The sequence below is a fragment of the Pyrus communis genome, chromosome 9 (genome assembly GCF_963583255.1).
Source record: "Pyrus communis chromosome 9, drPyrComm1.1, whole genome shotgun sequence".
Lineage (NCBI taxonomy): Eukaryota > Viridiplantae > Streptophyta > Magnoliopsida > Rosales > Rosaceae > Pyrus > Pyrus communis.
This window is the reverse complement of record NC_084811.1, coordinates 22,889,768-22,961,319: the sequence shown is the minus strand read 5'-3', so window position 1 is coordinate 22,961,319 and position 71,552 is coordinate 22,889,768. Positions and strand designations below refer to the sequence as shown.

General features: G+C 36.9%; 5 protein-coding genes across 5 annotated transcripts; 4 read left to right on the top strand and 1 right to left on the bottom strand.

Annotated features, from left to right (window-relative positions):
• The first annotated feature begins 23,398 nt into the window (after window positions 1-23,398).
• Window positions 23,399-28,181, top strand: LOC137746082 (homogentisate solanesyltransferase, chloroplastic-like). The gene is made up of 11 exons (XM_068486143.1): window positions 23,399-23,618; window positions 24,202-24,323; window positions 24,424-24,570; window positions 24,916-25,141; window positions 25,771-25,844; window positions 26,136-26,228; window positions 27,067-27,184; window positions 27,283-27,345; window positions 27,504-27,536; window positions 27,648-27,730; window positions 27,838-28,181. Exons 1-10 carry the CDS (start codon window positions 23,415-23,417, stop codon window positions 27,720-27,722), a joined length of 1,155 nt encoding a protein of 384 aa, XP_068342244.1. The 5' UTR covers window positions 23,399-23,414; the 3' UTR covers window positions 27,723-27,730; window positions 27,838-28,181.
• A 5,084-nt stretch (window positions 28,182-33,265) lies between these two features.
• On the top strand, window positions 33,266-35,924 carry LOC137746273 (IQ domain-containing protein IQM6-like). Its single transcript, XM_068486348.1, has 8 exons — window positions 33,266-33,774; window positions 33,896-34,010; window positions 34,096-34,161; window positions 34,238-34,326; window positions 34,425-34,512; window positions 34,661-34,897; window positions 34,990-35,091; window positions 35,217-35,924. Exons 1-8 carry the CDS (start codon window positions 33,341-33,343, stop codon window positions 35,922-35,924), a joined length of 1,839 nt encoding a protein of 612 aa, XP_068342449.1. The 5' UTR covers window positions 33,266-33,340.
• A 1,185-nt stretch (window positions 35,925-37,109) lies between these two features.
• On the bottom strand, window positions 37,110-39,537 carry LOC137745180 (ubiquitin-NEDD8-like protein RUB2). The gene is made up of 3 exons (XM_068485085.1): window positions 39,375-39,537; window positions 38,273-38,532; window positions 37,110-37,378 (listed from the first exon to the last, which is right to left on the bottom strand). Exons 1-3 carry the CDS (start codon window positions 39,465-39,467, stop codon window positions 37,267-37,269), a joined length of 465 nt encoding a protein of 154 aa, XP_068341186.1. The 5' UTR covers window positions 39,468-39,537; the 3' UTR covers window positions 37,110-37,266.
• A 7,024-nt stretch (window positions 39,538-46,561) lies between these two features.
• Window positions 46,562-49,898, top strand: LOC137745179 (eukaryotic translation initiation factor 3 subunit C-like). Its single transcript, XM_068485084.1, has 3 exons — window positions 46,562-46,585; window positions 46,708-48,489; window positions 48,768-49,898. The coding sequence occupies exons 1-3, from the start codon at window positions 46,562-46,564 to the stop codon at window positions 49,743-49,745; spliced, it is 2,784 nt and encodes a 927-aa protein (XP_068341185.1). The 3' UTR covers window positions 49,746-49,898.
• Window positions 49,899-64,930: 15,032 nt separating this feature from the next.
• LOC137744535 (strigolactone esterase D14-like) lies at window positions 64,931-70,918 on the top strand. The gene is made up of 2 exons (XM_068484327.1): window positions 64,931-65,313; window positions 70,489-70,918. Exons 1-2 carry the CDS (start codon window positions 64,931-64,933, stop codon window positions 70,916-70,918), a joined length of 813 nt encoding a protein of 270 aa, XP_068340428.1.
• The last annotated feature ends 634 nt before the right edge of the window (window positions 70,919-71,552 follow it).

Here is a 71,552-nt window from a genome sequence, read left to right as displayed (position 1 = left end):
TGTCCTCGGCTACTTTCGGTTTAGATAATAGGGAGGTAATGTTAAGTTCTCTTTCAAGTCCTCGTATTTGGATCGGCGAGATTCGTCCCAAAGTGCATGTTTCTCTGTCAGAGCAAAAGAGTCTACCAGAGTTAAATCTTTTTTCATGATCAATTTTCTGAATAGTGGGTGGTTTGCTGGAAGTCATTTTTGGAAGGCTATTCTAGCTATCGAGTCATTGCATCCGACTATCTTTACCTTCTTTGCTTTGAACCTCTTCACATAGTTGTAAAACGACTCGTTTGGGTTCTTCTTGACGTTAAACAAATGGTCAGACTTCTTCTTGATTGAGCGATATGATGAATATTATTTGGTGAAAACCAAAGAAAGTTTGTTGAAACTCCGGATGGATTGTGGTAGAAGGGTGTAAAACCAATCTTGTGCCTCACCTTGTAGAGTGATAGCAAATATCTTACACATGAGATTGTCGTTGTTTCGATAGAGGATCATTGCGCTTTGGTAGTGGTTCAAGTGTCTCTCCGAGTCTCCATCTCCTTTGAATGATGTGAAATGTGGCATGTTAAACTTGCGTGAAGGCTCTGCTTACTCGATCTCGTCCATGAAGGGTGACCTGCTTATGTTGGTCATGTCCCTTCATAGTGCCTCGTAAGTGACCTTGTTGTGTTGGAAATCGCACAATCGCTCGATCAAGTGTCTCTCTACTTTTTCTTGAATTTGCCTTTGTTAGGGTAGCGGAGCTCTTGGCTACCCCCAGTTGTGACCTGTTGGTCTAGGTTGCTATTTTACGTGCTCGACTCATCTATGCCGCGTATGCGGTGCATGTGGTTCACATGTGGGTGGGAGGCTAGGGTTCAGCTCGACAACACGTTGGGCTCGTGTTGGGCTTCAATGACTTGGGCCGGCTTACCTTGGGCTTTGATGGCACGGCTCGGGCTGTGGTCGTGGTGCCGTGGATCTTGCCAAAGGTGGCTACCGTGGTGGTTGCTACGGTGGTCCCCCGTGGGGGTGGTGTCGCTCCACTCATCATTGCGTTGAGCCTTGTAGATCACTACGGTCCTAATTCTTGAACGTTGGAATTTCTATTCGTTAAGGTTTCCGAATCTCTTGCCATTGTACTTTTCTTTTATGTTTTTATCAAAGAATTTTTAGAAATAAAAATTCCAAGAATAAGAATGTACGAAAAATCTACAAATGAACAAGAAAACCTTGAATGCGAGAGCCTTCTATGAGTGTGTGACTCAACTCTCAATGAAAGCACCAATTTATGGATGCAAATTTCTTCCTTCTTGTTCTTGGACAAAATTGCACCTACAAAACAAATAACACCTTAGCTTAAGGTTAAGAGCCTCATACGCCTACGATGAATTTGGGGGGGGGGGGTGGCTTTGGCCGAAGAACCTCTGATGCCAAAGTTAGAATTTTGAAGGAAAAGTGTTTGGAGAATCTAGAGAATGTAGCAAAAGGATTCAACTTAGGTTTTTGGAGAAAATGGTTTGATATTTATAGGGGTGTGGTCGGCCCCTTTGGGAGAGATAGGGATCGGCCACTTGGGTGGTTTTTTGGGTGTGATTCACAATTTATTATCTACTTAATAAATTAATTGGATAATAAGTCAATTAATTAGCTAATTAATATAATTTGAAAGCAGAAGGCTCAAGATTCGATAACCTGCGTCACCATTTTTCATTCTTCCTATTATTTTAGTTCTTAAATGACATGTCATCCATCTGCAGTTTTTCATTTGTCTCAGTTTCTAAGTCATCTTTTGATCTCTCTCACTCTCTCATTTTTTTGAGGTAACTCTCCATCACTAACCCTTCAGTTCATTCAGCCTACAACAACCCCTTATATGTCACTTGTAATTGAGCGACGGGTTTTTCCTTTTATGTATAAGGGTCTCGGGGGCATTTGCAAGTTCTCTTAAAGCATATGATATAGCAATGGTTAAATTGAAGTTTATGACTCTAGGTTGCGGAAGAACTTTTTTTTCCCTCATTTATCACAAGGAATAGTTATAAAACCATTGAAAACAAATGCCAAGTTGGGGATGTAGCTCGCTACGCACATGAGAAGTATGGGGTTCAATAACCTGCATCTCCATTTTTCATTTTTCCTTTTATTTTTGTTCTTAAATGACTTGTCGTTCATCTGCTGTTTTCAGGTATCTCATTTCCCAAGTTCTCTCATGCTCTCTCTATAATTCTTCAGTGAAATAGGAGAACAACATCCCCTTAAATGTCAAATGCAATTTCTTTTGTAAAGTTGTCTCGAGGCATTTGATTAGAAGGTCAAGCATTTATAAACATTTTTATACAATTAACTCTACAAGTTGTCACAAAGCATCTGCTATAGCAATAGTTAAATCAGAGTTTATGATTTCAGGTTCAAGCCTCGGTAGCGAAAAGTTTTGTATTTCTTTTTGCTTTTTTATCGCAAGCAATAGTTAAATAAAACCACTGAAAACAATGTGCCAGGTTGGGGATGGTGCTATGCAAGTCGAAACCATTGAAAACAAATGCCAAGTTGAGAATGTAGCTGGCTACGCACATGAGAAGTACAAGGTTCAATAACCTGCATCTCCATTTTTCATTGTTCCTTTTATTTTGGTTCTTAAACGACATGTTGTTCATCTGTTGTTTTCATGTATCTCATTTTCCAAGTTCTCTCATGCTCTCTCTATAATTCTTCAGTGAAATAGGCAAACAACATCCCCGTAAATGTCAAAATGCAATTTCTTTTGTAAAGTTGTCTTGAGGCATTTAAAGGTCAAGCATTTATAAACATTTTTATACAATTAACACCTCAAGTTGTCACAAAGCATCCACTGTAGAAATGGTTAAATCAAAGTATATGATTCCGGGTTTGAACCGGAAAGTTTTGTATTTCTTTTTTCTTTTTTATCGCAAGCAATAGTTAAATAAAGCCATTGAAAACAAAATGCCAGGTTGGGGATTCTGCTCACTATGCACGCGAGAGGCCCGATATTCGATAACTTACCTCACCAGTTTTCATTCTTCCTATTATTTTGGTTCTTAAATGACATGTCGTCCATCCGTTGTTTTTCGTTTGTCTTTCTAAGTCATCTCCTGATGTCTCTCTCTTTCTCTCTTTCTCTCCCTCATCTTTTTTAGGTAACTTTCTCTCATTAACTATTTAGTTAAATCGGCCTACAACAGCCCCTTATATGTCACTTGTAATTGAGGGGTGGGTTTTTCTTTTAATATATAGGGGTCTCAGGGAATTTGCGAGCCAAACATTTGTAAACGTTTATATACATTTAAATCATCAAGTTCTCACAAAGCATCCGATGTAGCAATGGTTAAATAAAAGTTTATGATTCCAGGTTCGAACCCCGGGAGCGGAAGAAATTTTTTTTTCCTCATTTATCACAAGGAATAGTTAAATAAAACCATTGAAAACAAAATGCCAAGTAGCTCGCTACGCATGCGAGAAGTACAGGGTTCGATAACCTACATCTCCATTTTTCATTTTTCCTTTTATTTTTCATCTTAAATGGCGTGTTGTTAATCTGCTACTTTTAGACCATCCCCAAATGAGATTTTAAATTTTAAACCTAAAATTTAAATGTGAAGGCTTACATGGCACTTTGACATCTTTTAAACTTTTGCTCTCCAACCAATATGTCAAATTTTAAACATAAAATAATCATTCATGTACTTTCCTTGCATTGGGAATGAAAAGAAACAAAAGGATAATGCTTTAAACTAATAAAAAATTAATAAAAAAACATTTAATAATTGATTAAAAAATCTGAAGGTGTTGTCAAATTTGGCAGCAAGGGGGATAGATGTCAATCCATGTCATGCCACATCAAATTTGGCTTCTCAGTTGGAAAACATTAATGTTGTCTTTTGTTACAATTATTACTAATTTAGATAATTTGACATCCCCTTTGGAGATGCTCATAGGTATCTCATTTTCCAAGTTCTCTCCGGCTCTCTCTATAATTCTTCAATGAAATAGGGGAACAACAACCCCTTAAATATCAAATGCAATTTTTTTTTTTTGTAAAGTTGTCTCGAGGCATTTGAAGGTCAGGCTTTTATAAACATTTTTATACAATTAACTCCTCAAGCTGACACAAAGCATCCGTTGTAGCAAAGGTTAAATCAGCGTATATGATTCTGGGTTTGAAACCCGCCAACTAAAAGTTTTGTATTTCTTTTTTCTTTTTTTTATCACAAGAAATAGTTAAATAAAACAAATGAAAACAAAATGTCAGGTTAGGGATGTTGCTCAGTATGCAAGTGGGAGGCCCAAGATTCAATAACCTGCATCACCATTTTTCATTCTTCCTATTATTTTGGTTCTTTACCTTTTCCAAGCGCAGAACAACCTACACCAAGTCCTAAAGTGTTGTGATACTTGTTACACAACCTACGGAATTGGAGAAAGTCAAGGTTAACAGCCCAATGGTTACGCAGACTTGTCTGCTTCTGTAAGTAAGGCATCCGGCTGTCAACCCTATGGCTAACAACTTTGTAAAGCTCTACACCAACACCTACGGCTGCATAGGCTATGCAGGCCTATTTGCTTATAGAAAAGTAGCATGTTTGCCATTGGTCTATAAAGTCTAAATGTTAGGGCACAAACAAAAGAAGTGAAGATGAAGAAAAGCAAAGGAAGCATGTTTATAAACAACTAGCAAAGGCTGAAGGAGTTCAAGCAAAACAAAAGCCACAAGGAAAAACAAATAAAATCCTAAAGGCTACCTAGAAGACTACACTTCAGCAGCTTAGATATCCCATAACTACTTGGTCACCACACCTTCAGCAGCCGTGATACTCTTAGTAGTGGCATCATCTAGCGCTTCACCCCCGGCTGCCCCAGCCTGGGCACCAACTTCTCCAACTACTTCACCAATGGAAGCCTTAAAAGTAAAAGTAAGCAAGTCTTCCGGAGAAATAGAAAAGGTCTCGAAACCTCGAGCCCTTCCTTCTCACCCTTTAGCTGCTCATCCTCCTCAAGCAAACCAACATGGACCCGCTGCAGCTCATCCATTTCCTTCTTCAGACTTTCATTGATCTTCAGTACACCTTGAAGTTCCAACACTTGGGGTTCAAGCCTATCGACGATTCTCTTGAAGTAAATCACTTGATTATAAGCAGCAATCAAACTTTTTATGCTTTGCATAAGCAGCAAAACGAAGCTCAGAAACTGCAAACTCTAGATCTTGAAGCTGAGGTATGTAACATCCAATCTCCTTCTCTGCACTTTCATACTTAACTTGGATCTCGTCAAGCTTAGTCTTCAAGTCAACGATATCTTGGCAAGTGATCTCAAGCTGCAGAAAAGTGGAGGCAGAAGTATTAGACCCCTGCAAAGCAACGAGCTTAGAATCCAACCTCTTGATCTCCTCGGCCAAGGAATAAGCTTCAGCTCCCATAGTCTTCACTACCTCCTTGGCAGCCTTGCTATATTTGCATCATAGTAAGCAAAGCAGTCCTTCTATATTAGGTTGTATGCTTCGCAAAAGAACTTGGGCAAACAAACCTTTCTAAAGCCATCAACAAACTTGGCACAAGCGTCCATGTCTTCAAGCAAATATGGTTTCAAGAGCAGATATGGTTTCAAGAGCACACAGATCTCAGCAACCTCCCTAAAAGATAGCTTAGTGGATTTCTCACGACTGCTCATGCAAGCAATCTCCTCATTTCCAATAGGTAAATCAGTCTCAGCAGCAAAGGGACTGGGCATTGGCGCCACTTTAGCAATAAAGTCCACCTTATCACTCTTCATAATAACAAGCTTCTCCAAAGGTGAACCGAACTTGGCTCCCAATAGACGACTCGGTACAGACCTCGACACTGGGGGCATGATAGGACTGTTACGCTGAGCAATCCTATCAACAATCGTACAAGCCATTCTCGACATAGCAGGCGCCACATGGTCAGATCTAGCAGCCTCATTTTTTTTCCCATTGGAAAAAGTCATGTCACTCACAGGACTTTTGGCAGCAGGTGAACCCTCACAAGTAGCGGATAAGGTCTTTAGATTTCTCAACTTGCATCTCTTGAGTAGGTGGGGAAGATCTTTTCTTTCCACCTTCATTCATAATAAACTCCATGACAGAGTTTAGACGAGCCAATGCATCTGCCTTGATCCTGTTTACCTCATTTCTCGATAGCAGCCCACCTTTCTCCTAGCAAAGATAACTAAGCAACTAACACTATTCACGGTACTTAGCAGGGGAGCTCAACCCATACTGGTTTTTCCCTCATTTTTTTCTCAAACCAACAAGAGGTCTGCATGCCCTGCATTCTAGAAGCCCATGAGGCCCGCGACCTTTTCATTTCTCTTAATCGCCTGCCTGGATCGCGTCAGGATTAAGAGTCCAAAGGACATGAACTATACAGCTTGCCTAGCACTGCGCCCCAGCGCCTCAATCCGCGGCCGTAGCCGTGCAAGCTGCCCTTGGCTTTAGCCAAGCTAAGCAGCCCAAGCAGTGGTCCCTGCCACAACACCTATTGGCCTATGCCGAGCCTACTCCTGGCCCCTGCAAACCAACATGCCGCACCACCCCGACGGCTGCCCTGCGACAGCACTATCCACAACACCTCATTGGCCTACACACGAGCAGTGGGCAATCATCTTTCAATCAAGTCAAAAGTGCCCAAAATAGGTATTTCATCTTCTCCACAAGGTAACCCCCAAAACATTCCTTTTAAATTATGTTAATTGGTTAATTAATGGAATTATTGCCTAATTAATCCATTAATTGCCAATTAAACTATCAATCACAACCAAAAAATACTCAAGAGGCCGGTCACCTTCTCTCCCAAAGGGACCGGCCATGCATTATATATTTGACCTCATTTTCTCTAAAAAACTAGGTCTTCACTCTGGCTAAACTCTCTAAATTCTCCAAACATTTTTCCCTCAAAATTCTAACCTTGGCATCAGAGGTTATTCGGCCAAAGGCCCCCCACCCTAAAAATCATCATGGGTGCGTGAGCCTCTTGGCCTTGACCTAAGGTGTTATTTGTTTTGTAGGTGCAATTTTGTCGAAGAACAAGGAGGAAGAAATTTGCATCCACAGACATGTTTTTCATCTGTTGCTTTTAGGTATCTTATTTTCCAAGTTCTCTCCTACTCTCTCTATAATTCTTCAGTAAACTAGGGGAAGAACAACCCCTTAAATGTCAAATGCAATTTTTTTGAAAGTTGTCTCAAGGCATTTGAATGTCAAGCATATATAATCATTTTTATATAATTAACTTCTCAAATTGTCGCAAAGCATCTGCTGTAGAAATGGTTAAATCAACGTTTATGACTCCAGGTTCAAACCCCAGCAGCATAAAGTTTTGTATTTCTATTTTCCTTTTTATCGCAAGCAATTGTGACATCTCACGTCGGCCAGGGGAGTGATCCTTAAATGTATATTCCCATCCTTACCTAGCATGAGGCCTTTTGGAAGCTCACTGGCTTCGGGTTCCGTAGGAACTCCGAAGTTAAGTGAGTAGCGTGGGAGAGCAATCCCATGATGAGTGACCCACTGGGAAGTTGCTCGTGAGTTCCCAAAAACAAAACCGTGAGGGAATGGTAAGCCCAAAGCGAACAATATCGTGCTACGGTGGTAGAGTGGGCCCGGGAAGTGATCCGCCCCAGGCCGGGATGTGAAAATTGGTATCAGAGCCTAACCCTGGCCGCGTGTGTGCCGACGAGGACGTCGGGCCCCTAAGGGGGGTGGATTGTGACATCCCACGTCGGCCAGGGGAGTGATTCTTAAATGTATATTCCCATCCCTACCTAGCACGAGGCCTTTTGGGAGCTCACTGGCTTCGGGTTCCATAGGAACTCCGAAGTTAAGTGAGTAGCATGGGAGAGCAATCCCGTGATGGGTGACCCACTGGGAAGTTGCTCGTGAGTTCCCAAAAACAAAACAGTGAGGGAATGGTAAGCCCAAAGCGGACAATATCGTGCTACGGTGGTGGAGCGGGCCAGGGAAGTGATCCGCCCCGGGCCAGGATGTGAAAGCAATAGTTAAATAAAACCTCTTAAAACAAATTGCCCAGTTGAGGATGTTGCTCGTTATGCGAGCGGTAGGCCCATGATTCGATAACCTGCATCACCATTTTCATTGTTCCTATTATTTTGGTACCTCAATGATATGTCGTCCATCCGCTGTTCTTCGTTTTTCTTAGTTTCTAAGTCATCTCCTAATCTCTCTCTCTCTCTCTCTCATTTTTTTTTAGGCAACTCCTACTCATTAACTCTTCAGCTAAATCGGTCCACAACAGCCCCTTATATGTCACTTGCAATTGAGGGGTGGGTTTTTCTTTTTAAGTATAGAGGTCTCAGGGGATTTGCAAGCCAATAATTTTAAATATTTATATACAATAAAATCACCAAGTTCTCACAAAGCATCTGCTGTAGCAATGGTTAAATCAAAGTTTCTGATTTTGAGTTCGAATCCCGGTGGCAAAAGAACTTTTTTTTTCACACATTTATCACAAGGAATAGTTAATTAAAGCCATTGAAAATAAAATGCCAAGTTGGGGATGTAGCTCGCTACGGACGCGACAAGTACGGGTTTCGATAACCTGCATCTCCATTTTTCATTTTTCCTTTTATTTTTGTTCTTAAACGGAATATTTTTCATTTGCTGTTTTGAGGTATCTCATTTTCAAAGTTCTCTCCTGCTCTCTCTCTCTCTCTATAATTCTTCAGTGAAATAGGAGAACAACATCCCTTTAAATATCAAATGCATTTTTTTTTTTTTTTTGTAAAGTTGTCTCGAGGCATTTGCAGGTCAAACATTATAAACATTTTTATACAATCAACTCGTTAAGTTGTCACAAAGCATCCGTTGTAGCAAGCAGGAGGCCTGAGATTCGATAACCCACATCACCATTTTTCATTCTTCCTATTATTTTGGTTCTTAAATGACATATTGTCGATCCGCTGTTTTTTGTTTGTCTCAGTTTCTAAGTCATCTCTTGATCTATCTGTCCCTCTCCTTTTTTTTTTTTTTTTTTTTTTTGATGTAACTCTCTCTCTCCTTAACTATTCAGTTAAATAGGCCTACAACAGCACCTTATATGTCACTTGCAATTGAGGGCTGGGTTTTTCTTTTAATGTAAACATTGCCAATCATTTGTAAAAATTTATATACATTTAAATCATCATGTTCTCACAAAGCATCCGTTGTAGTAGTGGTTAAATCAAAGTTTATGATTCTGGGTTCAACCTCGGCATCGGAATAACTTTTTTTTTCCTCAATTATCACAAGGAATAGTTAAATAAAACCATTGAAAACAAAATGTCAAGTTTGGCATGTAGCTTTCTACGCCGCGAGAAGTACGGGGTTCGATAACCTGCATATCTAGTTTTCATTTTTCCTTTTTATTTTTCTTCATAAACAGCATGTTGTTAATCTGTTGTTTTCAGGTATCTCATTTTCAAAGTTCTATCATGCTCTTTCTATAATTCTTCAGTGAAATAGGGGAAGAACAACCCCAATATTAAATGCAATTTTTTTTTGTAAAGTTGTCTCAAGGCAGTTCAAGCTCAAGCATTTATAAACATTTTTATACATTTAACTCCTCAAGTTGCCACAAAGCATCCGTTGTAGCAATGGTTAAATCAACGTTTAAGATTCTGGGTTCAAACCCCGGCAACGGAAAATTTTGTATTTCTTTTTTTCTTTTTTGTCGCAAGCAATAGTTAAATAAAACTGTTGAAAACAAAATGCCAGTTTCGGATTGTTGCTCGATATGCAAGCGGAAGGTCTGAGATTCAATAACCAACATCACCATTTTCATTCTTCCTATTATTTTGGTTCTTAAATGACATGTCGTCCATCCGCAGTTTTTCGTTTGTCTCAATTTCAAAGTCATCTCCTAATCTCTCTCTCTCTCTCTCATTTTTTTTTTTTTTTTTGAGGTAACTCTCTCTCATTAACTCTTCAATTAAATAGGTCTACAACAGCCCCTTATATGTCACTTGCGACTAAGGGGTGGGTTTTTCTTTTTATGTATAGGGGTCTCGGGAGATTTGCATGCCAATCATTTGTAAACATTTATATACAGTTAAATCATTAAGTTCTTAGAAAGCATCCACTATAGCAATGGTTAAATCAAAGTTTCTGATTTCGAGTTCGAACCCCGACTGCGGAGGAACATTTTTTTCCTCATTTGTCACAAGGAATAGTTAATTAAAACCATTGAAAATAAAATGCCAAGTTGGGGATGTATCTCGATGCGCACACGAGAAGTACGGGGTTCGATAACCTGCATCTCCATTTTTAATTTTTCCTTTTATTTTTGTTATTAAACGACATGTTGTTCATCTGCTGTTTTTTGGTATCTTATTTTCCAAGTTCTCTCCTGCTCTCTCTCTATAATTCTTCAGTGAAATAGCAGAACACCATCCACTTAAATATCAAATGCAATTTTTTTTTTTTTTTTTTGGTAAAGTTGTCTCGAGGCATTTGCAGCAAAATCATTACAAACATTTTTTATACAATTAACTCCCCAAATTGTCACAAAGCATTCGCAGTAGGACAGGTTAAATCAACGTTTATCATTCAAGGTTCGAACCCAAGCAGCGGAAAGTTTTGTATTTCTTTTTTCGATAGTTAAATAAAACCATTGCAAACACAATCCCAGGTTGGGGATGTTACTCGCTATGCAAGCAGGACGCTCGAGATTCGTAAACCTAGATCACCATTTTTCATTCTTCCTATTATTTTGCAACTTAAATGACTTGTCGTCCGTCCGCTGTTTTTTATTTGTCACAGTTTCTAAGTCATCTCCTGATCTCTCTCTCTCTCACTTTTTTGAGGTAAATCTCTCTCATTAACTCTTCACTTAAATAGGCCTACAACAGCGCCTTATATGTCACATGCAATTGAGGGAAGGGTTTTTCTTTTAATGTATAAAAGGTCTCGGGGCAGTTGCAAGCCAATCATTTGTCACAAAGCATTCGTTGTAGCAATGGTTAAATCAAAGTTTATTATTATGGGTTCGAACCTCGACAGCAGAAGAACTTTTTTTTTCCTCATTTGTCACATGGAATAGTTAAATGAAACCATTGACAACAAAATGCCATGTTTGGTATGTTGCTCTGTACGCACGTGAGATGTACGGGGTTCAATAACTTGCATCTCCATTTTTTATTTTTCCTTTTATCTTTCTTTTTAAACGACATGTTGTTAATCTGCTGTTTTCAGGTATCTCATTTTCCAAATTCTCTCCGGCTCTCTTTATAATTCTTCAGTGAAATAGATGAAGATCAACCCCTTAAATGTCAAATGCAATTTTTTTTGTAAAGTTGTCTCGAGGCATTTGAAAGTCAAGCATTTATAAACATTTTTATACAATTAACTCCTCATGTTGTCATAAAGCATCTGTTGTAGCAAAGGTTAAATCAGTGTTAATGATTTCTGGTTCAAACCCCGACAGCAGAAAGTTTTGTATTTCTTTTTTCTTTTTTATTGCAAGCAATAGTTAAATAAAACCATTGAAAACAAAATGCCAGGTTGGGGACGTTGCTTGCTATGCAATCGGAAGGCCCGAGATTTGATAACCTGCATCAGCATTTTCATTCTTCGTATTATTTTGGTTCTAAATTGACATGTCGTCCATCCACTAGTTTTCATTTGTCTCAATTTCTAAGTCATCTCCTGATCACTCTTTGTCTCTCATTTTTTTTTTTTTTGAGGTAACTCTCTCTCATTAACTCTTCTGTTAAATAGGTCTACAACAGCCCCTTATTTGTCACTTACAATTTAGGGGTGGGATTTTTTTTTATTTTTTTTTGTATAGGGTTCTCAGGGGATTTGCAAGCCAATCATTTGTAAACATTTATATACAGTTAAATCGTCAAGTTCTCACAAAGCATTCGTTGTAGCAATGGTTAAATCAAAGTTTTTGATTCTGGGTTCAAATCCTGGCAGCGGGAGAACTTTTTTTTCCTCATTTATCACAAGGAATAGTTAATTAAAACCATTGAAAGTAAAATGCCAAGTTGGGGATGTACCTCGCTGCTCACCCGAGAAGTAGGGGGTTCGATAACTTGTATCTCCATTTTTCATTTTTCCTTTTATTTTTGTTCTTAAACGACACGTTGTTCATCTGCTATTTTCAAGTATCTAATTTTCCAAGTTCTCTCCTGCTCTCTCTATAATTCTTCAGTGAAATTAGGGAACAACATCCACTTAAATGTCAAATGCAACCCTTTTTTTTTTTTTTTTTTTTTGTAAAGTTGTCTCGTGGCATTTGCAACAAAAGCATGGTAAACATTTTTATACAATGAACTCCTCAAGTTGTCACAAAGCATCTGCTGTAGCAAAGGTTAAATCAACGTTTATGATTCCTAGTTTTAACCCAGGCAATGGAAAGTTTTATATTTCTTTTTTCATTTTATTGCAAGCAATAGTTAAATAACACCATTGAAAACAAAATGCCATGTTGAGGATGTTGCTCACTATGCAAGCGGGAGATCCGAGATTCGATAACCTGCATCAACATTTTTCATTCCTCCTATAATTTTGGTTCTGAAATGACATGTCGTCCATCCTCTTTTTTTCGTTTGTCTTTGTTTCTAAGTCATCTCCTGATCTATCTCTCTCTCTCTCCCTCTCTCTCTCTCTCTCTCTCATTTTTTTTGAGGTAACTCTCTCTCCTTAACTATTCACTTAAATAGGCCTACAACAGCCCTCTATATGTCGCTTGCAATTGAGGGGTTTGTTTTTCTTTTAATATATAGGGGCTCGGGGCATTTGCAAACAAATCATTTGTAAACGTTTATATACATTTAAATCATCAAGGTCTCACAAAGCAGCTGTTGTAGCAATGGTTAATTCAAAGTTTATTATTTTGGGTTCAAACCTCGGTAGTTTTCCTCATTTATCACAAGGAATAGTTAAATAGAACCATTGAAAACAAAATGCCAAGTTTGGGATGTAGCTCTCTACGCACGCGAGAAGTACAAGGTTCGATAACTTGCATCTCCATTTTTCATTTTTCCTTTTATTTTTCTTCTTAAACGGCATGTTTTAATCTGCTGTTTTCAGGTATCTCATTTTCCAAGTTCTATGCTGCTCTGTCTATAATTCTTTAGTGAAATAGGGGAAGAATAACCCCTTAAATGTCAATTGCAATTTTTTTTTTGTAAAGTTGTCTTGAGGCATCTGAAGGTCAAGCATTTTTAAACATTTTCATACAATTAACTCCTGAAGTTGTCTCAATTCATCCACTGTAGCAAAGGTTAAATCAACGTTTATGATTCCGGGTTCAAAACCCAGTAGCAGAAAGTTTTGTATTTCATTTTTCTTTTTTATTGCAAGAAATAGTTAAATAAAATCATTGAAAACAAAATGCTAGGTTGGGGATGTTGCTCACTATGCAAGCGTAAGGGCCGAGATTTGATAACCTACATCATCGTTTTCATTCAACCTATTATTTTGGTTCTTAATTGACATGTCGTCCATCCGCTGGTTTTTGTTTGTCCCAGTGCCTAAGTCATCTCCCGATCTCTCTCCCACTCTCTCTCTCATTTTTTTGGGGTAACTCTCTCTCTCTCTCTCTCATTAACTCTTCAGTTAAATAGGTCTACAACAACCCCTTATATGTCACCTGAAATTGAGGGGAGGGAGGGTTTTTCGTTTTATGTATAGGAGTCTCGAGGGGATTTGCAAGCCAATCATTTCTAAATATTTATATACAGTTAAATCAACAAGTTCTCACAAAACATCCGTTGTAGCAATGGTTAAATCAAAGTTTCTAATTCCAAAGGGGAAGAACATTTTTTTTTCCTCATTTATCACAAGGAATAGTTAATTAAAACCATTGAAAATAAAATGCCAAGTTTGGGATGTAGCTCGCTACTCGCGCGAGAAGTACGGTATCTCATTTTCCAAGTTCTCTCCTACTTTTTCTATAATTCTTCAGTGAAATAGGGGAACAACATCCACTTAAATGTCAAATGAAATTTTTTATTTTTTTATTTATTTTTTTTGTTTTTTTTGTAAAGTTGTCTCGAGGCATTTGCAGGTCAAGCATTATAAACATTTGTATACAATTAACTCCTCAAGTTGTCACAAAGCCTCCGCTATAGCAAAGGTTAAATCAACGTTTATGATTCCAGGTTTGAACCCCGGCAGTGGAAATTTTTGTATTTCTTTTTTCTTTTTATTGCAAGCAATGGATAAATAAAACCATTGAAAACAAAATGTCAGGTTAGGGATGTTGCTCGCTATGCAAGCGGGAGGCCCGAGATTCGATAACTTGCATCATCATTTTTAATCTTCCTATTATTTTTGTTTATAAATGACATGTCGTCCTTCCGCTATTTTTTGTTTGTCTCAGTTTCTAAGTCATCTCCTAATCTCTCTCTCTCTCTCTCTCTCTCTCTCGGTAACTCTTTAGTTAAATAGACCTACAACAACCCCTTATATGTCACTTGTAATTGAGGGGTGGGATTTTCTTTTTATGTATACGGGTTTCGGGGTATTTGCAAGCAAATCATTCATAAACATTTATATACAGTTAAATCATCAAGTTCTCACATCCATTGTATATCAATGGTTAAATCAAAGTTTCTAATTCCGGGTTCGAATCCCGGCTGCGAAAGAACTATTTTTTTCCCTCATATATCACAAGGACCAGTTACATAAAACCATCGAAAGCAAAAGGCATGCGAGAAGTATTGGGTTCAATAACCTGCCTCTCCATTTTTCTGTTTTCCTTTTATTTTTGTTCTTAAACGACATGTTGTTCATCTACTGTTTTCAAGTATCTCATTTTCCAAGTTCTCTCCGGCTCTCTTTATAATTCTTTAGTGAAATAGGGGAGCACATCCCCTTACATGTCAAATGCAATTTTTTTTTTTTGTAAAGTTGTCTCCAGGAATTTGCAGGTCAGACATTATAAACAATTTTATACAATTAACTCCTCAAGTTGTCACAAAGCATCCACTGTAGCAATGGTTAAATCAATGTTTATGATTCCGGGTTTTAACCCCAGCAGTGGAAGATTTTCTATTTCTTTTTTCTTTTTTATTGCTAGCAATAGTTAAATAAAACCATTGAAAACAAAATGCCAAGTTGGGGATGTTGCTCGCTATGCAAGCGGGAGGCCCAAGATTCGATAACCTGCATCACCATTTTTCATTCCTCCTATTATTTTGGTTCTTAAATGACATGTCGTCCATCCGTTGTTTTTCATTTGTCTCAGTTTCTAACAGTCGACTGTAGCAATGGTTAAATCAAAGTTTATGATTTCGGGTTCGAACTCTTGCAGCGGAAGATATTTGTTCTGTTCTATTTTATCGCAAGGAATTCCTAAATAAAACCGTTGAAAACAAAATTCCAGGTTGGGGATTTAGCTCGCTATGTATTCGAGACGTTCGGGTTTCGATAACCTGCATCTCCATAATTCTTAAGTGAAATAAGCGAACAACATCCCCTTAAATGTCAAATGCAATTGAGGGGTGGGTTTTACTTTTCTTGTAAAGTGGTCTCGGGGCATTTGCAGGTCAAGCATTTGTAAACATTTATATACAAATAAATCCTCAAGTTGTCATAAAGCATTCGTTGTAGCAATGGTTAAATCAAAGTTTATGATTCTGAGTTCGAACCCTTCAAGTGGAAGATCTTTTTTTTTTTTCTTCTTTTTTTATCGCAAGGAATTAAATAATACCATTGAAAACAAAATGCCAAGTTGGGAAGATCCTTTTTTTTTTCCTTCTTTTTTTATCGCAAGGAATTAAATAATACCATTGAAAACAAAATGCCAAGTTGGGGATGTTGCTTGCTCTGCTAGTGAGAGGCACGGGATTCGATAACCTGCCTCACCATTTTTCATTCTTCCTTTTATTTTGGTTCGTAAACGACAAATCGTTCATCCGTTGTTTTTCTTGTGTCTCAGTTTCCATGTCCTCTCTCTCTATCTCTCTTTACAATTCTTCAGTAGGTGTTCAACAATCCCGTATATGTCTCTTTGCTTTCTAGTTGCATTTTTTTATATCAAACAAAGAAGTTAAATATATTTAATTTAATTTTTAATGCATGTGTCCCATTAACAACAAATAGAATAAAAATTAAAACTAATTTTCATTATCTTTTTAATAGTTAATGTAACTCTAGGTCCAATAAAATAATAAAATAAATATTTGACATATCCATTGGAAAAGAAGAGAATTTAGCACTAGTATTCAATTTACCACATCAGCCATCAAATTAATTTAAGAAAACTAATAAAAAGGTTTCAAAACTTTGAATTTTAATCGAAAGCCATGTAGAAACTTTATTTAATGGTTAGGACAAAGCCCAACAATAAACCGGTCCAATTTAAATGGCCCTAATATTGAATTTCCAATTTTGCCCATGATCGTAAACTTTTGTCCGTTTAATATATTTCTTCATTTATGGTTCTTTCTGCTATTTTGTCTCCCTCCCCCATTTCTTCCCAACATTCAAAACCTTCCATTTTTTCTTTTTAATCTTGCATTGCAGCTCCATCTCTGCCACTATGCAAAAACCACATATCAGACCCCCAAACTTCATTTTGAGCCGTCTCCATCTCGGCGGCGAGGCAGTACGGAGTGACCAATATTGATCGTCTGGCCGATGGAAGTCGATATTCAGAGGACATTAGAGTTGGATAAGGTTTGTGGTGTCGAATTTTAATCTAATCTAATCTAGGGTTCGTGGACATCTACCGCCACAAATTTCAGAAATTCGAAGAATTCGTCGACGAACACCTCAAACTAGACCTCATTTGCGCCTTTACTCAACGGTACCGTTTCATAGACCCTCTCTCAACTACAATTGCAACAAATTTAATTGTTTTTTTTCCCACCGGGGGGGGGGGGCGCAGGGGGGGATGATTCTTGAATAATTAAATTATATCCGAATGTGTGTGTGTGTGTGTGTGTGTGTGTTTTCTTTTTTTAATTCGACAATCTGGATATGCAATCCCATTTAGTGTTTTTTGGTTGTTGAAGGTGTTTTCTTGACTTTATTTAAATTAAAACTCGGATTTGCAAAAGAACATATAGAATTTGGAGAAACATAGGTGTGACCAGTCTTAGAACTTTGGTTAATCTTGGATCCAAAGTTCGTGTAAGAGTATAACTTGAACTCATTAAATCATTCAATGTTCTTGTTTTACGACTATGGCTGAAGAAGATGTGGCATATTGACCTAAAAGTTGTAGACCATGTAGTCCTTTGATCTTGAAAATTTGTAGTTGTACACCCATGGATATATTTTGTATGGATCAATTCTACTTCTATTGACACGGCTAAACATAATCTCGCTTTTCACATTCAATAAAATTGAATGATGGAATAATCACTACATTGTTCTTTAACTTAACACACCATTACTTCTATTGACACAATTAAACATAATCTCGCTTTTCACATTCGGTAAAATTGAATGATGGAATAATCACTACATTGTTCTTTATCTTAACACACACATGGGATGATTAGATGATTGATAGGAGCATATTTAGGCGACTTACTTAGCTTGTTTTCGTGCATTTATATTGTTAATTCCTAGTTGTTTTAGTAGTTTAAGCCATTTTCGTGTGTTTTTAGGTTCATATGGCTAAGGAAGCAAAAAGATGCATTTTGGAGCATTTTGGAGCAAAATTGGACTTGGAATGGATAGCTTATGTTTGGAGCAAAAGGAATGGACGAAATTAAAGACTCCAAGTTTCAGCAATATCAAGGGCTCCTACCTATTCTAGGTCACAAAACTTGCAACCTTAAGCAATGTCGTGTGTTTCCTTGTGTCTCCCTTCCTTGCCGTGCAAGGAAGGGCTTTGTTCCCTATTTTAAACACTTAAACACCTTCCTTTCTCATACCTATTTCAGCCATAACTCACATACACTTTTATATTCCTAAATCCTTGCCTAAATTCAAAAATAAAAGACATTCCCTTTCTTTCCAACCTAGCCACATGCACATTCACCCCTTTCTCCATCATTGCCGTGCATTCCACATTTCCAGCTTTCCACCAATCACCCTAGCTGTTTTTCCACTCTTTCCCATTCTATAATTCACCCACATGCTCTCCCATTTCAGATTGCAGCCACATTCATCACCAAAGAACCCAACATTGCCGTGCATTCCACATTTCCAGCTTTCCTTCTAACAATCAGCCACACTTCCACATGCATTCCCCTTTGCAATTCCAGTTTTCCCCCAACCAACCTAGCTGTCATTCCACATGCATTCCCTCTTTAATCATTCAGCCACATTCTCTCACATTCTCTCACATTCTCTCCCTATAAAACCATGCAATCCCATCACCTATAAAAGGAACCATTGGAGCCGTGCAAAACCATCCATTCCAGCACCAATTCCAGCAACAATCCCATCCTTGCCGTGCCCTCCAACCACTTCCCATCCCTCCAAAACACAACTCCAACCACTCCCCATTCCATTCCACATACAAACACCACCCCAAAACCTTTCCTTAGACCTTGTGCCACAACAAAGAGGAGGAGAAGAGGCCTAAACGTTCATACAACTCAAGTTTGAGTTGTTGGAATTTTTAGGTGTTTCATTTCCTCGATTTCAATGGTTAAATTTACTTATCTTTGTCTTGTACGTATGAGGAACTAAACCCCCTTTAGCTAGGGGGTGATTCGAAACCATGTTTATGCTTGCAATATGAATTGATTACCTTTGGTTGGAATTTCATGAGTTGTGGATTCAATTTGTTTAACTGTTTGATTGATAACTTATTTATGTATGTTTATTGAGAGTGCACGCTTAATTTTCATGCATGAATATGACGCTAGAATATAAGTGAGTTTCACCTAATAGTTATGAACTTATATTCACAAGTAGTGGAGGTTGCTTATAAACAATCGCGTTAAATGAATTCTTGGCACTAGTTTCATGCTCATCATAGTAACGAAGGCCTCGTCAACACTTATAGTTTTCATGATGCTTAATGATCTTTGATTGTATCTTTATTGTGCTTTTCACGTAAAGGACTTTTGGAGAATGTTTTGAATTGCGTTGCGCTAACCCATCCAATTCATTAACTTAAGGAGAACTTGACGGTTAATTTAAGCGGACCTAATTAACCCGGGGTGTTGAGTTTCATAATTTATCGAAAGACCAACTGAAAATCATCTTGTATGCAAGTGTAACATGTGTGGAGAAGAACCTTCTAGCTAGCATTCCATCCATATTTTCATCACATTCATACTTACATTTTGCCCTTAATTATAATCTGTCCATTTAATTTAATCTCATCCAAACACAATCCCCCCATATTTTGTTAAGTCTTAGTCATTATAATCTGTCTTATTTTGGTTTTTAAGTATTTGGAGTCACAAACACCTTTAAATTCGTCCAAATCTGCCTAGTTTACATTCTTGTTTTGTTTGTTGATTTTCGTACAAAACCAAATTCCCATTTGTCTTAGAGTATCTAATTGGTTCAATTATGTTTTAGATTGTGTTTTTAGCTCATTTTTGAGTCTTGTGAACTTGTTTCGAGTTTTCTTTAAGTGAGTTAAGTGTTTTAAAGGTTATTTTTATTTCTTTGAGTTAGTTTAAAGTGTTTAGCACCCCTAGTTAATCCCCGGTTAGAACGATCCCTACTTACATCATTACTACAATTGTCACAAATAGGGTTTAATTTGTGTGTCACATAAGTTTCGCATCAATAATCACCATATTAAGATGCTTGTAAAAGGATAGAGATCGTTACAAATAATTCTCACGGTCATGCCGAATGTTGCTTGTTTATATAGGGGTTTCACATTCTTTTTGTCTGCTGCACCACGTATGATGTAACATGCATGTTCAAAATGATGAGAAACATGTATGTATATGTATGCAAAGTTGCAAACAAAATTGCAACTTCGTTTGCTAAGGTATAGCCTTCAACCAAATTGATGACTCTCTAGATCTAAATGTTTTTCTTTAGGTCTCATGTGTTTTCTAACTAGTTTAATCTTGTCAAGGGATCCTAAATCTTATCCTTTTTATATTTTTATTTTATATTATTCAGAAATTCAATGTTTTTATATTAAGGGATCCAAAATAGTCAGTTTCGGAAATAGTGTACTCATGTTCAGTTTCATAAATAGTCATTTCATAAATAGTGTATCCGTGTTCAATTTCGTAAAGTCAGTTTCAGAAATAGTGTATTCGTGTTCAGTTTCATAAATAGTGTACTCGTGTTCAGTTTCATAAATAATGTACCTGTATTTAGTTTCATAAATAATGTGTTCAGTTTCATAAATAGTGTACCCGTTTTCAGTTTCATAAATAGTATACCTGTGTTTTGTTTCATAAAGTCAGTTTCAGAAATAGTGTGTTCAGTTTCATAAATAGTGTACCCGTTTTCAGTTTCATAAATAGTGTACCCGTTTTCAGTTTCATAAATAGTATACCCGTGTTTTGTTTCATAAAGTCAATTTCAGAAATAGTGTGTTCAGTTTCATAAATAGTATACCCGTTTTTAGTTTCATAAATAGTATACACGTGTTCTGTTTCATAAAGTCAGTTTCATAAATAGTGTACCCGCGTTCAGTTTCATAAATAATCTACCCGTTTTCAATTTCATAAATAGTGTACTCGTGTTCAATTTCATAAATAGTATACCTGTGTTCAGTTTCATAAATAGTCAGTTTTAAAAATAGTTCATGTTTAGTTTTAGAAATAGTCAGTTTAAGTAAAAGTTAGTGGTCAGTTTAAAAATAGTGGTAGTACCAGTTTTAGTTTGAGATATTGATAATACCCCTGTTCAATTCGAGAAATAGTTATGTTCAGTTTAAGAAATAGTGATAGTACCAGTGTTCAGTACAATAAAGTCAGTGTTTAATTCTAGAAATAGTCAATGTTTAGTTTTAGAAATATTAATAGTATCCGCGTTGAGTTCCAAAATAGTCAGTGTTCAATTTTTAAAAATAATTAGTGTTCAATTGATTTAAAGTGGACTTTAGTGAACCATTAATATGATCAACGGGTACAACTTCAACTTTTTGAAGCATATGCATGAATGTATTACCTATGGTTGGTCTAATCTTCAGAGATTGGTCAACCCATCCTCTTAATAGATGTTGACAATGCACAAATATGTGTACTTTTAGATTTGGCCAAGAAACACCGAACTATCAACTTGATAATCTTTGGTTTTGCTTACAGATGTTGTGCATCCAAGATTTACATTTGTATGGTTAATGGTGTATGATTAATCCTAAGAAGAAAAAGTCCACAAGATCCAAAAGTTCGTATTGGAAAGCGAACTAGATAGCAATTGATATTTATGCACATCTTTTATCTTGTTTGTTAGGTTTAATGGACCTAATTTATTGGTACTCTCATTTCCTTCCACATGTCCTAGAAAAAACCCAAGCCACTTGTCCAGAGTAATATTGCTTCAAAGCAAGAACTTTGTTTTCTTCGCCAATCCAAAACCACAAATTAAGTGAAACCCTCTTCCCTCAACCAAGTGCTCCATTTCTTCTGCCAGAGAACCAAAACGTAGCGCAGAGCATCAGAGCAGAGGGGTGAAATTCGAGTTTTGGGAAAAAATTCCGACGACCGGAGGTGTAGGCCCAGCCTGCAGCATGAATAGTCAGCCACCGTGTTTTCCTGTTTCCAACCGAACCAGAGGGGCTTAGGACTCGCTCCTAGGCTTGTTTTTTGGCAAGCAAAGGGGCGGCCCCCTCCCTCCTGCATAACTCCACCACTGGTTGCCATACCATAGTTTCCGTTCTTAAAACAGACAGATGCTATTTCTCCATCAAGAACAACTCCACGTCTTTTCTACCAGGATTGATGATAATTGTCAGCAGCGCATTTTTAAAAACTTATTTCTAGGTTCGTACCTTTGACTCTCCAATTTGCACTCTGCAAATATATATCTCGACTTTTTTCAGTTTTTCTTTCCGTCTTCAAATGCAGTTTTTGGGTTGAGGAATTCCGGATTTGATGTGTAGATTATTGTTTGAAAACTTGAATTGAAGTTGAAATTGGTTTGACAACTTGAGGTTTCAAGCAATGGAGGTTTCGAATTTTTGGTGCGGTTTGAAGGGGTAGGTATGCCGATAGTAATGGTGTTGGAGGGAGGAGTGATTTTGGGATTGTAACTTTTAGTTTGGCTAACGACCCTGGGTTAGGCAACGTTAGGGGCAATTTTGGAATATTAATTGTTATCTGGTTTAGGCTTTTTGTTGAGCCCGTGTGTTTTAGTTTTTATAGGGCCTGAAAGATAAGTTTTATGTCCTTATGATTAAAACTTAAGCCCTTTTTATTAAATAATAGTTTAGGGTGGTTCTTCATTAAATAAAAATTAGCCCAAGCCCTTTTCGTTAACGCTCTCATAAATTTTTAACATACTATATTTGACATCGCATTTGGAAATGCTCTAACAAGCCTGATTCATCTTGAATTCTTTATTTGAACTTCAAAACAGTTAACATCTTTATTTAGGCTTTAAAACAGGCAACCAACCTTTATTTGGACTTCAAATAGGCTACCAAACTTCTTTCCACATTTGACTAAGGGTCAGCTCCAAAAATGATATGTTTTCACTTCTTTTGCCTTCAAATTGATCCTAAAGTACACGTAATTGCACAAGTTTCACTCAAAAACATCACAAAAGGACTACAAATAGATGGTATAGATGTATGAAATATATGAATTATCAACGTCCTCTCCTGCTTTCTCTATAATTTTTTAGTTAAATATGCCCACAACAACCCCTTATATGTCACTTGCAATTGAGGGGGGAGATTTTCATTTTTGTTGTATATGTCCCGGGGCATTTACAGGTGAAGCATTTGTCAACATTTATATACAATTAAATCCTGAAGTTGTCACAAAGTAACCATTGTAGCAATGGTTAAACCATAGATTTTGATTCCTGGTTCGAACCACAAGCAATAGTTAAATAAAACCATTGGAAAAAAAAATGCCAATTTGGGGATGTAGCTCTCTTTGCATGCAGCAGAGGTATGGGGTTCAATACCATGCATCTCCATTTGCTCTTAAACGAGATGTCATTCATTTGTTATTTTTCGTGTATCTAAATTTTCAAGTCCTCTTCTATTTTCTCTATAATTTTTCAGTTAAATAGGCATTCATCAGCCCCTTATATGTCACTTGCAATTGATGAGGAGTCTTTCTTTTTTTGTGTAGGGGTGTTAGGGGATTTGCAGGTTGAGCATTTGTGCATATTTGTATGCATTTAATACTCAAGTTTTCACAAAGCGTCCGCTGTAGCAATGGTTAAATCAAAGATTATGATTCCGGGTTCGAACCCCGGCAGCGGAAAACTTCTTCTTTTTTTTTTTTTTTTTATCACAATTAACAGTAAAGTAAAATCATTGAAAACAAAAGGCCACGTTGGGGAGATCCGATCCTGCTCTCTCCCTCCTCTCTCTCTCTCTCTCTCTCTCTCCCCAGACATGGAGCTTTCTTCTCTGCGGTTCCCAGCTATAACACCTCACCGCAGCACCTCATCCTCTTTGCCTCCAATTTCTGTTCGGTCCACCACTACAAAATCGGTTGCTTTTCTCTCAAGCTGCAGGACAAAGTTGTACTCAATTGGGGTGTCCAGAAGCAGCTCCAAATCCTTGCTTAGCTGCCAGAAGAGGCGAAATTCCATCTGGGTATGCTGCATTTCTCCACTCTTAAGTTTTAATTGCTCCAATTGGGCTGTTTCTCTTGGCAGCTGTTAAACAATTCCAAACTCAAAATTCACAACAAAGATTTGATTGTTTTTTTTTTTTCAGATGGGTTTATTTAGTTTTACTCCAGTTAGTGAGAGAGAGAGAGAGATATATATATATATATATAGTTATATATTTGGAAGTTTAATCCGTGTAAATGTAGCTGTGGGTGTTAGCAGAACTGGAAGTTTTGACTTGTTTGTTAATCCATGTTGAACACGGATGTGGGTTAGTGGTTTGAATAGAGTATCGCATTGTCAAAGAGAAAAAAGTCTTAATATTGAACATGTCAAAGCAGCAAAAACTGGTCAGAAGTTTGGGATAGTTGATGAACCTATTTTTCTTACTCTAGAAAATGCAAGTAGAAGAAAAGGAAATTTGGTGATTGTTCATTTGGAATGTTTTTGGTAATTGGTTTGGTTCCATATGCATCGTTGCATCCAAATTTTTTACACTATAGACTATAGTCTATCAGTTTATGAGACTCAAGCGTGGCATTAAAGTGAAAGTGAATGCTGGCCAGGCCTGCAGTCAAGTTGGAGCTGCTGAATCTGATCCAGTATTGACCAAAGTTTCAGATTTTAAAGATGCTTGTTGGAGATTCATGAGGCCTCATACCGTACATGGGACAGTTCTGGGGTCTACGTAAGTAAATTACCACGGATAACACTGGCTAGTAAACTAGTTTAAGTTCCAACTCAGTGCTGCTGTAGTTGACCAAGTTTGATTTTCGTTTTGTCCACAGTGCTTTGGTGGCAAGAGCATTGATTGAGAACTCCAATCTGATAAAGTGGTCTCTGCTGTTTAAGGCATTCTCTGGTCTTTTTGCTCTACTATGTGGGAATAGTTATATAGTTGGCATCAATCAGATTTACGATATCAAAATTGACAAGTACGCCGCACACATTTATACAACCTTAACTTGAAATATTAGTTCCAAACAACGACAAAAGGGTTAATGGTCATTATTATTTTTTTTGAAGATCCTGCACAAGTTGGCCCTTATCAGAATGTTATTGATGCCTTGAATCGTCATAGATTTAAAGTGGATGCATATAATCATCGGACTTAGAGACTCTTGTTAAGAAAGTGTTGTTTACTCTTTGAAGAGCCAGATGATCTTGACCTTTTGCTAAACTGTCAACTATTCTGTTCTCCTGCTGTGTGACATATTCATCAAAGTTATTTCATGTCAGTTTCTTTGAACTGATTCTGCCTGTTTTACATTGTGTTTCAGGGTAAACAAACCTTATTTACCTATCGCTGCTGGGGATCTTTCAGTTAAATCAGCATGGCTCTTGGTGGTATTTTTTGCGGTGACTGGCTTGTTGATCGTTGGACTGACCTCTGGGCCATTCATTACTTCTCTCTACTGTCTTGGTCTTTTCCTTGGCACCATATATTCTGTTCCTCCGCTTAGAATGAAAAGCTTTCCTGTTGCAGCTTTTCTTATAATTGCCTCGGTATTGCTAATTTTCACACCTTCTCTAATTCTAACAATACAATGATGTGCTCCTTTTGGATGTTTTGGCTCCATTCTAAAGTTAGTACAACTCAGAATTCAATCGTTTGATATTGTATTATGTGGAATTTGAAATTCATTGGCTATCCTTAAAACCTCCAAATAAAGATTAAAGCTAATATTAAGTTTTTATTTTTAATTTGTGGAAAAAGAGGGGAGGGTAGCAGGCCCGTGGCGAGTGACAGAGAAGGGAGTAATTTATTTTAGAAGCCAAGTGAAACAAAACAATTTTCCAAGTATGAAAATTATGCTCAAAACAGTAGTTTGACATTATTATATGGCTGAAGCATCTAATGCTACTATAGTGTAACACCCTTTCCTGCTGAATTAGTATAGCTTTAACTAATATGACTGTCTGAAAATTAATGTGTCTGAATTAAACAACTTACTAGCAAGGAGCCTGAAAAGTAAAGAGTTTTAAAAGGGTTAGGATCTCTGTGGTTGCTTTTATGGTGTTGTGGAAATAGCTACCGTGATCTCTTGTATAAATATGTGAAATGAATATTATCTTTTCATTTGTTTCTCCAGCAGTGGGGACGTCACAAGAGATTAACAAAATAACTATTGCAGGTACGGGGTTTCCTTTTCAATTTCGGTGTATATTATGCCACTGGAGCTGCCCTTGGGCTTCAATTTGAGTGGAGGTGTGTTACTTGCCCTTTTTTTGTTGTGTCATGTAGATACAGATAAAACCATAGCATAGTGTATGACCAATGGTGTGATTCCAAAATTAGATTGGACTAGTACATGATTGAAAAGGAGTTGTTGAAGTTAGACCCTTGAGTATGGACTTATGACAGATAACAGAAAGCGATCTTTCTCGAACAACTGAAGATTTTTACTTATAAGCTTGCATTTTCTTGTGAATCTCGCTATATACTTCAGATATTTTAGCTTTGTACATACTAATGCTGAAATTCAAATTCTATCTGCAGCTCGGCCGTTGCTTTTATCACTACCTTTGTAACATTGTTTGCTTTGGTTGTTGCGATAACAAAAGATCTTCCGGATGTAGAGGGGGACCGCAAGTGAGTTGTAGGACTAATTACTTTGTGGCTGCTGATATCTCATTTGATACTTGCTCCTCGTAATTTTTTATCTATACAAGTTACTTTTGAAAGGTTAAAAACAGTTCCAAACTTTGCTATTAGTTTTTGTCACATACCGACCCGGGCTCCACCACATCCGGAGCTCGACTCTGCCCGTAGCACGATATTGTCCGCTTTGGGCCCCGACCACGTCCTCACGGTTTTGTTTGTGGGAACTCACGAGCAACTTCCCCATGGATCACCCATCCTGGGATTGCTCTAGTCCAAACTTGCTTAACTTCGGAGTTCCGATGGAACCCAAAGCCAGTGAGTTCCCAAAATGCCTCGTGATATATGGAGGTAGGCATGTACATATAAGGCATAGAGGATCCTCTCCCCTGGGCGATGTGGAATCTAACAATCCATCCCCCTTAGGGGCCCGACGTCCTTGTCGGCACTCTGCCAGCCAGGGATTGGCTTTGATACCAAATTGTCACATCCCGACCCGGGCTCCACCACATCCGGGGCTCGACTCTGCCGTAGCACGATATTGCCCGCTTTTGGCCCCGACCATACCCTTACGGTTTTAATGTTACTCCTTTTTCCTTTTGTTTGTTCTCGTCTGACTAATTTTACACACGAACCACACATTATATCTTGGACCCTCTACCCCATACTGGTATAGTTGATCTTAGTCGCTGAATTAGTGAATTCTCAATTTTCTTAATATGCTTGACTAATATTGTTACTTTTCTTGCTTAAATACGCCAATATTTTCTGTTTGAAGCCTAATATTACAGATGTCATCAGATACTCATTTGAATTAGGATGATTGCAGGTTTGAAATATCAACGTTTGCAACAATACTTGGAGTTAAAAACATTGCGTTCCTTGGTTCTGGGCTTCTGCTGCTAAATTATGTTGGTTCCGTATTCGCAGCAAGTTTAATGCCGGAGGTGAGTATGCATCCCTTTGAAGTTTACCTATAGATGATTGCGCAGTCCTTGCACTTGGACAGATAGCCATTCAAGTCCTTGAGTTACTTGTGGTGCAGGCATTCAGACGTAGCTTAATGATACCCATGCATGCAATCTTGGCACTGAGTTTAGTTTTCCAGGTTCGTATCTTGGGTTTCTTACCTCTCCGATAACCACTGTAGCCCATCATATAGGCACTTATGACAGTGTGTGCCCCTTTCGTAGATAAATAAACATTGAATGAGCTTATGGCTAATGTTAAACTCGTACATAATACTTTATTCTTATGTGCTTTCAGGCTTGGGTGCTTGAGAAAGCGAATTACACCAAGGTGATACGGAAATTCAGCACGACTATTTTGCGATGTTTAATATTCCGATAACGTGATAGAGAATGTTTAGTTCATCATCTGATTGTACAAGTTTGAATGCATATTCTGCAGGAAGCAATTGCCAACTACTACGGATTTATTTGGAATCTCTTCTATGCCGAGTACATCCTTTTCCCTTTCATCTAGCAACTTCGGTCAGTATTTTCTGAATCTGTATCCTGTCAAATTGTAAATATCGGCATAAGAAACTAGAATATGTCATAAATCCATATGTCATTAACTTCAGATAACTTATGTGCAGAATGGATACAATAAAGCCTGATCTCACTATATGGGGTTGGCCATATGAATTCTAGAATGTCATTGCACTCGGCTTTGTGTTATGTCTTCTGTTACGTGTAGAATGAATAAATGAAATAAAAAAGTTGTAGGTGCAATCAACTTAACCAATTTACAAGCTTCCTCTTGAAATTTCCAAGTCCATATTTTTTTTCTTCTTTGATTGTGAGTGTGATTAAAATGCTACATATCATATTCAATGATATGAATGTTTGCGCCGTTAGGTTTAATTTTCATAACTGTTTAAATCGTTTACTTTTAATCTCAACTATTAATTTTCATATCATTCAATGCTATGCATATTAAAATAAGGGAGGCTTTGGATGCAGTTCCTAACTATCAATGTTTTTTTACTGAAACCTTTGTGGTTTTCAGTTTTTGATCGAAGTCTCTAACATTAATGTAATAATGTATTTCTAATTTTTAAAATTGAAAATGAAATTTACAGTTATTTATATTAATGAAATTTTAAATAAAACTCATAATTTATGGGATAAAAAAATATTAAAGACAAATTATATTCTCCAATATATATTGTGTGTGTGTGTGTGTGTACATGGGTACGTTCATCAAAACTAGCCAAAAAATTATTGCACCAAACATGGGTACATTTTTCAAAACAATTATGTATATAAATTAGGCTTGGTAACATTATTAAATTTCTTCTATTAAACTTAACATGGATACATTCTCAAATCAAATAATGTACCCATATAAGTTTAAAAAATGGATTAGAAAAAAGATTGAATGAATTTTATACTAAAATAGGTACATTTTATATTAAAAAAAAAAGGTACATTTTGCAGATAATAAATTGATATATTTCAGAATTGGTACATTTAAGATTAGAAAAAAAAATTGAATAATTTATGAATGTTACATATAAGATTAAAAAATTGAAATTTTTATAAAAAAAATTAATGTGTACAAACTTATTCTAATTTTATTTTTTATATTTTGAAAATTTTTTGAATTGAAAATTAATTAGAAGTTTAATAAGGATGTGAGTATTAAAACCCTAAATCAATTACTAATTTTTATTTTAGAAAATTATGTAAATGACATTTAATTCATTAATACATTAATGTTAGGTGACTTTGATCAAAATCTAAAAAATGATAAGGTTTCAATCAATAAACATTTGAAACTAAAGACTAAATACTAATTTTTCCTTAAAATAATTTCGTTAATTGGTTTATCAAATACTACGCATATACGAGTGTGTGAGTTGTTACGTAGGTGATTTACAAAAACAATCGCGTTGGACCAAAAAAAACCGCACGTTCGAGACACCTTGGTCATTCGCTTCGGTCAGAATAAAAAAAGTGCTTTTGCAGAAAGCTACAACCTACAGCAAGAGCTGTGGGTCGTAGAGTCGACTCTAATCTTAATCCAAACAAATCCTATTGGTCTGGTAGGCCGTACAGTGATGGTACACAGCTGTACTCTTTGCTTGAAACACATTCGAGAGCCTATTTCTTGTCGCAACGCAAACAAGAGAAAAATTATAAAACACCGACGTGGGAGATTAATCTATATGAAATATGTTTATTAAATATAAAAAAATTAAAATACAAAAATATATTATTAGTTAAAAATGTTACGTGACAATAAATTTATTTTATACAAGTTTTTATTTTAAAATAAAGTTTATATGGATTAGATTTAGATTATATTATGGTTTTTTTTAATTTTATAAATGTGAGATTAGATTATATAGTTATAAGGGGCACAAAAGCAGTTAAAAGCCTAAATCATAGAAATAGTGGTGAGACTTCTCAGAGTTAGAATAGTGAGCAAGAATAAACTCGCAAAGTTATGAGACAACTTAACTGACATAGGTGCACACAAAAATTTAACCATGTTTATTCGTGTCATATAAATCTTTTTATGCATTTAAGAGGTTAGGAAAAAAGAGTCATATTTTATTGCTTAAACATAACTTTTGGTGGAAAATTAGTTGATTTACACATTAATGTGTTCTTCCGCAGCCCTCGTTTTAACGGAAGTGTGAGAAATATAAGAAAGTTTCACATGTTGGATCAACCACAACCAAATGTTGAATCAAATGACCTATCTTTAGGTGTCTATGTTAAAGGAATGAATGGTTTTTTATTTTGCCACTCTAATCATAGTTATTAGCTAATGCCAATCATGTACGAATGAGTGGTATTCGCACAATGGAAAATATTTCTTAGGTTATGATGACAAGAAATTGACTTTTTAACTCCTTAATTCTAACTTATTTTGTCAAGTGTATTCACTATGTACAGAGATTTTCTCATATCACTATTTTACTGTGTCAGTACGTACTTTGACATGTGCAATAGGTGTCACTGTGTGCATAAGGACTCTAAAATACGATCTCATGTATACATATACAAGAACCTAATAAAATTAAAAATCTCAAAGCTGGCCCTAACAGAGTAGAGGTGATTTTTGTAGCTTATTATACTACCAAAGAAGTTTCCATGCAGCTTTCAAAAATAGAAAGAAGTTTCCATGCATGACGTAAGTAGAAAATAATTAAATTAATGAAATTCGTTAATATGATAGCATATTTTCCCATTAACTATACAAAAACAAAAACAAAAACATAATAATAATAATAATAATAAATTAATAAAAACCAATGGTACACTTGAGAATTCAGAAATGGACCACGTCAATAATCTCACCCACCCGATCTTTGTGAGAAGAGAAAAAGATGCGACAAAGGTTAACTTGGACGACCAATATCAAACTCATCACTCATCAGTCCCAAATATCTATAAATTAACAACTCAAAAGAAATTGAATTTGCGTGATTGACAATATTTTTTAGATTACGGTGGTAGGAAATTGAATTCTTGATTTTTAATTCAAACTTATCTGGTCATTTGTACTTATTATTTGAAGAGATTCTCTTATGTCACTATTTATTAAGTGTCAATTGTTCATGACAGCTCACTATTTCATCACCTGTCAATTGTTTATATCACAGCGCACTTTTTAAACACAGTTTGTAATATCTATTATGTCTACAAAATTAAAGAAATTAAGTTCAAAAAGAATGTATTAGTCAATTCGACAGATCATTTTAGAAAGTGGGAGCAGCTTTGTATATCGATAGGATACTATTTGTTGAGTCAAACATCTCATATTCCAGGCTCAGATCCAGCACAGACTTTTGTGGAATAACTAGGAAGTACCACAGAGAAGCTTCCCTCCAACAAAAAGTGACCCCAAATACTCAGACAAGTAAACTTCGTTATATATTTTTCAAAATCAAAAGTAGTTGTGACTAATGTTACGATTTAGTGATTTTTTTTAGCTTCAACTAAGATGTAAAATCAAAGAAACCTAGATGAAAATCAAAGAAAAGATATGGGGAAAATTTTAACATCCACAACTAATTGCATAGTTAGAGTGAGATTAGTTAGCTTTTATGAAGGGTGTAGGTTTTGGTAAATGATAACTCATGTCATAACCGAATTTAGTTTGAATTACAAACCCTAAACTCCAAGACAGGGTACTTAATAATTATCCTCTAAAACTTGTGGTGTGTGCACCTTTTCGTGTTAGGAAAGAAACACAAGCTTATTTTCCGTCACAACAAAATAAGATATATGTGTTTGTGGTGTTTATATTAGAAAAAAATGAGTGGAAGGTCTTCCCCTAATATCTTTCATTTTACACAATATCCACATAAAAATCTATAATTTATAGTGGTGAAGTATATTCACTTAGCACTACGTCTAATAATATTTTTCCTATTTGTAAGTGAGATATCTTGAGTTCAACACCCATGAATGGAGCATTTGACAAATAATTATTATGGCTGACCAATTAGGTCGTCGAACCCAAGTCTCCGACCCTTTAGTGTAAATATATTGTTGTAATAAAAAAAAATAGTCATTAAGGTACATGAATTCCTTGTTGATAAATTGAAAATCAAATAATACTTAATTCTACTTCTAGTTACAACAAGACCTGTACTACCCGTCACTTGTGGGGACACTATTGATGTGAATAGTAACAGACCGTTGGTCGTCACTATAAAATCTTGATACTAATCTAATTAAAGTATGGAGAATAGGATTTGTTCGTGCGCTGAACCCATGGGGTGCACCACCTTGTTCGGTCCTTGCTATTAATGCATTTTTTTTTCATAGAATTTCATAATTGAAAATCATTCATTTTCTTAATCATCATTTAAAGATCACTATAAAATTAATCAAATCAAAGATCGTTTAATCATTTATATGCATTTAATAGATAGATAGTTCATCAAGACTATATTATTCGTATTAACATTGTCTATTTGTTCGACACATATAAATGACTACGTTGGATTGCACTATTTTCCTCAAATATATTATAAGTAGGTAAACTTCCTTATGTGGTCAATACCACATGTGTGGAGAACATACTCCAATTATGACTGACTCCCTCTCTCTCTCTCTCTAACTCCAAGCTTTCTATATATAATTGTTGCATTGCAAGAATAGCATATAGCCAACTTATAGGTGCTGTGTTAAGCCAGAAACGGAAGGAAACGAAGGTACATTAAGCTCGAAGCTTAACAAAATAGAACCCCATTCAACTTTCAACTTTCAACTTCCCATATTTCCCGCTCTCTCTCTCATCATTACCTGCCATTTGCAAGTCCATTTCTTCTCTCTCTCTCTCTCTCTCTCTCTCTCCCTCTCCCTCTCACTCTCCTCCATCTTTCTCTCTCTACCCTTCTTTGCTTCTCTCTCCTCATTCTTTGTCTTAAATCAGTGTCATCTCTCGTTTTGACTCTGTGTCTGATTAAGGTAAACGCTTATTTTTTACCCTTCATTATTGAGTACGTAATTCTTAATTTGTTTTTCGAAAAATTGCAATGGGAGTTACATAATATGGAATTGGTTGTTTGATGGATTTAAAGCCTCCTTTTGCTATTTGCACGGAGGTTGTAAAAATGGCTTTTGAGGTACCATGTTAGGATTTCTTGTAGAAAAGCAGGAATAAGGAGGAGATGGATGTCTCCATCAATGTATAGAATGGTAGAACTCCATTCTTGAATGTTTAAACACGGGCTCGTCTGGTGCTTAGGATTGGATGTTGAACGAAAAATAATTTATCCAACTTGAAGGCAGAGAATAAATTACTCATGAAGAAAACTTACATCTTCTAATCACTACAAATTAGCATGATCAGAAGCGATATGTTTTGTTTATGTGTAATCCCCTCAAAATGGAAATCATTCACCTTTGCCTTCACTATACCTTGAATTTTATGAGTTATCCAATCCAATCCAATCCAATCCAATCCTGGGAATGAAATGAGCCATAATATTACTACGTATGCTGTAACGTTTTTATAACTAATTCTGTACATTTGTTCATTTTTTGCAGGTATAGAGACCCCATAGATCTTGTTGATACAGATCTTGGTTATTTGTAGCATAATTTATATATCTATAAATTCCTTGGTGGTCAATGGGGTTTCCAGTATCCTGCCCACTTGCAGATTTTGATGATTTAGATAGTCATTGTGGAGCTGTTCATGTAAGTCCAGTTAGTCTTACGAAAGAAGAGAGGAAGCCATTGCAGTCATTGAGCTCCAACACCTGCTGTGATTCAGAACCAACGACAACCACGAAATCACCTGGTTCAGTAAAGATGAACTTTGAAGAACCACTTAGCTTGAAAGAGATGGAATTAGACGCCATTTCAGCGAACTCACCTTCCAGGGAAATGCAAAACAATGTGTCTGCTAGAGCAGAAAGCGGTATTGGAGAGAAACAGCAGACATCCGAGAACTCATTAAAGGAGCCCAAATACCAGGCTGCATTGAAGCTGCAGAAAGTTTATAAGAGTTTTCGCACCAGAAGACAGCTTGCGGATTGTGCAATTCTTGTGGAGCAGAGATGGTATGCTTTGATTCATGTGTACTTGCAACTTGAAGAGCTGTGACATCCATTTTTTCGGCATGAAAGGAAATGGAAATATTTTTGTACGCCTAGATTTATATTGTTGTGGTTCGATTTGTAGGTGGAAGGTGCTCGATTTTGCTGAACTAAGGCAGAGCTCTATATCATTTTTCGACATTCAGAAACCTGAGACAGCTGTTTCTCGCTGGTCTCGGGCAAGAACTAAAGCTGCCAAGGTAAGTTAGTATTAAAGCTACGTGACCTTGCATTATGTACTGTAAAATTACGGCTCTAATTTTTGTTGCTGCAACTCTTTTGAAGGTGGGAAAAGGTTTGTCAAAGGATAGAAGGGCGCGTAAACTTGCGTTGCAGCATTGGCTTGAGGCAGTAAGTTCTATATCTTACAATCACTCTACTAGATTTCATTGCGGATATTCTCACTCCTATTCCTACCTCCTAGCAGATTGATCCAAGACATCGCTATGGCCATAATCTTCACTTTTACTACGCACGATGGCTCCATTGCGAAAGTAAACAGCCATTCTTCTATTGGTAAGTAAATAATCTGGGAAATCATATAATGATCACAACCAAGAACATTGTATAGCATCTATTTCGTAGTTACGAAAGTTTGTTTCTTAAAAATGCAGGCTTGATATAGGAGATGGAAGAGAATTAAACCATGAAACATGCCCTAGGTCGAAGCTTCAAGCGCAATGTATCAAGTATCTTGGCCCGGTGAGCATTATCATCAGTCAAGATTTTTCGTTTTAAGTTCTCTGTGTAGGAATTTGAAACAGTCCATACTTATTCACCAAGGTTTCAATTTAATGGTAAACCTTCAAAGAGAACCGAATTACTGACAAAGATTTCTTTCATTTTGCAGACCGAAAGGGAGGCTTATGAAGTTGTAGTGCAGGATGGGAAGTTCATGTACAAGCAGATTGGAAACTTTCTTGATACATCAGAACCTAAAGACACAAAGTGGATATTTGTGCTTAGCACATCCAAGACCTTGTATGTTGGACAGAAGAGCAAGGGGACGTTTCAACATTCGAGTTTCTTGGCAGGCGGAGCCACTCTTTCTGCCGGAAGATTAGTAGTGGAACAAGGAATTCTGAAGGTATAGACGATCGAATCCTTTATACTGCCAATGAGATTATGTTTAACACAATACTAATCATCTCGTTTTTCTTTCTCGGTTTATGTCAACAGTCAGTTTGGCCTCACAGTGGGCATTATCTCCCCACGGAAGAAAACTTCCAGGAATTTATAATGTTCCTTATGGAACACGACGTCGATCTCACAAATGTTAATGTATGTGTACACCCAGCAAACTTCGATTGTTTTAGTTCGAGAAATTATCTTCTACAATTTCAGAAGATGAGTTTATGTAGTAGTATAGGGAATTCACTAAAGAAGTATTCTCTTTCAATTTGCAGAGAAGTCCAGCTGATGACGAAGAAGGAGGCTGTACAAAGAAGAGCAGCAACATCCGAAACAGCCCAAGAAAACCAAAAGAAACCACAACAACAAAAGACGAAGGCACAGAGCAAGATAACACTGACTCAAGAAATGAGGAGTCTAACTCAGCAGAAAATCCCAATCCTATTCTGTCAAGATTACCTGAAAGATTCTGCTCAAAGATAGCCAAACTCGAAATACCACAAAGGAACGATGCCTTTGACATTTTGAAGGACGGAATACCAATAACCTGTCGCGAATACTTTCCAGACTCTGCCTCGGATAATGGTTACGAAACAGCTGAAGAATCAGTCCTGACAGAGGAAGACTTCATGGTCCCTAAACTGAACTTGTTCGAAGAAGATCAATTCGAAGAAGATGAAAAGCCAGTGCCAAAGGAAACGATCATGCAGAGGATTGATTCACACAAGGGAATGAAGTCATATCAGTTGGCGCAGCATTTAACCAGCAGGTGGACAACGGGAGCTGGACCGCGAATAGGTTGCATGAGGGATTATCCTTCAGAGCTTCAGTTCCGGGTTCTAGAGCAAGCCAACTTGTCTCCGAGAAGGATAGGAAGAAGCCCCCGACTCTTGATTCCGTCTCCTTTGAGTAAAGAGGAAACCTCCGTGAAAAGTCTCCTTGGCCCCCGCTCGAGGAGCAAGCGACACAACACCATAGGCTGAAGTACGTACCTTGTAGATGAAAGGATCATCTTCAACGATTTACATGCTGAGATAGAGAAGATGCTAATATTGTAGGAATTGTTTTGCATTCTTATTAGAACCTTTTTTTTGTAGAGTTTGGACTCAACAGCCATTCAGAAAGAGATCCTTCCCAACGTTAAAAGTGCTTCTACTTACACTGGTTGCTTTGCAAATGCAGGCTTACAGAACCCCCTACTAAATCTACGTACTTTTCAATACTAACTTGCTTCTTATAATTGTTAATACTTCCCACAATTCTGCAAATTTCAGCCCTTGATGTCCTAATGGTAGAGTTGCTTAAGGCTTACTTTGCAAAGGTTTTAAAAGCACCCTCGTCCTAGCCACTGAGTACTACGGTCTAGTAATATTCCTTTTTATTTATACTTGAGAGGTTTCAGGTTCAATTCTCGTTAAATGCAAATTTGAACCAAATTAATATGGCTAGCTTATTGTAAGGTTTAACCTACTCTCCTGTAATCAATAATTCCATTTGAACACATAGGGCGCTCTGTTATTGCCTCATATTCTTGAGGGTGTGATCAGGGTTGTGGGGTGATACTTGCAATAAAAAGACTATTCGCTCCTTTGCAAACCAAGACAACTCATCTTACTAATAAAAGAAAAAACGGTTAGGAGTCTCCAACCGTTGAGAATGAATCACACCTTGATGAAAGGAGAGACATTGCATGTGCCTTCTTTCACTCTTTCTTTGGCAAAAAGAACTTACTGGAGAGTATTGAAAGTAGCCGTTTTGCATTCCTACATCAACATTATTCTCAACAAATCTGTGAATAAATTATTAACCCTAAATCCTAAATTGAGAATCGTTAAGAATGGCCAGATAGTGCACCATTGCTTAAACCAATCTCTCGTCTCAGAAGCCACAAATTTACCGGTTCATTTCGCTTCCTAAAATTTTCTATGCAGACCCGCTTAAGAGCCTTTGAGAAGCCTCACATCACATCACATTCCTCACGAAATCTTTGGATATGTCTTTGTTTGTAGAACCATCAAACAGAAACAATGGCCCTTACAAACGAGCTGGCTTTCCATGGCACAGGTGCACCGCCACCATGGCATCCCGTGCCAATGATACGATACCATGTGTGAGTTTCTGAGAGAGAGAGAAAGAGAGAGAAAGAGAGAGAGAGAGAGAGGCAAATATATGCGAGTAACAGAAATACTTATGTCCACAGTAACCAGCTTAGAACAGGCTTTCCGCCATGTATTTGAATTTATCAACAAATAACATGCAACTCAAATTTTTGGTAAGGCATCAAGACTCGATAAGGCCAGAACAAAAGAGTTTGCCGGATCCAATTTATTGACTACCACCTCGTAGTGCAAGCACAAGATGAAGCACAGAGCCCCCCTCAATGTTGTACTCTTTAGCTGTCTTGTCGTCACCGAGCTGCTTGCCAGCATAGATAAGCCTACAAAAATTTATAAAATTAATTAGGTCTTTGAAGCAAATAAGTGGAACTACAACTGACAGACACTGGCCACAGAAAAAAATTGGCCAGTACTCGATGTGAAAGAAATTTAAGAACTTGAAAATGACCAAAACATCAAAAAAAACGTGTTAACATGAAAAACATTTCCTGAAATGTTTAGTAAGTATACCACTCAACCTGTGCTGAAAAAATGTCAACGGGAGAGCAATGAACAGAACTGTTAACTAACTCAATAATGCGACGGATACTGCTTAAGAAGATTATTCCCATTAGCTAAGAGCGATACAAGACTTCATAATAGGAAAGCAATGCACTTTCAAATCCAAATTTTCTTTTGAAGTTCTCAGACATATATATACAGAATAATAATCATGGGGTATTATCTGTTGTCAAAACACAAGTCGGCAGCAGCAGCAGCTAAAATATCCCAAACAGGAATAGAAACAAAAGTCAACTGTAACATGGGCATCCTATCAATCTGAACAATCTCACCAGATGATCAAATGTAAGTTCTGTGGAACGCCGAAATCATGAATGAGAGCATTTCAAAGTAAACAGTGAACAAGCACAACTTCCAGCATTATTACAGGACAAAAAGGAGGCTAGAACAATCATTACTCGCTGCCCAATATGAGAGCAAGAGCACGTAGATAGAATAATTCAGTACATCATTTTTTTATCCATCATACAGTAGAAATTCGACAAGAATGAAAACCAAAATGTTATTATATTTATGAGAAACAAAGAATTCAAATGATTAACATATGATACTACTGAACTGATGCAGATATAAATAATCAATCAGAAGTGACTTGAATTAAAATAACATATTACTTTAATTACATTGAATTTTATAACAAAAGGAAAATATACCTTTGTTGCACTGGAGGAATTCCCTCTTTCTCCTCAACCCTTTCCTTGATCCGGTCAATGGTATCAGTTGGTTCAATATCAATCTCAATTTCTTTCCCAGTAAGAGTCTTCACCTTAATCATGGTTCCTCCTCTCAGCCTCAAGACCAGGTGAAGCGTTGACTCCTTCTGGATGTTATAATCTGCAAGAGTTCGACCATCTTCCAATTGCTTACCAGCAAAAATCAATCTCTGTTGATCAGGAGGGATGCCTTCCTTATCCTGAAAACAAACATATACAAGTTACCATGCAATCCCACAACTACAAATGGAACTCCCTTTAATGTGCACAAAGAAAAAATATGAAGGACAGAAACATCATGAAAAAATATTAAGGACAGAAACATCATGACTCTAACATGTGATTCGCCTTCAAAATTGCCACTGATCTCTCTATGAGACTAATGTTTTTTCCACAAGTCCGTGAAAACAAATAATTAATAGTCTAAAAATTGCCAATGTTGTCATGATGAAAAATTGTTCTTCGGTAGATAAAAGTATCGTCTTTTTCATAAACAATCTCACAAAGGCTACAATTCGGCTTAAAATTTCTCTGAGAGACGAAATTAAAACAAAATCAACAAAAAGAAGCCTCACGATGGAAGACTGGGTGGAATTGATTGCCAGTCTGCCACACAAATTAGTTTACACAGTTATTTCTCAAAAGGGCTGGCATGGTGAAATTCGATTGTCCTTTTCCCTTCCAAGAAGGATAAAACCAGAAAAACAGAGGCAAGAGCAATAACTTTAAACCCCCAAAAACCGAGTGCATCAATAGCTGAAATCAGAAACATTAACCCTAGCTACAAAATTGTTCCAACAGAGAATAAGTCCCTAAATACTCCTCTTTTCAAGAAACAAAACTAAACCCAGTATAACCTGGGAGCACATACACACACACATATATATACGTATACAATCACAAACACTGATACAAAATATTAATTGAAGCAAATCACAAAATCGTAATAAATTAAAAACCCCAATCGACCAGAAATCGGAACCCTAAATTATGGAGCGAATAAATAAACAAGAAGAAAACAGAAATTAGAGGGAGAGAGTACCTGGATCTTGGCTTTGACATTGTCAATGGTGTCGCTGCTCTCAACCTCGAGAGTGATGGTCTTCCCGGTTAGGGTTTTCACGAAAATCTGCATGTTTTCGATTTCACTTCAGAGACAGAGAAGAGAGAGATTGATATCTCTGACTTTTGATATCATAAACAGCAAAATAAGAGGTTTTTATGTATTTTTATTCTTATTTTTTGGTGGAAAATAAATCGGATCTATGAAAAGAAAAAGGAATATTAAAAGATTTCTTTTTTGGTGAATAATTCGGAAATTGATTTTTTATTTTTTTTTATTTTTTATTTTTTTATTCTCCAGTTCCGAAATTGACATTTCCAGGGGAGAAGTGATTGGAAATATGAGAAAGTGTGGCCCCACGTTTGAGATTCCCCAATATGTATTGAATATCGATTAAACAAAAAAATAAGGTAAATTACATAAAACTATCTCAATTAAGGGTTTAACGACATTTTCATACCTTATCTTTTAAAATTGACAATGTCATACCTCATCTTACTAATTTGTGCCAATGTTAGACCTCTGTCAGTTTTTCTGCTAATTTCTCTGTTAAATGTTGACGTGGCCAGAGACAAAACCCACTCACTAATTCAACTGAATTAAATATATTTTTAATAATTAAATGTTAAAAAATTAAAAATAAAATTATTTTTTATATAAAATTGTGGGATCCACCATCTCTCTCCTCTCTCTCGCTTATCTCTCTTCTCTCTCTGGACACCTGTATCCCCAAAACCCTTCCTACATTTCCCACCCGTCCCCCTTCAACCTTCCTCCCCCTCACCCTTTCTTCCCCCTGCTCCCGTCTTCTCTGCACAACCTCTCCCTCCAAACGCTGCCATTTATCCTCTCCACCTAGAAACTCTCCCCTCTAGACCCCCTTGACCTCTCCGTCTCCCACCTCTGCTTCATTGCCCCTCCCTCTCAATCACCTGCCTTGCCATCAACCACAACCTCCTCTACGCCGCATTGGGGCATGAGAAATGCCTCTGGATCCAACACGTCGACGCTGTCATCGGCATCGCCGTCCTGATTTACTCAGTCTCCTAGGACAAGAGCCTGAAGATTTGGCAGGACTAGGATCTCTGTTGTGTCGAACGAGGACGCTGTGAACGCGTTGGCAGTGTCGAACGACGGGACGGTGTACACCGGGTCAACAGATTGTCGAATCTGGGTGTGGTCCAAACCATTCGGGGAAGACAGAGAAGACGGGGGCGGGGTGGGATCTGGGTTGGGTGGTTCTAGTTTTGAGTTTGTGGAAGACGGGAAGCAGGGGGAAGAAAGGGTGAGGGGGATGAAGGTTGGGGATAGGGGACGGGTGGAAAAGGTTTTGGGGATGCAGGTGTCCAGAGAGAAAGGTGAGAGAGAGAGAGAGAGAAAGAGCGTGGATGCTGCGTCGAGTCGGTCAAGGTGCACGAGGACGTTGTGAATGAGTTGGTGGTGTCGAACAAAGGAACGATGTACACCAGGTTGACAGATTGTCGGATCTGGGTGTGGTCCAAACCGTTTGGGGAAGACGGAAAAGACAAGAGCGGGGTGGGATCTGGGTTGGGTGGTTCTGGTTTTGAGTTTGGGGAAGACAATGAGCGGGGGGAAGAAAGGGTGAGGGGGAGAAAGGTTGAGGAGGGGGGACGGGTGGGAAGGGTTTTGGGGATGCAAGTGTCCTGAGAAAGGCGAGATAGAGAGAGATGAGAGAGAGGGTGGATAACACAATTTTATATAAAAATAATAATTTTATTTTAATTTTTTAATATTTAATTATTTTTTAATCCAGTTGGATTAGTGAGTGGGTCCTGTCTTTGGTCACGTCAGCATTTAACAGAGAAATTAACAGAAAAACTGACGGAGGTTTGACATTGGCACAAATTCGTAAGATGAGGTATGACATTGTCAATTTTAAAAGATGAGGTATGAAAGTTGATAGAGATTTTACCACACACGCAAACGGGTTAAAAACTCCTATATTACTTGCAAGAATGACAAAGTTGTTGTAGTATAAACGGTTCTTGCAAGGTCGTTCTCCACAGGGATTATTAAATAATTCAAATCAAACCTAATTCCAACTAATTATTGTAAAGCAAAAAGTTGAGATGATTGGTTTTATAACCTACTTAAATTAAAACGAATTTAATTAATAAAAAATAACTTAATTTGCAATATTAAAGATGAAGGGAAAAGAAAACTGTTTTGGAAAAATCAAATTTAGAAAACACTAGGGTTTCACCATCACCTAGCAATCCTATGTATTTTTATCAACTACTTATGATCTACACATACCACTTTGAAGGTTAGGTTTTCCTAATTTATATTCTACTTGGAACCTCCAACATAGAACGTATATCTAACATGCAACCCGTCCGGACGTTCGGATCAAATCTGAACATAAGAGACTCATTATGTTTTATGAAAACCCTTTGAAAAACCATGCAATCCTTAAGATGTGGTGTTCATCTTAAGTGAAATTACAATTATTAATCACAAGAAGCCAACATCAATTTCAGGGAACCTTCCGACCAAAATTGCATCAAATTACTTTTCTAAAGATCATAATGGTGATCAGGCATTAAGACAATTAGATAGTTTTAATCACGGTGATCAATAATTCAAAGTATGGATGCAATCAATCATAAGCAATTAAATAAAAATCACATATTCATGCTAAGGCTTACGGCTTTACCCTAGCAAAAGGAATTAGTTACGCATATTCATAATTGAAATCATAGAATATATTATTAAGAATAAAAGGAATGAAAACACCTTAAAGTAGAAAATCTCCAAGAACCCTAGCCAAGTTCTTTGTATCCCCCAAAGTTGCATAAAAGAAAAGCCTCCTCAAAAATCAGAATGGCCAAGCCCTTTTAATATCTCCCTAAAAGCTAAAACACAAACCCTAACCCTCTAGTATTTTATTTCCACTAAGAGACTAAATAATAATAACATAAAATAGAAAATAAATCCCTAATTAACCTAGGAAAAACTGCACATAAACTGTTCAGCCACGTTTTAGCCTCAAATCTCCTCCAAATCCGGCCCAAGATAGCTTGTTTTAAAGATAAGAACATTCTGAACACATCTCCAGAAGGCCACAAACCCATCCGAGGTCATCTTGGGCTCCAAAAATGCAATTCAAGCCCGAAACGTCACTATTCCAGCACTGCACATTGCTCCTTTATTTTCTTACCAGAAAATATTCGCTTGGTAGAAAAATCTGATATTTTGACACGATCAAGCTAAGTGACTCACGAACGTCCTCCAATTGGAATTACTCCAAAATTCGTTCATTTGACCATCTTTTGCTCCAGAGGAAGTCGAAAATCCTATATTGGAAATATAATTCAAAGTATCAAAATTCTTCCAAATTATTAACCAAAATATACTAAGAATAGGGTTAAATATATAATATAAAATATACTCATCAAAAGTGTCGTGACACTAATAGTTGAGGTAGTTTTTTGTCATTTACCCCAAAAAATATCACCATGAAATGGCCAGTGGTCGGGGATGAATTTCAGGTTAGTTTCCACACGGCATGTCTTAGGTTCGATTTATGTTGCCAGTGAATTACACGATGGTGGTCAGGAGGAAGCTAAAATGCCTATGTGAGTCTTTCTTGGCCCCTAAAAAGGTGGACTACTGTTGGGAAACCTCTGGCCGATCCCTTTTTCTTAAAAAAAAAAATAATTATAAAAAAAAAGTTGGATATCAAATTCTTGTAAAAAAAAAAAAAAAAAGTATTTTTGCTGACCACCTATTTATTACTGCTAATCCGATGAGTATTACCACCACTTGAAGATAGTGAGCAAGAAAACAACCCAAAAAAGTTGGATATCAATACATTAGTTGCAATCCTAGGTTAGGCAAGTTGTTGGTGGATATTTCTAATTCACGTTAACTACAAATCTCCAATGTTCTGTTTGTTCGGCGGATTGTCATGGACTAAGTATTACTAGATGGAGCTCATATATTATGTGTATGTAAATATAAAAAAGAGTAGTATTAGGGAGATTATCTATTTAAACTATAATTTGTAAATCATATGATGTAATTGTTAATGAAAAAGGGTAACATTAAAAAGACTATCTATTTAAACTATATTTTATAAATCATATGACGTAGTTGTTGCTGCTTGGATTATTACTTAATTATTGATTAATTTGTTTATAAACATTAATGACACATTGCATGATTTGCAAATTTGATCTAAAAAGTTGGTTACGTAACATTACTTCGTAAAAATTTAAAATGAAAAACTATATATAAAAGAGAAGTTGGAGTAAAATGTGAGAGAAAAAACGTCGGGCTTTTTTGCTTTTGAAAAGCAGGGACATTTGATGACATGCGAGGAATGTGAAGGAAAAAAAAAAAAAAGTACAAAAATTTGTGCAAAATTACCTTAAAGTCTATGATTTTTTTTTTTTTTTTTTTTTGAAAACCTTAACGAAAAGCTTCCGATATGGTTTATTTTAACAAAAAATTATATTTTTACACTAAAAAGTCAATCATGGTACTATTCACTTTACCCTTTATTTTGTCTTTATCTTTAAACCTCAAAGTTTTCAAGCTCTTTTCATTAATTTTCCTTTTTTTAAAAAAAAAATATTTTGAGTAAATTACAATTTGCGTCTTCAAATTTGAGTGCAATTGCGATCTCATACACAAAGTTGTGTTTTAGTTGCAATGTTATACATTCGTTAATCAATCTGTTAAATTGGTCATTAAGTGATGATATGACAAATGTAGGTTCCACATGTTTTACTGACACAATTGCGTCATGTGGACAAAATAATATTATCTTTAAAAATGTGGCACGAAAATTTAATTCTTTAAAAATATCAAGAATAAAAATTCAATTATATAAAATTAATCTTATAGTAGATTAAGGTATCAACTTAAATAATCCTTGTTACATCAAAACACAATAATTCCGCGCAATGATTAGATTAGAGAAAATTCTCACATGAAACCTTCCATTTCTTCCCCTCTTGTCTCTCTCCTCCACATCCCCTTACTTTCTCCATCTCTCTTGATTGTTCGCTTGTTCACTCCCCTTCACTCCTACTGAGTTTTTTTGTTGTTTTTCTTTTTGTGTATGAAAAAGGGAGAGGCACCTGTTTCAAATTTTTCACCGTCGTTGAAAATTTTCATATGAAAAAAGGGTTCACGTGGGGATTCCAATTTTTGAAACCACACAATTTCAATTTTTTGGTGCTTTGTAACTAATTGGTTTGAATGTTGATAAAAAATTGAATGAAATGGCTCAAAACTATTGTTGAGGACATCAAATGGCTAACAATCTCTTTTAATTCTATTCAGTAGCAACATGTTTTTAGAGAAGCTAACTTCCTCGCAGATGCTATTGCTTATGTTGGTCGCATGTTTATTTGGGATAGAGTGCTCCCTAGTGAGGCACACCAAGTGTTCGTCTTTGATTGTATGGGTTCCAGGTGTTCCCAGGGATTCCCCTTATCTTAAGAAAGTTTATTTCCTAGCAAAAAAATAAAAAAATGAAAAATAAAAAAAGGATGAAATTGCACATAAAGTTATTAGGGTTTTATGCAATTGAATTTGTTGAGTTTAGATAATCGATGAGGAGATTCGATTTTGCAAATGGAAAGAATTTGACATGAACTGAAACCCTTTTCTCTTTTTCTATCAATTAATATGTTTTGGTGTAATCTGAATTATTTAAATTGATACCTCATATGAAAAAGGATCTCACATTTTCTCAAAATGAAAACCTTTGGAGAGCAGCTCCATCGACTCCAAAGTCGAAGTCATCAACCTTAATTAATTCGAAAATCACTCCACTCCCCAGATTTAAGAAATTTGTCCAAAAAATTTCAGCAAATTGGAAAAGAAAAAATGGATCACTTTGCAGTTCAAGTGAGGTGGTCGAGGAAGATCATTGCAGTAAAATCTTGGAATCATTATAATATCTCTCACATGGTTAGAGTAGACATGTTCTTATCCATTCGAGTTCATATTCTCCTTCTTAAGGTGTATATAAATCATACTTTTTAATATTTTTTTATTACAAACGATATTACCACGCTAAAATTATATTAAAGGGATAATGATAGGGATACCAACTTTTTAAACCAAATTTTGTAAATGATATGATGTGCTTGTTGATAATTGACTTATTACTTAACTTATTTCTTATTGATAACACATCATATGATTTGCAAATTTGGTTTACTTAGCATTACTCATATTAAAGGGCGGGAAATGGTTTTAACTCAAGACGAAGTGGAATAAAGAGCAATATTCTACCCACCATGGCAGCTCACCCCTTGTTGCCTATCAACATATAAATACATGGTTTACTCAACAAAATGGTGCTTTATGTATATTTAATATGAAAAAGAGTTTAGAGGGAATTATTTGTGATTTTTCTAAGGCAATTTCCGGACGAGGAATTTCTATATGCCAAGAGATTGAAGCCAAATTAGTAAAAAATAGACAACAAAAAAATTAAATAGAAAAAATTAAGAATGCTTTCGTGAGCACGACAAAAGCATATGAGAAGTCATAAATAAAAAGAGAACAAACTTGCAACCCAAGTAATAAACTTTCTTACCAATTCTTACCAAGGTGCAAAAAAAAAAAAAAAAGCTGTCAATTAATCGAAAAAAAAAATAAAAAATAAAAAGCACTCCGATCAAAGTGCGTTATATATAAAAAGCCAATTCAACGAAAAACTGCGAATCCTCTGCATCTGCCACATTCTACCGTTAATTTCAACCCTCCTCGCCATCATTTTCTCTCTCTAAGCGGTTAAAAAAAAAAAACTTAACCATCTCTCTCTCTCCAACTTCTCATCTGCTACCGAATCTCAATCTATCTTCCTCCACTGTAAGACAGATTCCAATTCTCTCTCTCTGTTTATATGCATGTGATTTAATTTGTTCCCGGTTTTCGCGAATCGTATATCGAAACCATGCAGTCCGTTTATTCTGTTCACGCATTTTGTTAATGTTACGTATTTCGGATTCATGCATGCAACGTGTTATAAGGTTTCGAAAATTTTAGATTCATTACTCTTGTGATTCATTATTTTCGATTTTCATGAATTGGTTGCTTGTAATGAACAGGAGGGTGATTTTTCAACCCGTTTCGGCGTAAACCAAACAGATTCTTGTGTTGTGATCTTCTCCTGACACAGAATGGCATCGAAATTCTGGAATCCGGTATTTTTTTTGTTCATAATTCCTGGATTCTACGTTTTGATGAAATCTTAGAAGCATATGATAATGTGCTAGTTAGTTTCTTGTTTTTTTTTTTAAAATTAATTTTTCATGTGTTGTTTTAGACTGGAAGCGATTCGGAGGATGATAGTGATTACGATTCAGAAGCTGAAGTTGCAGGCGGTGATCCTGCCACCAAGCAAACCGATAACAAATACCTTAAGGACATTAACGATAGTGATAGCGATGATTCTGATGGACAGAAGCGTGTTGTTAGATCCGTGAGAGACAAACGCTTTGATGAGATGAATGCCACGGTTGACAAGATAAAGAATGCAAAGAACATAAATGATTGGGTGAGCTTGCAGGACTGTTTTGACAAGATCAATAAACAGCTCGAGAAGGTGATGCGCGTGACTGAGTCCGAAAAGGTGCCTTCATTTTACATCAAAGCGCTTGTGTTGTTCGAGGATTTTTTGGCCCAAGCGCTGGCAAACAAGGATGCTAAGAAGAAGATGAGCAGTAGCAATGCCAAGGCGTTGAACGCGATGAAGCAGAGGCTGAAGAAGAACAATAAGCAGTACGAGGAGTTGATTAAAAAGTATAGGGAGAATCCCGAGCAGAGCGAGGAGGAAGGGGGAGAAGAATCGCCGGACGAAGAGGAGGAAGAAACAGATTCTGAAATTGATCCAACTGAAATTCCAATTTCGGGTAGTGAAGGGGAGGAAGATGGTAATAACGAGAATGGTTGGGAGAAGAAATTGAGCAAGAAGGATAAGCTCATGGACAAGCAATTCATGAGAGATCCTAGCGAAATCTCGTGGGATATGATCAACAAGAAATTCAAAGAGGTTGTGGCTGTGCGGGGAAGGAAGGGGACAGGGAGGTTTGAGCAGGTGGAGCAGCTGACGTTCTTGACAAAAGTTGCTAAAACGCCTGCCCAGAAGCTCGAGATTCTTTTTAGCCTTGTGTCTGCTCAGTTTGATGTCAACCCAGGACTCAGCGGGCACATGCCTATAAATGTGTGGAAAAAGTGTGTGCAGAACATGCTTGTTATACTTGATATTCTTGTGCAGTATCCAAACATTTCGGTGGATGACATGGTTGAGCCTGATGAGAATGAATCCCAGAAAGGATCGGATTATGATGGCACGATCAGAGTCTGGGGAAACTTAGTGGCTTTTGTAGAAAGGATCGATACTGAGTTTTTCAAGAGCTTGCAATGCATTGACCCTCACACGCGCGAGTACATTGAAAGACTTCGAGACGAGCCTATGTTTTTTATTCTTGCTCAAAATGTTCAAGAGTACCTGGAAAAAGTTGGGAATTTTAAAGCCGCTGCAAAGGTAGCGTTAAGGCGGGTTGAACTTGTGTATTATAAACCGCAAGAAGTTTATGATGCCATGAGAAAATTGGCTGAGCAGACACAGGATGACGCTGATGCTGGTGGTGAAAGCCAGCAGGAGGCTAAAGCAGCAGAGGAAACTCACGGCCCACCTGCATTTGTTGAAACTCCTGAGCTCGTTCCTCGGAAACCAACTTTTACTGAGAGCAGTAGGGCCTTGATGGATCTTTTGGTTTCCTTGATATACAAGTATGGTGATGATCGGACTAAAGCCCGTGCAATGCTTTGTGACATTTACCATCATGCTCTCTTAGATGAGTTTTCTATTGCGCGGGACTTGCTGCTAATGAGTCACCTGCAAGAAAGTATTCAGCATATGGACATTTCAACCCAGATTCTTTTTAATAGGGCCATGGCACAACTTGGTTTGTGCGCATTTCGGACTGGATTGATCCCCGAAGGACATAGCTGCCTTTCTGAACTTTATTCAGGTGGAAGAGTAAAAGAGTTGCTTGCCCAAGGTGTCTCCCAAAGTAGATATCATGAGAAAACTCCAGAGCAGGTACCAGTGCTTTTGTTTTCATTATTGTTTTCATGTATCATATTACTTGGTTTATGATCTGAATCATTATGGGTGTTGATTGTTCGTATAGACGTGTAATCAGAACTCAACAAGCAGATTCTAAGCGGAAAAGGCCACAACCAGATAATTTGGTTTTTGTAGAACTAACTGGAGATCATGTGTTGTCGAATTGCTTTTTTAACAACTGCATGAAATTTCCTCGAGATCTTATTTGTACCAAGGCGAGGAATAACATGAATTATGTTACAAAATTTCAGGAAAGGCTGGAGAGAAGGAGGCAGATGCCTTACCATATGCACATAAACCCGGAGCTCCTGGAGGCGGTGCATTTGATATGTGCCATGCTGCTGGAAGTGCCTAATATGGCAACTAACGCCCACGATACAAAGCGCAGAGTGATAAGCAAGACATTCAGGCGGTTGCTCGAAATTAACGAGAAGCAAACGTTCACAGGACCCCCTGAAAATGTCAGGGATCATGTAGTGGCAGCTACAAGAGCCCTCAGCAAAGGCGACTTCCAAAAGGCCTTCAATGTTGTCAACGCCCTTCATGTCTGGAAGCTCCTCAGGAAACGTGAAAGCATTCTCGAGATGCTCAAGGCTAAGACCAAGGAGGAGGCTCTGAGGACCTACCTTTTGACCTACTCGCGATCATACAAGACTCTAAGCTTGGAACAGCTTGCGAAGATGTTCGAGCTCTCAGAGGCACATGCGCATTGCATTGTCAGCAAGATGATGATAAACGATGATTTGCGCGCGAGTTGGGATCAGCCCACGCGCTGCATTGTGTTCAATGACATCGAGCACACTAGACTACAGGCTCTGGCTTTCCAATTGACTGAGAAGTTGTCGATCCTTGCAGAAAGTAACGAAAGGGCAACCGAGTTGAAGATAGGCGGTGGTGCAGTAGACCTGCCTATGAGGCGTAGAGACAGCCAGGACTATGGTACCGGGACACCTGCTCTGAGTGGAAGGTGGCAAGAGAACCTTTCTTTCGCTCAAGGAAGGCAGGGTGGTGGCTCCTCCGGGCGTTCAGGATATAGAACGTTGGGATATGGCCAAACTGGCGGAGGAAGCGGTTATTCTAGGGATCGAACAGGGACTGGGCAGTATCGAGGGACGGGTCAGAACACAAGGTATCAAGGGTCAGGGAGGAGTTCATCTGCGAGGGGGTCTCAGATGGATACTTCGACTCGTTTGGTCAATCTAAACAGAGGGCTTCGTGCTCAACATTGAAAATTTGTTGCTTACTTAGAAGCTATTGATTTTGATCGTTTGAAATTGTTTCTTGAGGCCTAAGTTTTGGACCTTTTGAAAATGTGGAAATTTGTGTTTTTTTATTGTGGCCATGTAAGTCTTGGATCTTAATAAGTGCTCTTTTGTATTAGTTCGATAGGTTTGTTGGCTAGAATAATATACTCGCTCTTTTTCCACCTAAGTTTAAATCTCATTCTGGGTGAATGACATGAGAGTTTTATCTATTTTACAAAAAATAAGTTGCCTCTTTGATTTTTTGACAAAGTTGCAACAATATTTGCCATATGAGGACGTATGGCAAATGTGGAGATGGCCACCACCATTGAGCTGTCCGACAAGAGCTTTAGGCTCAAGAGGATGGAGGTGATGGCTATCGGGAAAAGTGGTAGCAAAATTCAATTTAATTACTATCTATTTGCCTTCTTAATTCTTCCACTCCCACTTCACTTGGTATGTTCGAATTTTGTCTACGTACTTGATCCTTGCTTGTTTGTTGTTCATTGTTTTAATACCATACAAACGTTCCAATTGAGTTTATCCCCGCAACGAACTTCGACAACTTTTGTAATTGACATCACTGTTGTTCTCATTTAACACCAAATTAAAGTTTAGAAACCAACTTCGTTTAGATCGGAATATAAATTCGAGGACCAAAGTGAAACAACCACTACAAGAGAGACCAACTTAGTTTAGATTGAAAAGGTTCGAGGACTAAAGTGGAACAATCACTACAAGTGAAGGGGCATTTTATAATTAACTCAAAAAAGAAGAACCAAACCCCTCCCTTCCTCCCTCCCCTTCTGCTTCGCAAGCCCAGCTCTCACCCTCCTCGACTTCCACATTTCATCTTCCTCAGAGCTCCACTGCAAATCTACGAGTGAAAGGGGGGCAAATTTGTAATCTCACTCCCCGACTGTTCGAGTGTTGTAGTTGTTTTCTCAGTCAAATGTTTGTTTTCCAAATGTTACAATTATCTTCTTCTTTTTTTTGCTTTTTTTTTTTTTTTTTTTTCTGTTTCAGTAATTCAGCTCCTTCTTCTATCTACCAATTCCCAAATTCAATTCGGCTTGCCCAATTTAGGGTTTTTGAGTTCAGGTAATTTCAACGCTCTATCACAATTTCTGATTTTATTTTGGGAACCGATTTGCAATGGCTTATGTCAATGTCACTGTTGGTAATCAGAAGTTGCAAATTTTCACATTCAACCAACAAAATCTTTGAGGTGGGTTTTGATTTTTGGTTTGGTAGAGTGCATTTGATTGTGGTTTGGGATTTGTTTGAGCGGTGGGAATGCAGTTGGTGTGGGAATTTGGGTTCTGTCAAAACGAAGTTGCGGGTTTGTGGTTCAGTGTTTGTTGTCATAAGAACGAATTGCGTGGCTGCGTGTTCGTTGTAGGTGTAGGTGTCGTGATGTTGGGGAGACTGGGTTTCTATGTGCATATTTGGGTGATTTATTAATTATATAGCCATTTGGGTTAATTGGGTTTGAATTTCTGAGCTTCTCTTGAGGTTGTTGGTTTGGTTTTGTGTGTATTTTGTGTTCTTTGACATGGGGGTGGTCAAAGAGCAGACAAGGGAAACTGTGAGAGAGAGGAGGAGGAGGAAGAGGAAGAGGAGAAGGAGGGGGTGGTTGCGGGCAGGGATCAGTGTAGGTTATGGAGTAAGACACAACAGAGAGGGAGGGAAAGAAAAGAGGAGTTCAACAGAGAATGAGTTTGTTTATCTCTCATTTCAGTCCTATTTCTTTTCATCCTTGTTCCTTTTTCATTTTATTTTCAATGGACGACACGACGGTCTAACAGATGGGGAAAATTTTATAATGCTGAACCATAGGCTGCAATGTGAAAAAATTTAAATGACATGGCCCATTTTTGAAAAACAATTCAAATCTCAGGATTTTTTTTTTTTTTAATTTTAATTTGCCATAAAAAGAAAATTCTCGTTTCCAACGTGAACTTATTGTTTTCTTTTCAACTTGGTTTATTTAGGTTTGGCCAGAAGGTTCTTGCTATGGCTACATCGACGTATCCACCACCACCCCCATATTATAGGCTCTACTAAGATTACTTGCAAGACCCCAATCACTTGAAGGGCCATTCCTTTGCTATGGTGCAAATCACACTGTGAGCTTTTCTCATCCCTTGGTTTCTTCCTGTCAAAATTTATGTAAACATTGTATATATATATATGTATATATATGTATGTATATATATATGTATATATATGTATGTATATATATGTATATATATGTATGTATGTATATATATGTATGTATGTATATGTATATATATGTATGTATGTATGTATATATATATGTATGTATGTATGTATGTATGCAAGAATCTTGGTGTAAGTTAAATCTTTTGAATTTATATTTGAAGAATGCAATCTCATGTTTATAGCAGTTGCTTAAGCCGGGAATGTAATATTATATAGATTGATGAGATACTTCCGAGCTTGGAAGAACAGGGAGTGTGTCAACTCTACCCAAAAGGCCCAAATATTGGTATGTCTACCTCAGTTCTTGTTTTAGGATTTAGGAATTAATGTGAACATTTTCTTGCTCAAGCATCGTCCAATCATCAATTTCACAGTTTCTTCTTCGCGTCGGTTGAATTATGAATTTTATTTTTCGTTAACTAGTTAATGATGATTTTCTTTGGTAAGTTAGAACACAGTTACGGGGCTGATAAACATTATCTTGATTACAGTTGTCCACAACTTTCTTGTGTAAGAACTAATTTACGCACTGCATTCAGAAGCAAAAGAAGTAGCAAATGTTGAGAAAATGTTACTCCGCATTTCTGATTGATTGCATAGTTTTCTAGGCTTTGGCATATATCCTTACTGGGAAAAAATTGCATGCCCTATTTAGGGCAATACATATGTCCTCTCCAGATGGGAGAGGAATTTTACGTTCAAGCTTTTGTATGGTTTGGTTTGCAGAGTATTATTTGATATAATTCTCAACAAGACATATGTGCGAACTGCCTGTTCATGCTTCTTTTGCATGTGCACACATTTGTTTGTTTGTTTGTTTTCCTTGTAAAGTGTTTTATGCTTCTCTAACATAAGTGGCGGGTCGAAGATAAAAGAACGCTGATTTATTTTATTCCCAAACTTAGTTTTATAATCTGCATGGTGTCATTAGTAGCGTGAATAACCAACTGCCCCACGGGATTGGATGTTACGTAATTGCTTTTGACAATTTGCTCAACTTTCTTGTTTAGGAGGAGAGAAGAAGCACAGAGACTTCTCAAGGAGTCTATTGGAACGTTGGAGGACAACGGTGCATCTTTTGCTCTAAAGTAGGGATTGTGCTGGTTCTCGTTATTCTACCACCAATTAAAGCCTCTTCGACAGTTGCATCTAATCCCGTCATGCTTTAATCTATTAGAAAATTCACCTTGTACTATGCTTAATTCCGGTCTCGAGCGTGTTCTAGAACGAAGGCGTGATTCAGTTCTCTTTTCGTCAGAAGAAAAAGAGAAAAGAACGATTCAGTTGTCGTTGTAAACAGAGTAAAAACTATTGAATCGTGGTGGTGCATGAATAGTATTCTCTCTGGCTCTACTGCTCTGCAATCTTTATCTGTATATTACCAAACATGGAAACATAATTTTGACAAATTCAAGAGCTCATCTACAAGAACAAAGTCCGATTATTGTGTACGGATATGTTTAAGAAGTGGATATGTGGACTGGGTAGTAATCATGAAGACGAAAATGATGCACCGCCAGTCCGCCTCCACTAACTTGTTCTCCGGCTATGGAACGCTGCCACTAGTTGTCCGGCTATGGAACGGAACCATCGACATGTGATCAATAGTAGAACGCTAGTTGTCTTAGACAGGAAAAGAAATGGGAGCTTTAATAAAAAGAGCTTGGTCAACAAATATTTAATTAAAAATCATCTCAAAATTTTATTTAACTAAAAGGACTCAAAGTTTAATAAAAAAATCATTCAAAATAGTCCACGGGTCAAACTTACAAGCCCAAGCCACTACAAATCTACACTTCCGTAAATACCCCTAAATGATTTGATATTGTCTTGACTTTTCACCAACCTCAACTCAGCACGAAACCCCCATAATAACTCCATGTCTTCCTTTGAAATCAAATTCCCCCATTTCAAAAGCAATCAAATCAAAGTTCAAATTAGAGTTGAAAAAAAAGAAGCATTCATCAGAACAAAACTGCCAAAATAAGTTCAAAGAAGTTTAATGGTAGAAACCAGCAAAAAAAAAAAAAAAAAAGAACCAAAACATAAAACTGTTTTTGGATAACCCAAAACATAACACTGTTTTTGGAAAAAAAAAAAAAATCAGATACAGTGTTTGTTTTGTCTATGCACAAACAAACATTGTATCTAGAAAGAAAATAACCAAAATCTAGAAACAGTGACTTAAATTCCAAAAACAATGACTTAAATTCCAGAAACAGTGTCTAGAAAGAAAAGAACCAAAATCTAGAAACAGTGACTTAAATTTCAGAAACAATGACTTAGACTGCAGAAACAGTCTATGTTTTAACCTTTGACTGTTTCTTTTCTTTCATACATCAATTGATTATATTTAAGAAATATGATGCTTATTTTGCTTTGAATCCAAATATAGTGAATTTCACTATTTCTTTTCTAGCTTACATTTAAGAAACAGTGTGTCTATTTCATTTGAATCCAGAAATGGTGACTTATATTCCAGAAGCAGTAACTTAAATTCTAGAAACAATGACTTAGATTCCAGAAACAGTGTTACTTAAAATCCAAAAACAATTTATTTTTACAGCCGAGAAATAGTGATCCGTCGTTATTATTAAATAGCATGCAATCTCAAATTTATTTTCTGGAGAAACAAACGATGAACTCCACTAACGATGAAAAATTGAAAAACAATACCTCGAATACACTATGAATAATAACGACGATCACATTTCAACGAAATAATACAAAATATAAATTAAATAGCATAAAGATCTATATTTTTGTTTCAAAGAAAAAGAAGACGGTCTGCAAAACAACGATGAACTCCATTAATGACGAAAATCTGGAACTCAACCTAAAAAAGTTAGAGGTAAAATCGACAAATCATAATTTATTATAGTTGGACCATTTTTAGTTGGACTACTTTAATATGTGCCTTGTACTAATCATTAAATAAAACTTACAACATGGTTTTTTATTAAAACTAAAACTTTTCAAACCATTTTCATTAGTTTTCCTAAAAGAAAATTGGGTAATGCTTGTTTTGCATGAAATGTCACAATTTTTCTAAACACTACAAAATGGGTAGTGCGATCTATACAACTATTTTTATTTCTTACACAATCTTTTCAATTTTCGACTATCAGATCAAATGAATTGAAAATCAATGGATAAACATAATGGAATGGTTTCCATAAATTTTCTTTTCTATTAACAAACATAATGACAGATAGAGACTTCCAAGAAAAATTGTCAATTACTTTTATTTTTAAGACAAAAAACTACATTCAACAACAAAATCTCGAGGGCAACTGATACAAATAGAGCCTAAAAGAATGGCATCACAAGCAATAGTGATTTTAAAATTGTACCGCTAATAATAAGAAATAGTGATTCGGGCACACATTTTTTACCTATCTTACTCTGCATTCAATACTGAATACTTTGTGAACTCTTATGCACTCATCATGCGAAGCATGCAATTACATATCAAACGACAATAATTAGGTATCAAACTATATATTTACCTCTAGCTAACAACTGAATTATCTTCGAAAAAACAAATGAATTATAAAATCATTTGAAAAAGAATTAGTTGATTAATTAATTAATTCTCCTTCAGTCTCCGGAGACACCCGGCGTTTGCATACCATGACATACTCCTGACTTCAAGCTGTCGGACAACCAGAGAGGGTTGAGTTTTCCCGAGAAGCAAACAGAAACCCTAGCTTTTGCAAATTCCTCATAACCTTCGCCATCATGCATCAATGGCTGTCTCAGAGGAAGAGTGTTCATTATGCCCTCTTTGAAATCACGGTTTTTACCAGTCCCTGTTAATCAGCTTGTTCAACTCCTCGAGCGGGTTCATTATGCCCCACACTAAACGTTCATTTTCTTTTGATCGCGAGGTGGAAGTTGGCATTCAAGCCTCCAACTGAGGAAGCTAACGGGCGGGTGGCGACCGTGCACATTCGAATGACCTTGTTGCAAGATCTCAATTCGCAACTGCTAATACCACAGAGCTAACGATCATGCCGATGAAGGGTAAAATCTTGGATTCACATTTTTTTCAGGTAACTCGGTGAGCAGGGTAACTGCTGCCCTGGAGATGCAAGTGTGGAACAATATGGATGAAACTGCCTTTTGCCCTATGTAACAGCTTCTGCAATTTTCTTTGTACCGTACACGTATTTATACGCAGAGAACAAGAAGTGAGAATTCGTTCTGTATATGGGTAGATGTGCCTGTTCGTTTGGGCTGCAGGGTAAATAAAATCTTGGGTAAATTTCATTCTTTTCCGGAAGCACTGCCTTATGAAATTCTTTGCTTTCCTTTGAAGGTACCAAAAGTTTGTGAGCTACATGCAATTTCTTTCTGTGAATTATGCATCGGCTCCAACACCGACGACGCGTTAACTCACAGTCACAGGTTTGCTACAATGACCACAAAAATGACAAGGTTTGTTATAGTGACTTTCATGAGGTTTTAATATATATAAGACAACCCTAATTAGGATTCCTTGTTTCACAAGTATTGTAATTAATTGTAAGTAATCCTAATCCTTGGAGCTTAAGAGTTTTGTTGGATGCATGAAGTTAATATATATCAACGAATTCAATTAATTTAATTATTTGAATTTCCAAAACCACCCTTTAAAACCCTTCTTTTAACCTTCTACAGCTTTGCAGCAAGTAATCGTTCCCAGCCTTCTCTTTTGCATTCCATCGTCAAAATATTGTATAGCAGGCACGCTTTAATTGTTGGATATCTAATTAAGTAGTTTCTTTTCAGTATGTTTAGTCACAATATACCCAAAGAAATCTTGTTTGATATCCTTGCAAGATTGCCAGTGAGATCTCTTTTGCGGTTTAGATGCGTTTGTAAATCTTGGAAAAGTTTAATTAGCAGCTCTAGTTTCGAAAGTGCCCATCTCGAAAGGAACGTCATGCAAAGTTCTTGTGATTTTCTCCTTATCCAAACAGATGACAAGAAAAATTGTTTGTCACTGTTTGATGCTGAAACATTGTCCAAGTGTTTGGATATAGAGCTTCCTTCGGATAAATTAGTTCTCAGATTCTTTGTTCATGGTTCGTGCAAAGGATTGGTTTGTATCTCTTTTTATAATTTCTTTAGTTTGAATAATAATCCTATATATCTATGGAATCCCTCAATCAGAAAACTCAAGAGGCTTCCTAATGGCCTCGTTCAGCACACAAGCCATTTTGTTAATGGTTTCATAGCGGGGAAAACGACTATAAGGCTGTGAGGCTTGTTAAGGTTTTGCTTCCACGTGAGAATGTCGTCCTGGAAGTTGAGGTTTACAGCCTTAGATCAGATGCTTGGAGAAGAATAATTGTGATGCATGTTGGAAACGACACCAATACTGACTCCAACTTTACCACATGCCCAATCCGTCAATCAGAAAACTCAAAAGGCTTCCTAATGGCCTCGTTCAGCACACAAGCCATTTTGTTAATGGTTTTGGTTTCATAGCGGGGAAAACGACTATAAGGTTGTGAGGCTTGTTAGGGTTTCGCTTCCATGCGAGAATATCGTCCTTGAACTTGAAGTTGAGGTTTACAGCCTTAGATCAGATGCTTGGAGAAGAATAATTGTGATGCATGTTGGAAACGACACCAATACTGTCCCTAACTTTACCACATGCCCAATCCGTCAGGTGTGGGGTTTTACCACAAAAGGTCTCGATATTAGTTAGAGTGGGGTAATTATATTTAAACCCATGGTTTTTTTTTTCACCCACCGATGTGGGATTTGAACATTGCCCTTCACCCTTCATCCCATTTAGTGATTCACACATGGAGATTCACACATCGACAATTAAAACCATTTAGTGGTTCACACGTGGAGATTCACACATCGACAATTGAAACTCAAAGGTCGACTCTATGTGTGGTTCACACGTGGAGATCCACACGTCAGCTCTATGTTAAGAGTCCATACTTGTTTTCAATGGAAAATTGAGGCCAGCTCCATGTTAAGAGTCATGGAAGCTCGTTGGCTTGCACGGGCCCGAACCTAGTTCAGGTACCATGTTGGATTTTTGGATCGGCGCGCCCCTGAGACCCCACTTTAACAACACCGATAATATTCCCAACTTTACCACCTGCCCAATCTATCTGGTGTGGGGTTTTATCACAAAATACCTCGATATTAGTTAGAGTGGGGCAATCATATTTAAACCCATTATTTTCTTTTTCACCCCACCAATGTGGGATTCCAACAATGCCTTCTTTTACAAATATTGTCATTTCTTGGCAATCTAGATGTACCTTCTTTGATGGAGTTGTGTATTGGATTATAACGGAGCATTCTTGCACTTCCATCCTTGCTTTCGATTTGGGCAGTGAGGTTTCTCGAAAGACTGTGCTATTACCCGAATTAATTTATAGGTCATATTTGTGTTGGAGTGTTTGAGAAATCACTCTCTTTGTTCCATACAAGACCTGGTCATGCTTTGAAGAATTCATGTATCGACATACGGGTTCTGGAAGCGGATGCTTGGAAAGTGATCCGGATGATTTATTTTCCTAATGGTACTAGATTTGTAGCATGGCCATTAGGAATTAGAACAAATCTTGGCAAAGTTCACATGATTCAGGATGGAAGAAAACCAAAGCTTGTTTTGTATGATCCCGAGTCACACCAAGTTAAAGATACTGGAATCAGAACGGAGTCGAGTTAAAGATACTGGAATCAAAACGGAGTCGAGTTACTTTCACTATGTTGATGCTTATTGTCAGAGCCTATTTTTACTCGACTGGTAATCGATCGAAGTCTAAGTTCTCAGTTGTGTTGTGTGTGATAATCGATCGACTTCTAATTAAGGAATTTCATGTTGCTAATACACTACGATTTTATGTTCAATCACTTCAAAAACAAGAGGCGTGCTGGTGTGGAAAGATGGAGTGCCAAAATGATCACCTCCCTTTCTTGTAAGAAAACTTAAAGATCACCTACCACGTTTTATGTAAATTCTCAATTTTGTTTATCTGAAAGCGCTTTCGGCCAAAACAAAAAAGTCCAATGGACCATGAACGTTTTCGAACTGATCATAATTTAAGCTTTACCACATCAGGATTTGAAACCCTAATGCATTGTTTTGGGGGTTGTTGATCCTAATTATGACCCATTTTAGAACTCCTCCGAATGTTTAATTAACTTTGGGGCACACAACATCATCATAAACCCTGAACTCTGTGTTGGCCTACCTGTTACCGTGTGCAACAAAGTTATTAGTGGGATGTGATTTTCAATTTTCTTAGCTTCTCACACACCGCTCTTTAATTATGGTTGTCGGATAAAATAAATTAATCGGAAACAATGGACAAGATCAAACAAGAGTGTGTGAGAAGCTAAAAAGAGTGTGTTTATCATTTCCCTTATTCATTTGGGCATTCCCTTTTTGTTACAATATCCATTAATACAATAGTGTTTTTTTCTTCTCTCATATTACTTTGATATAGCTTATGCTAATTAAGAACAAAAGGTTATGATAGGAAAATTATCTTCTCATTGATTTCTGATAAGATTACAAATAAAGGTATTTATACACATCTCATCATACAGATGATTTGACAGCTCGCTTACAACATATCTTAACTGCCTAAATAACAAACTATAACAGACTATAGAAGTATTTACAAATAGACACTTCTAAGTTTTATCTTTTACACTATGATCCTTAATATCCCCCCTCAAACTGAGCTGAGGGAACTGAAAAGATAGTTTGGTTCTAAGAAGCAGAAATGTAGGTTTAGGCAAGGACTTTGTACATATATTTGCAACTTGATCCTGTGAACAAATGAATTGAACTGAAACACCATTTGAAAGAACTTACTCCCTTATATAGTGGTAGTCAATTTCGACATGCTTAGTTCTAGCATGGAAGATGGGATTTTTAGCTAAAGAGATAACTAAGATATTATCACACCAAAATTTGGGAGAACAAGGAAGAACCAGGTTAACATCAACAAGAAGCTTACATAACCAAGTAATTTTAGCTGCAGTATTGGCTAAGGACCTGTATTCAGCTTCAGTGGAGGATCTGGCCACTGTTGTCTATTTCTTTGCACTCCAGCTGATGAGTAAATTGCCTAGAAAGATACAATATCCACCTGTTGATCTTCTATCTAAAGCACAGCCGGCCCAATCAGCATCAGAGAATGCATTAATACTGACAGGTTTAGAGCATTTTGGAAACTATAGACCCAAATCAAGAGAACCCTTTAGGTATCTTAGTATTCTCTTGACAGCTTGAAAATGAGATTATCTGGGACTGTGCATATATTGACATACAAGATTAACTGCAAAAGAGAGATCAAGTCAGGACCATGTTAAGTATTGTAGACCACCCACAAGAGACCTATATTCCTCTAGATTAGAGAGTAAATGAGAAGTATGATCTAGTTTTGAAGTACTTAATGGTGTAGCATAGGGCTTTGCTCCATCCATTTTGGCTTTCTTGAGTAAATCCAAAATGTACTTAATCTAAGAAATAAGAATTCCAATAGATGATCTTTTAAATTCTATGCCAAGAAAGAAATGTAAAGAACCAAGATCTTTAATGGGAAATAAGGCACTGAGTTGAGTAATGGTTTCCTTACATGCCTGAGATGATGGACCTGTGGTGAGGATGTCATCTACATAGACCAGAACGAATACCAAAACAGGAGTCTTTTTCACAAACAATGAATGATCATTCTAAGATCCAGTAAACCCTAAAGAGTGGAGGGCACCTTGTAATTTCTCATACCAAGCTCGAGGAGCTTGTTTGAGTGACTTATGGAGTTGACAAACATGAGTAGGCTTAGTGGAATCCTGAAAACCAGGTGGTTGTTGCATGAATACATTCTCAGAGAGTGAGCCATAGAGAAAAGCATTGCTTACATCCAATTGGTTAAGAAACCAGTGATATTGGACAGCCAAAGTAAAAAGAAACCTAATTGTAACAGGCTTGGCAACAGGACTAAAAGTGTCAGTGTAGTCTAAACCTTCTTGCTGGTGAAATTCCTTAGCAATCAGCCTAGCTTTATACCTATCTATAGTGCCATCAACTTTCATTTTGATTTTGAAAACCCATTTACAGCCCACAAGATTCTGTGAGGGATGTGAAGGAACAATGGACCAAGTCCCAATGTTTAGGAGATCATTATATTCCTCTTGCATAGCCTATCTCCAATGAGAGTGTTTGGAGGCCTGTAAGTAAGTAAATGGTAAGAAATCATCAGAGATATAAAAAGGAATTGCATGTTTAGTAGCTGCATAGGCTTTGGGTTTGACTATACCAGACTTGGATCTAGTTTGCATGGGATGAGTGTTTGTGGATGGGATATGATGGGATGAGATAGGAGGATGAGAGCTAACTCTAGGTTTAGATGTAGAAGAAAGTACAACTGCAGGATCTGATGAAGCTTCAAGTTGTAATATAGTTTCTGGATGTGGTGAAGTTAGACATACAGAATTTGAGAAGGTTGGAGGGTGTGATGGTAATGGTGAAGGAATTGAAGAGGGTGAGTAGGCTAAGAGATATGACCAAGTCTTCTTGGGAACTTTTATTCAAGAAACCTCCATCTTATGATACTCTCATATTCTTTTGGTTTTGAGTCTTGTGACCTCGTAATTAAGCAAATGTAATTAAATTTGATGGAGTATGTAAACTAAGGAGGTAAAGTTGTATTGTTCGAACTCAGGTGTTATAACTTTAGGATCCAATCACTTTTTTTTTTTTTGACAAACTATAAGTTTATTAGGTTAAATTGTTAGTAATTAGAAGGGAGGGAGATCGGTGGGATCGAACTAGCACCGTTGTGCATGGCGTCATCTGCGATCCAATGAGATTTTGATTATAAGAAGAATGTGAGGATCAATATACCTATCAACTTTAAAGTAGGTCAAGATCTCAGATTTGGCTCAGCAGCCCGCAACTGATCATGCCAATATTGTTCCAACTTAATTACATGCATAGTAGTAATAAACCATACGCAAAATAGTAATATGTTTTTTTATGAAGGATGCATTTTTTCAACATTCTCCCTCACGTTGAACCATGTTTTTAATGGGTAACACGTGTAACCAATTCCATATAGGTAACCTTTTTCTGCGGAAGATTCGTCGTCAAGGTCAAGGTCTTGTTCACAATCGGAATGGTTAAGGTCAGGGGGAATACTCTCTGATACTATGTCAAGACCTCATAGTTGAGTTAGATGTCCACAACTAATCAAATTGATATAATCTCACTTCCAAAAATTAATCACACCAACACTATCTCAACTTAACCAAATGCAAAACCTAACAAATTTTAAATTTTATCATAAAATGCCTCGATGTTATTAATTTTGATACAATTCATCTATAAGTAGTAATATATCATGTCACGTTTTTTAATTGTAGAATTACATTCTTCAACAAAAAATGTATAATTTACCTACTCCTATACTTATGCCGTTACTCATCAAACAATGGTGGCCCAATTCATTTACCTATTGAAATGTCAAATATGTCATATATGGGTATGAAAGATGAAGAAGGTAGATGTTTCTTTCTTGGGGCATTTTGATATAAGCGCCTCGTTTTTTATTTTTTTAGACTAAACATACATTCCTTTTGAAAATTTAATCAAATATTTTCTTAAAATTTTGGTTATTAATTTCAGTTTTTCACATAAGTTCAATTTTGTTTAGAATTTTAGTTTGTCACAACTTTTCCAAGACATTTCGTTTTTTTTTTCCCCTCTTATCCCTATATTTATGCATTTATTATCCATCTATATGCATTTTTTTTTATTGTTTGTTATAATTTTACTTTTTTTTTGTGTGAATATAGTAGAATATTTATAAAAAAAATTGTCAGATTTTATTTTTTAGAAGGCCCAACACATAATAAAGATTTGTTTGATTATATAACTACGTCTATTTACCTATAATATGGACACATTTAGTTTTATAGTGGATTTGATTTTTTGTATTTCTCGGTACATTTGGAATGTAAATGTGCCAAAAGGGTTATCTGATAGAGACATTTGGTTTTGTTGTACATTTGTGATTTTTTGTTCATTTGGTCTTTTGGTACATTTGGAATCTAAACGTACCAAAAAGGTTACCTGACAATAGGCACGTTTGGTTTTATGGTACATTTGAAATTTTGGTACATTTGGTTTCTCTGTACATTTGAAATTTAAACGTATCAAAAGGGTTACATAACAATGGGTACATTTGGTTTTATGGTACATTTGAATTTTTGGTACATTTGGTTTCTCAGTACATTTGAAATCTAAACGTACAAAAAGTCGATACTTTTGTTCTCAAATGTGTCATAAGTTTTAAGTATATTTTTATATATCTATACGTGAAAAAATATGTATTGAAGACTTTTTATTGAGACATTTTTAATAGAAAGAGATTTTTTTTTTTTTTTTAAATACTGATAATAAGGTAATGAGGAATTAGTTAATTAATTTTTTATTTTTATTTATTAAAAAAATGTCATTTAACGTGTAGAAGGGGATTGACGAAATTAAATTCCTATATTATAGGCAATTAGTTGCTAAGCTACCTTAAGCCTCTATATAAATGCATTTAAATTAATGAAATGGAAATTAAATAAATAGAAAATTATTGAGGTGGCAATTGATCAAAGCACCTTAATCAAATCTGTAAAAGGAATGAATGTTTAATCTAACAACTATAAAAAAATGTAGGAAATTCTAATTTTTCCTTCATTTTTGCACCTAAGCTATTAAATGGGGACATATATAAATTGTAGAACAGCCTCTTGCATGATTGCATCTTATCCAATCGACGCAAACGAAACTAAATTATATTCATCATTCAATTCAAAAAAGGGAAAAAATTTTTAGGTGTCAGGAACATGATGTGATACTACAATTAATTAAAAACTTAAAAAAAAATTCAATCAACAATCAATTGTATCATTACACTTAGTGTACTGAAACGTGTTCTCGACACACTGTAAAATCTCTCCAAAAAACGTATACAAACACTAACCACAATAACTTTATGCATGGTAAATTTGTTGAATTGCATTTAAGCAAGCTTTTATTTTGTCCACAAGAATTGAGATATCCAAGTGCATCGATGTCGTGCCCTGCAACAACTCACACCTTATAATTTACAATTTTAATATATTATATTACCATTACACATGAAATCGAAATCCAAACTCTAGCAGAAAGATATTCAGTTTAATTGTAAATTTTCTATACCTTTTACGTACGTAGATATATCTTTTTTCACACATGCATGCAGCATGAGCATCCTGAGAAGAAGATGGACGAACGGAAGCACAAAACATTTCAGCAGTTTTTTCATACAAGTTGAAGGGAACTTTCAATATATATTACGTACACATCTTTTTCCCATAACGTGCGTGACTGCAAATATATGCTAATAAGTCCACGAGCACTCTCTCTCTCTCTAAGAATTACCACATCACATATAAAATCTATTGATAAACATGCATAAATTTGAATATATAAGCGTTTATGTTTTCATATTGGTTGCAGTTGCACCACAAAATCTTATTAAAAATTAATATATGGCGTCAAAAAAGTTGGAAGGGAGTTAATATTGCTAATATTGAAACATATACTTACGGAATTAAAATGTGACACATACCTTGATTATCTTATTAAGTACACTAATTTGAAGAGAAATACCTTTTGCACATTTTTTCTTTCTCCATTTGCAATCTTGTTTATTTTTGTCATTTTTTTTGGTTTTATTTTCGATTCAAAGACTAGAAATACACATATTTGCATGAGAGAAAAAAAAACGTGTGATATCATTTCCGGACCTATATATTTATGCAAACAATATCCAAAACCCAAATAATTCAAAGTTATAGAGATGTCATCATAATATCTTATAGTATGTAAACATATATATACAATCCCTTCACTCACTATTGCATTTTTAGTTATAGAGATGGAAGCCATGTGCCATGGAGGAGGCATTGTCCAAGCCCTAAACACTCATGTGTACGGAAATGAAACTCAGACGTTGGTTCTTGCTCATGGGTTTGGTGCAGACCAGACAATTTGGCACTTCCTCATCCCGTTTCTTGCTTGCTACTTCAAGGTTGTGGTTTTTGACTCGGTTTACTCTCCAAATGTTGATCCCAAACTCTATGATCCCAAAAGGTACTCGAACTTCAGTGCTTACGCAGAAGACCTGCTCTGCCTTCTTGATCATCTCAATGTTAAAAGGACTGTATATTTGGGCTCCATGGCTGCCATGGTTGGATGTATCGCTTCTGTTCAAAGACCACAACTCTTCCAGCACCTTATCCTACTAAGTGGCTCTCCCAGGTCATCTCTCTCTCTCTCTCTCTCTCTCTCTCTCTCTCTCTCTCTCTCTCTCTCTCCACACATAAAAAGGAGCAGTTACTGTTAGCGTGAGCCCTAGTTTAATTAGGAATATAATCATTATAATTGTATTTCCTAGTTTGTTTAGGAGTCATTAACTTACTTGTACTACAAGAGAGACATGATAGTATATATATTACCTCCAAGAGGGAGAAGAATAAAAAAAAAATATATTGAAATCCTAAAACTAATTTTAACTTGGCATCAGAGCAAGTTCCGATGCTGATTCTTTCTCTGCAAAACTCTAAAAAAACCAAAAGATTTTTTTTCAGCAGTGTCTCGAAGCAAGAGACTGCTAACAGGAACAATCTTCTTAGCTTATCCCATTGACCGAACAAAGGTCAACCAAACATCAAACCTAAAAAACCCAAAGCCAAACGTCTTGAAGCAAGAGACGACGGCATCCTAGATGCCTACAAGTACCATCAAGTCTTCTTCCATGGCACACAACCAAAGTCATGATTCCCTCTTCGGATTCCGCACCCACCTTGAATGAATTCTCCAGCAGGCCATAAGGTAGTGATCTCCAGTGGGCTGGGGCAGAGCCTAGAGCCCAATATCCAATAAAGCAGCAATCTTGTACGGATAGGAACAAACAGGTGGGTGCAGGCCCAGTTGGGCCATCCACAGACAGCAACCCAGTTTTTTCAGACTCAGAAAATTTGGGCCCAGAGTCCTCCCTGTTAAATTTAATTAATTCTCAAGACCAATTTGACGATCCAGATAACACAGGCTCCGCCTTAATTGCATCCGTTCCTCTTAATACATGTTGGATTATTGACTCCAGAGCCATTGATCATATAACTTATGATTGTACTCTTTTTAATTCGACAACACAACCACCACAAGATAGTATTGTCACTGCTAATGGCGGTATTGCTCCAGTTACAGGGGTAGGTTCGATAGCACTCACTCCTACTCTCTCCCTACACAACTGCTTACCCTCACTCTCTAGCCATTTGTTATCTGTGGGACAGGTCATTGAACAATTAGACTGTGTTGCGCTCATGTTTCCATCTTTCTGTTTACTTCAAGATATCCGAACTCAGGCAATCATTGGGCGTGGTACTAAACGGATAGCGTTGTACTATGTTGATGATGTTGCACAAGGATGTGTACATCAAGTTCAAGGTCATAATACTAAAAGGTTGAAGACTGTTCAGTTATGGCATCGTCGTCTTGGTCATGCTTCTTTTGGTTATTTACGAAAATTACTTCCGTCATTATTTCGTAATATTCCAGGTTCTTCATTAAAGTGTAATGTTTGCACATTAGCTAAAAGTCATCGGGCTTTTTATTCTCCAAGTTGGACTTAGAGAACAATTTTGTTTAAGTTAATTCATTCTGATGTGTGGGGACCATCTCCGGTTACTACTCAGCATGGTGTGCGTTGGTTTGTAACATTTGTTGATGACTGCACTAGAATGACTTGCTTGTACCTCATGAAATATAAAAGCGATGTGGGTGGCATCTTCAAAATGTTTTATCACATGGTCTACACTCAATATTCACTCCCTATTAAAGTGTTTCGGTCAGACAACGGTGGTGAGCATCTTAATCAGGATCTTTCTCAGTTTTTTACAAAAAATGGCATTCTTCATGAAACTACGTGTCCTCAAACCCCACAGCAAAATGGAGTTGCCAAACGAAAAAATCGACACAATCTTGAGATTACATGTGATCTTCTTATTGGTAGTTGTGCACCCCAGACATACTGGGCTGATGCAGTCACCTATGCTATTTATCTTATGAATCAACTGTCATCGCGTGTTCTCTCTTTTAGAATGCCCTTAGTCGTGCTTGCTGATCATGTTTTGCTCCCTTCCACTCTTCATCTCAAACCCCGGGTTTTGGTTGTGTGGCATATGTCCATCTTCACAAAAATCAAAGAAGCAAGCTTGATACTAGTGCGGTGTGATGTGTTTTCATTGGCTTTAGTCCTCAACAAAAGGGGTATAAATGTTATCATCCTTCTACTAGACATGTATATGTTACCATGGACGTGACCTTCTCCGAAGACGAACCTTTTTTCCCCCCAGCCATACTTTTCAGGGGGAGACAACTGGAGGTGAAGATTATGGATGGGTGGATGTCGGCCTTGTTATCTTTGATAAAATAGATGGTTGCATTAAAAGTGGCAGCAATAAAAGCCCAAATGGGCAGGAACAAGGTAGCATTCAAAGCCCATATGGGCATGATGATTATGCTGCAAGTGGCAACCGTGAAGGCCCATATAGGCATGGTACTAAAGCTGCAAGTAACAGCTGTGAAAGCCCATTAGGGCATGAGAATGCCACAGGTGTAAGCCCAAGTGGGCTGCGTGATCAAACCAAGACAGCAAGGCCAAGTGGGCCAAATGAACATTGCACCACGGGGTGCCCGAGCGGGCCAGCTGTGCATAATGAAGCCAACATTTCACATGGGCTTGTTACTTTCGTATGGTAGAATAAAGGTGTGAGCTCGAGTAGGCATGCCGAGGCCAAGAGGAATTTAATTGTTCAGGTCGAAGGCATTGACTCCAGTGAGCCTGACAACATCACCCCCCCTTCTAACTCCCTAAGTACTTATTCATGGTCCAATGGATATTCCCGAGGTAAATAATCACTCTGAAATTGTTAAATCACTTTATGTGTTACCTCCTAGACAAAATTGAGGAAAGCCACCAGACAGGTACTCTCCATAAGGGAAGGTGCGGTATTCAATCACTAACTATGTCTCTACTCATCGAATCTTGCCAAAATATTGTGCACTCGTCCAACAAATGGAAACGATTAAAATACCTACCAAGGTGGAAGAAGCCTTGAGAAATCCAAAGTGGACGAAGGCAATGCAAATGGAGATGGAGGCATTACAGAAGAACAAAACGTGGAGTGTGGTTACACTTCCCAAAGGAAAGAAATCGGTGGGATGCAAATGGGTGTTTACTATCAAATATAAGGCGGATAGGACTATCGATAGATACAAGGCGAGGTTACTAACCAAAGGTTATACACAAACCTTTGGTGTTGAAGGAAACATTTGCACCGGTTGCAAAAATGAATACTATCAGAGTTTTGTTATCTCTTGATGTTAACCTTGATTGGCCTCTGAGACAGTTTGATGTGAAAAATGCATTTTGCACAGGGATTTAGAGGAAGAGGTTTATATGGATTTTCCACCAGGATATGGCATTGAGAACTTTAGTGGAAAAGTATGTAGACTTCGGAAGGCATTGTATGGTTTGAAACAGTTGCTGAGAGCTTGGTTTGGGCAATTCACTCAAGCTATGAAGAAGTATGGATACCGACAAGGGAATTCAAATCATACTTTGTTCATTAAGCGTAAGGATGATAAAGTAACCTTACTCATTATATATGTGGATGATATGATTGTCACAGGGGATGATACAAAGGAGATTGAATGGCTACAGGGGTACCTGTCCTCCGAGTTCAAGATGAAAAATCTAGGGGGACTCAAATACTTCTTAGGAATTGAAGTTGCTAGGTCTTGAGAAGGCATATACTTATCACAACATAAGTATGTGTTAGACTTGTTATCAAAAACTGGGATGCTGGCGTGTAAACTAACGGATACCTCAATTGTGCAGAATCATCATCTTGCGATCTATCAGGATCAAGTACCGACAAATAAAGAAAGGTATCAATGGTTAGTTGGAAGATTGATTTACTTATCACTTACACGACCTGATATTGCTTATGCGGTAAGCGTAGTAAGTTAGTTCATGCATGCACCTAGTAAAGATCACATGGCGGCAGTAATGCAGATTCTTAGTTACTTGAAAGGGGCTCCTGGAAAAAGGTTAATGTATAGAAAGCATGGACACATGGATGTGAGAGGATATACTGATGCAAATTAGGTTGGAAATATTACTGATAGGCGGTCTACATCACGTTATTTTACGTTTGTTGCCGATAATCTTATGACCTGGAGAAGTAAGAAACAGAATGTGATTGCAAGATCATCGGCGGAGGCCGAATACAGGGGCATGGCACATGGTATTTGTGAACTTCTATGGCTTCGGATTCTGCTTACTGAAATAGGGTTCAAGCCTAAGGAACCTATGTTGTTGTACTGTGATAATCAAGTAGCACAGGAGATAGCCAACAACCCAGTACAACATGATAGAACCAAGCATGTTGAGGTGGATAGGCACTTCATAAAAGAGAAACTGGATGTTAGGTTGGTTGATATTCCATTTGTAAGAATGGAAGAGCAGTTGGTAGATATTCTAATCCATGCAGTTTCCGCTGGAAGATTTCAAGACTCACTTGGCAAGTTGGGCTTAGGCGATATCTATGCACCAACTTGAAGGGAAGTGTTAGCATGAGCCCTAGTTTAATTAGGAATATAATCATTATAATTGTATTTCCTAGTTTGTTTAGGAGTCATTAACTTACTTGTACTACAAGAGATATGATAGTATATATATTACCTTCAAGAGGGAGAAGAATAAGAAAAAAAATCTATTGAAACCCTAAAACTAATTTTAACTGTTACTAGTAGGGATTCCGTTTTATTGTAGCAAATGTGATAGGAATAGGACCATGTATTCATCATATAGACCTCTTATATGTTTTATTGTTCTCCCTTTTTTGCTCCCGAATACAGTAAATCCACGTCATTCCATTTCTATTACGGTGAAACGAAATCCTTGCTAAGAGGGGCTCGCACATGTAGACAACGATTATAAATTACTGATGATTAAGTTTATTCTTACATAAATATATATGTACAGTTCATATTCACAATTTCACAATAATAAGTATATAGTAGTATAGTAAGTAGACTAAGAAAAACATTACCATACTTGTACATGTACGATAATCAATATTTTCTTGCCATTGTCTTTTGGACAGTTGAGTTCCTTTTGTACGCCGGACTGTACCAACCATGTACTAATCTCTCATACTATATTTGTCCCCGTCATTTGTTACTCTAATTACTTCAACATATTTCTTTTTCCTTTTTCAGTTTAATTCCTCGCATTAACCATATTATACACAAATAAATATTAACTTTCTCTCTTGCTTAATATGTGACTAGTAAACATGATACAGGTAAACAATACCACATTGTGTCGACACCCAACAATTAGTTTTACGTTTATTTTGCTTGTAGGTACCTCAACACCACAGCATACACCGGAGGCTTCACCAGACCACAACTGGATGCGCTCTTCAACCAAATAGGGAACAACTTCACAAGTTGGGTTCCAAGTTTTTCCCCAACACCAATAGGTGTAAACGACACAAGTGCGATCACCGAGTTCGAAAACAGCTTGGGAAGAATGAACCCTAGGATTGCTGTAAGGGTAGCTAGAGTTGTGTTTCTGAGCGACCTCAGAAGAATTTTGCCACAAATTATTGTTCCTAGTTGCATAATCCAGTCCAGAAAAGATTTTATCGTTCCGAAATCGGTTGCATTTGACATGAAGAAGAAGCTTGGTGGTCCTGCAGAAGTCAAGATCCTAAACACAGAAGGCCATTTTCCTCAGTTGACAGCTTACCTTCTGCTCTTAAAAGTTCTCCAAAAACTTCACATCAAATAGATATGCATATATAGGAAACGTTTAAGAGATGGGATCCGCATTTTTTTATAAAATTAGGAATTAGTTGTGGAGTCCGCACTACATCAAACTTTAAAAATCTGAACCATCTATTTTTCAAGTTGTACATCATAAATCATCCTTGCAAAGTATTAGCCAAATCGGAAATGTTTAAGACATCTAATTGAGTTCAAGGAAATTAACGAATACTTTGTTATATAAGAAACAATGAAATTTTATCTTGATAATTAAACAGGGAAATGGTTTCGGATTGAATTGAATTTTTGTAAGAATGATCTATGAAACAAGACTTACAAAATAAATGGTTCGGATTATTGAAGTTTGATGTGGAGTGGATCCCACAACTAATTTCAAAAAATGGGGATCCCTTGAAGGGCCAGATGTATTATGTATTTGGTTAAAGCTTTGGCACTGCTTTAAAGCAACTTATTTTTTGGTTTTATGTGGGAGTACCATTTTTATTGTAATTTGTTGCTTCACTAGAAATATACCGTTTTGTTTTTCTCTTTTACTTCAGAAGTTGTAGAATAGTATTATTCACATATCTATTTTTATCTCCAACACACATTTGTTAATTTTTAGCTATTGATCTTCTTCAATTCATTTGATCTGATGA

Bases quoted from the DNA above. Each gene is read 5' to 3' on its own strand.
- LOC137746082 (XM_068486143.1), top strand. From the start codon at position 23,415: ATGGAGCTTTCTTCTCTGCGGTTCCCAGCTATAACACCTCACCGCAGC. The intron at 23,619-24,201 runs GTATGCTGCATT...AATGCTGGCCAG, and splicing joins AGAGGCGAAATTCCATCTGG to GCCTGCAGTCAAGTTGGAGC. The intron at 25,142-25,770 runs GTATTGCTAATT...TAACTATTGCAG, and splicing joins CTTTTCTTATAATTGCCTCG to GTACGGGGTTTCCTTTTCAA.
- LOC137746273 (XM_068486348.1), top strand. From the start codon at position 33,341: ATGGGGTTTCCAGTATCCTGCCCACTTGCAGATTTTGATGATTTAGAT. The intron at 33,775-33,895 runs GTATGCTTTGAT...TTCGATTTGTAG, and splicing joins ATTCTTGTGGAGCAGAGATG to GTGGAAGGTGCTCGATTTTG. The intron at 35,092-35,216 runs GTATGTGTACAC...TTCAATTTGCAG, and splicing joins TCGATCTCACAAATGTTAAT to AGAAGTCCAGCTGATGACGA.
- LOC137745180 (XM_068485085.1), bottom strand. From the start codon at position 39,467: ATGCAGATTTTCGTGAAAACCCTAACCGGGAAGACCATCACTCTCGAG. The intron at 38,533-39,374 runs GTACTCTCTCCC...GTTTGTTTTCAG, and splicing joins ATGTCAAAGCCAAGATCCAG to GATAAGGAAGGCATCCCTCC. The intron at 37,379-38,272 runs GTATATTTTCCT...AAATTTTTGTAG, and splicing joins ATTCCTCCAGTGCAACAAAG to GCTTATCTATGCTGGCAAGC.
- LOC137745179 (XM_068485084.1), top strand. From the start codon at position 46,562: ATGGCATCGAAATTCTGGAATCCG. The intron at 46,586-46,707 runs GTATTTTTTTTG...GTGTTGTTTTAG, and splicing joins CATCGAAATTCTGGAATCCG to ACTGGAAGCGATTCGGAGGA. The intron at 48,490-48,767 runs GTACCAGTGCTT...ACAAAATTTCAG, and splicing joins ATGAGAAAACTCCAGAGCAG to GAAAGGCTGGAGAGAAGGAG.
- LOC137744535 (XM_068484327.1), top strand. From the start codon at position 64,931: ATGGAAGCCATGTGCCATGGAGGAGGCATTGTCCAAGCCCTAAACACT. The intron at 65,314-70,488 runs GTCATCTCTCTC...TTTTGCTTGTAG, and splicing joins CTACTAAGTGGCTCTCCCAG to GTACCTCAACACCACAGCAT.